The sequence below is a fragment of the Vigna umbellata genome, chromosome 3 (genome assembly GCF_029865625.1).
Source record: "Vigna umbellata cultivar VRB3 chromosome 3, Vumbellata_1.0, whole genome shotgun sequence".
NCBI classification, from domain to species: Eukaryota; Viridiplantae; Streptophyta; class Magnoliopsida; order Fabales; family Fabaceae; genus Vigna; species Vigna umbellata.
In genome coordinates this window covers 26564650-26636738 of record NC_142167.1, presented here as the reverse complement: position 1 = coordinate 26636738, position 72089 = coordinate 26564650, and the positions used below count along the sequence as shown (strand labels likewise).

The following is a 72089-nucleotide window of genomic DNA, read 5'->3' as shown; positions in this document are numbered from 1 at the left end:
TTATAAATGTCTGACAAGAATGTCAGCTCGCCGAGTTGGGTAACGCAAGCTTGTGACTCAAGTGAGGGCAGTATGGTGGTGGGATGATACTGTGACTTTCCTGGGTTGGGCCTTGATGGCAAGATGCTGGCCTGCCCGCTCCAAGTCGAGAGCTGACCCACGGGACCTGAGCGAAGGCTTGGGCCTCTTGAGTCCTAAAGTGGATGGCACTGCGTCAGGCTGGTTTCACAGAACAGCGAAAACCTCCCTCTCCAAACAGTGGAGGGATAACAGGTTGCTGCAATCACGGCCCTGTATACCCAGTGAGCCCAGTTTACTTAGACCACCACCGTTTTACTTTTTTAATGAGCATTTTCTTCGACTCATAAGGTTGGTTGCGGTGTTTGCATTGTCTAATGATCTTTTCGATTCATACTTTTGTTGCTTGTTCTGTGAATGTGGTTAAGCGAATGGAAGAAAAAGGTATATTACAATTTATATTGCATTTGCGTCGCTATATAACAATTTATGATAAATTCTTGTAGTTTTAAATATCATCTTTTTTTTACCTTCTCTCACATACTCTTTATATAGCACTATGCTTTATCTGTTACCGTCCCACCTTCAAATGCTTCATCTGTCTGCCATTTTCCTGTAAAAATCTCCAGTAACAGTATCCCATAGCTTGGCTTTATGTCACAATGAACAATTGGAGTTTCACATAAGTGGTGGAGATATTCCAGTGCGCAAGCAACATCAATAGCTATGTTCAGTCTTTGAGTGAATGTCAATGTCAATGTCTTTTTCTGAAATTGCAAATTTCTTATAGGATGCAACCAATCTTCTAGACTTCCATTAGGCATGTACTCAAATTCTAGAGCTTTCAGTTATGATCTTGAGAAGGTTGCGATCCCTTACACTTCTCATAACTTAGCATTCATTAACGAAACTCTTAGATCCTCTTAGACTTCCATTTAAAGTTTGAGGAATGTTTCCATCAAAAGAATTTCCTTCCAAATGCAGCTTTTCCAAGCTAATGCATCTGCCAAGAGAAGATGGAAAGAATCCAGAAAAGTTGTTCTCTGACATTATGAGATACATCTTATGAAAAGTTGTTCTCTGACATTATGAGTTTGGTACCATTGGCCATTGGTTAGTATTTTCAAGTTCTGATTATATCAACCAGTTTTAACAAACACCTAAAAATGGAATCAATGTTATAAGGGAGTACTTTATTATAGATTAAAAATAATCCTTTATTAGATTCTTTAGCTTATTTTCGAAGTTTTATTCAGTAAATCTAAGTTAATTAGTTAATTCAAACTTTAATTAATTGGATTTATAAAAATCACTTTAACATTATTTGAGTTAATGCAATAAATTCAAGATATTGTTAGGACTGAAAAGATCTGTATTTATTTGTCATACTCAATTAAAACCGTGTGTTACACAGTAAGACAATTTTCCAATCTTTAAGCATTTAAAATCACTTCTATTCAAACATCTATTTCATCATAAAATTATTTATAGGAAAATTAATCTGAGATGTTCAATAAAAATATTCTTATATAGAAAAACTAATCTAAAATGTTCTTAAAACTGGAATGTCCTCACCAGGTTTTGCTCTAAATACTAAAATTTTTTATACGGAGCAGGATGCAATAGATTACATTTTCTTAACCTAAGGCTTTGTTCACTCACTTACTTCAAAATCTATTTAAATAAATAACAACAAAATTTAGCACGTTAATGTTATAACATGAGTAAATATCCATAAACAAGATGGAAGAGTAAGTTTTTTTTTTAAGTTCTATCACCATCTTATAAATATTTAAATAAATTTTATAGTGTCTATTTATGATATACGAGTTTCATTAATCAACACACCACATAACATCATTTTATCAACATAATCACTTTTTAAAACTTTAACATGATGATCTAAACTTAATTTCTAGAATACGGTCGAACTGTCATATAGTTGTCATAAATATACTTCACATTAAATTCAACATCAACAATGTTCTCGTTGTTCCAAAATTATCATCTTATTTTATATTGATTCTACAAATTCTAGCATCTTTTTAAGAATATTTTTAAAAAATAAAATAAGTCTCTACACAAGTTAATTTAGTTTATTTACAAATTTAAAATAATTATATAAACATTTCTTAAAACTAATTTATCTATAAACTAATATTAATTTAATAAAATATTCACAAGAAGTAGCTTCTATTGACAGATATGTGAGCAAAAATGACAGTAATTAGGGATACAAGATGATGAGAAGTTGTGGAAATGAGAGTCGAAGAAGATTTTGTGAAGGTCGGAAAAAGTTTAATAAAGAAGCTAAAGCATGGAGCAATTCTATGCTTACCATGCTCAATTAATTTTGAATTAACAAGATTTCAGAAAAAGAAAAAGGTGTTCTTAATAGGACAGATTCTTGTGCCATTGTAAGACAAGGGACACTGACTTTCTCCAACAAATTACTTACAATCCTTTTCTTTTAATCACTTCAATTACCACGTACCTTGCCAGATCAAAGGATGAGATCTCAGAAACTGTTGGGTCTCTACGTTTACAAGTCCCACATTGGCAAAAACACAAACCAACCAAACTTTTATAAATGTTCTGACAAGGATGTCAGCTCGCCGAGTTGGGTAACGTTAACTTGTGACTCAAGTGAGGGCATTATGGTGGTGGGATAATACTGTGGTTTCACTTGGTTGGGTCTTGATTGCAAGATGCCGGCCTGCCCGTTCCAAGTTGAGAGCTGACCTATGTAACTTGAGCGAAGGCTTGGGTCTCTTAGGCCCTAAAGTGGAGGGCACAGCGTGAGGCTGGTTTCACAGAGCAGCGAAAACCTCCCTCTCTTGACGGTGGAGGGATAACAGGCTGCTGCAGCCACTGCCCTATATATGCCCAGTGATCCTAGTTCTTAGACCACCACTTTTGTTTTTTAGATCTTTTAACTCCGGGACCAGTTTAAGAAGCAATACAAGTACACAAGCTATAAGGATAGCCACCTTAGAAGCAATTAGTCTTCTTGCCAGACAAGCTTTCCTGACATTGCATGCAGGAAAATTTAGTTCCGGTGCACTACCACATAGCTTGCTGTTGCCATATAATGAAAGGGAAGTACCATTTTTTAATATTCCGTTCTTCGCTATTTCACCTTCAAAATTATTGTATGAAAGATTTAGATTGGAAAGATTATCGTATTTCTCTTTCTTGCCTCCTTTGGCCTTTTATCCAATAGATTGGCGATCTCTTTAGGAAGCCCAAAACTAAGGGAATCAAAATGGGCTGAAGCCTAAGTGCTTCCGCTTAGTAGTGAGAATTATGGGAATCATCTGTGGAACAAAGAAAGTAGGAATTTAAAGATAGATTGAAGAAGGAAGTGTCATAGCTAGACTGATATCTGATCGTTGTATCATTTGCAAGTGTCTGTAGTCTAGGCTAAAACTGTTTAGTGTTAAATGTGGGTTTCACCCCACCAAGTTGAGTTTCTATCCACAACCACTGTTGTATTACTCTTCTCATTGAATAGGAGAACTTGATGCAAATCGCATAGCTTCTCAAGTTTTTGAAGGATCGTTATTTCAGAAAATAGTTAACCCACTTGATGATTCCAAATTTTGAACTTTGATAACTCTATCTGAATAGTCTACCCCATATTCTAATTTTAAGCCGTCTAAATCTCAAAGGGAATCTAAATCTTCCACATCTCCACAAACCAAATCTTGGCAACCTCCTAAAAGACTTTTTCCTAGTCAATTTTCTGTTCCCACTGCTGACATTTCTGTTGTGGGAGCCAAGATCTCCATCCACATTACTACCCTTTGAGGCTAACTCACTTTCTCTATCAGTTCCAGCAAAACGAGTGGATCCAACCTCCTTGATCAAAGCCCAAGGGTCATGGAAATCACGCTCAGAATCACTATCCCACAAAGATATTGGCTTGGTTATTGGTGACCCTGTGTAGAAGTCAAAATGGTTTGCCAAACTTGTGTGCTCCATGTCAAACAATCTCCTCATGGATGTGCTTCCTCCTTTCATCAAGGCCAACAAACTGCGTGATTTATGGGGTGAGGAGAAGGATGATGAAGATGCAGCTGAAGATGACAGAGAAGATGATGCTGATGACCTATACAGAGATTTTTGGTGCTGTATAATATTCCTGATCTTCTCCTTCTGTTCTTCTGTGTTGATAAACCAGTGTGTATCTTCATCTATCTCCTCTGTAATTTCAGCGAACATGTTGTCTACAAAGAGACCAGTAGTATATGTGATGTATATATATTTCCAAGACACATTTCTTTTGATTTTATACAATGGACAAATCATTTGAAATGAATTATGAAGCCGGCTAAAATTGATATTCTGTGCACAAAAGGACAGAACATACAACAAAACAAAATTAAACATAAAATCTTATTGGACACTAATGAGTTACATGATGTATGTTTGAAGGGAGGGAGTGCAAATCCTTCCAAATGCTAACAAACACTGTGTAGGATAATTTAGCCTCAATCAATAAACGATCCAACTCCATCCACATGGTACTCGTAACCATAAATAGGTTTGTTTCAAGAGGACAAACGACATAAAAAAATAGCTAGTTGCTACCTATGTGTCAAACATGTACATGCTACATAATCTTCCTAAAACTTAAAAATACACAAAATGTACGAGGATGAGGTTAATTGGTTTTCCAATTTAAGGGTGACTCTGCTTTAGCAGAGATTCATTAGCTCGCAAGACAGAGTTAGCTCCAACTTCTAGAAATTTGTATATCAATTCCCTACTACTATTACCATTGCATCATCTGCAGGAACATTAACTACATGCAAAACTTTTTCCATATATACCTTTAATACAGCATTAAATTATTTTGTTTACAAATTAAAATGAACTTTTGTCAGAAGATAATGAATAATAATTGAAAAACCATTATTATACAAATTGAATTATAGAAAAACTAAATAGATAATAAGTATATTAGGTTTTTTATCCTAGCACAACCTAATACACTTAACGCCTAATTGGACACTTTTAACATTTTCACTATAGTTTTATTAAATTAGATTTTATTTCATGGTAAGTTTGTCTGTGTTTTTTCTTTTTAAAAAGTGTTTTTTTTTAAAAAAAATATCCATATTCGTACATTTTTATGGGTTTTTGTTGTATACTTGTTTTAAAATTAAACATTTTTTTAAGAAGTATACTTACCAATATTCTGCTTCAGTTTGTATCGTAATAACTCATTTACTCAATGCATATTCGACATGTATTCGACGCTTGGAAGGTTTTGTGTACCTAGGGATGGCAACAGGTCGGGTCGGGTCGGACACGGATAGTGCCTACCCGCAACCCGATCCGACAAAAAAAATTCACCCGCTACCCGCACGGATACCCGCTTAAAAAATATCCGCGGGTATTTTAAAACCCGCGGATACCCGTGGATATCCGCGAACACCCGTGGATATCCGCAGATACTCGCAAATATTTAAAAAAAATATATTTTAATAAATTATTAAAATAAAATTTAAATAGAATTACAAAAAATATATAAAATATAATATAAATTAAATTAAATATAAATTTAAATTCAATTTTAATTAAATTTAATCTTGTAAAATATAAATTAATGTTAATTTTAATTAAATTTAACTTAATAAAATATAAATTAATTTTTTTTTTTTTTTTGCGGGTAGCGGGTATCCGCGGGTACGGATAGTATAATACCCGCACCCGACCCGTTTATAAGCGGGTATTAAAATATCCGCTACCAGCGGGTTGCGGGTAGTAAATATCCGCGGGTATCAACTATCTGTTGCGGATTTTATCCACGGATATCCGCGGACGCAGATTTTTTTGTCATCCCTATGTGTACCTATCCATATTTTAAACATTAATATCTTACTTCATAAGCAAATATTATGTTACTAAATAGATATATCAGCCACTTATATTACATTCTATAATATAAAATCATTAAATAAAATATTATAAAATTGATAAAACAAAATAGATATACATGATATTAATATAGTTATCTATCATAAAAATTATGATAATAAAATATACAAACCTATTGAAAACTATGAGTTTTTCAAAAAGAGAAAAACTCTTAAATAAAACATCTACAAGGAAACTATACTTAGCAATATCTTTGTCTTTCACCATGCGTATCGTTTTATTTGTTCACACAGTGAAGTGATCATCACAAAAGAGTAAAGTGAACGCAAAAGAATAAAAGGGTAAGCTAATGTGCAAAAAAATTATCCTAATTTAGTCAAAATATACCAATTTATAAACTAAACATGTATGATGTGCAACAAGTCATATATATTCACATAGACAGTTGACACTAGACTCAATTATCTAGATATATGTCTTTGACATTGGATTTCGTTGTAGGCGTACACTTGTAATAGTATTTATACTCTACAGAGTCATAAATAAAGGAGTTATCACCTTACTACTTACAAGGCTAGTCCTATTTGCACCAAGGACAAAGCAATCTAGTGGCTAGGACCTCCTACGACTCTCACCACATAACTTATTCTACTCTATTTGAGTGTAAATAGTTATTAGAGTTCAGGATACCTCCTTACTAACCTCTCATATGTCATTACATACACTAACAAAATCACAACTAGTCTTCCTTGGATTAGTACCAACCATTCTTAGATAAACATCATAAATCAATCATCATTTTAACATTACAAAATCGCACATTAAACATACTAGAAGAGAACATATAAATAGAGTTAGACTCTATTAATTTCACTAAGTGAGTAGTGCCTGAAAGCACACTCGTCCAACAAGTAGATAGCTCATTCAATGAGACTAACACTAGAACTCACATGCTTAACAATGGAGGACCATCTAAAATGCACATAGGACCTCTAACAAGAGCCATGTCTAGAAGGATTCAAGAAGAAGAAGGATCACTTACTATTTTACTCCTATGGAGAATCACTTATTAATTCTTCTTCTCTTTGCTAAATACATTTGTATTGTTTTGTAGGACTTAAATAAAGGTTGGAAATCATAGCCAATCAACTAAAGAAGCTTGGTGAGCTAAAGGAAGCAAAGAAGGCAAAGAAGAGAAGAAAAGAAGTGATTTCCATATTGGAACAAATGGCTTCCGGATTGAGTTTTCAAAGGGAAAGTGGCTTCCAGATTCTACAAGGCGCCCAGCTACCCTCACTCTGCGCTCAGCCATCGCAAACCAGATTTCATCTTTTAAAACACATTTTTAATATGGTTTGAGTGAAACTTGCGTTCCAAGCTCCTTAGCTTCTCTAGTACACTTTATTTGTAGCTAGTAAACACTTCACAATTCAGAAATGGAGCCGTCTCTTCACCTATAAAAGAGAGACTCTCCTTTGTAAAAATCAATTTGGAAAAGATATTGAAGTGCTGTTGAGATTACTCCAGACCTATTTTCTCTAAGTTCATCTTGAGAAACTTCATACACTCACCAAACCTTCGCTGATCCTTTCATCAAACACCTGGCGTGCATTTTCGTTTTCAGTCATCAATCCATTCCACTGCATCATTTTGGTTCGTGGAGCTGCTTGAGCATGGAGCTTGGAGCTGCTTCCATCATTTAGTAGTCAGAGCCAGCACGTCCACGCTTGTCTTCCAGAGCTAAGCCACTCTACCTTGCATTTTTCAATTTCTGTCATGTGCTGTTTCAATGTGTTGCTTTTTTATTTATTTTTGCTTAATTTCGTGTTTGTTGTTGTTGTTCGTGTACTTCCATTGTTCCTTTGTGTTTGTAGATCATTTTAATCGGTGAAAATCTTTGTTTTAAGTTCATTCCAGCTTTCAATTTCACTTTCCAGTTTTGTCAAGTCTTGTGCATCATATGCAGTTTTTGCTTCTGTTGTCAAGTGTGTGAATCTTTTCCAGCTTTCAATTTTTCATTTCAATTGAGTTTAGATGAATTTGTAGCAATATATCAATCCTAAGAGGCAATGAGACAATGTCTAGCCTGGATGATATGAACTAAAGAATCCAAAATTCGCTTCTGTTTTCACAAATTCTGCACAAAGTTCAAATTCTGGTGCATTAGGTGCAATCTGTTTCAGTTAGAATTTCTTGTTTCTGAAGCATTGTGCAAGTTTATTTGATGTTATTAAGCATCACTAGAGGTGTGGCAACTCATATTAAGCACTGAAATGCAAAATGCATTGCCTAGTTGCTCAAAAATACTTAGCATGTGCTGTCATGAATTTTCATTTCAAGCTTTCACCGTGCTTGCCATCTTTGCAAAGTGTATTCTGTATTTGACATCTGCTAGCTGCTATTCTTCAGCGAGATCTAGTGTGTTAGGACCTCTTTGAGTCATTTATAGTGTTGTCCAGTTTTAATTCACTGATTTCTATATAATGGTGCTATTTTTGGTGAAATTTGCTGCATAATTGGCTACAGCAAGTGTGGTTTGATGAATCTTGCTGTGTTTGTGCATGTACAACGTTATTTTGCCATTTTAAATTTGTGTGCACTGTTCAATTGGTCAATTTTAATCCTATATGTAGAATTACCTCTTAAACCATCAAAATTGGCTTTAAATTGGAAGTGAACCAGTGAATTCACATTGCAATCTGTTTTTAAGCTGTTTCCGTGTTTAAACATCTTTAAAATGATGATACAAAGTTGTTTGATGCGTCAATTGAGCTACTGAATCATTTCCAATCAATTTTGGGTTTAAAACCACCAATTTAGAAGCATTTTTCTGGTGCAGTTTTCATTTTCAAGTGCTGTTTGCAGTTTTACATTCTTTAAATTTCAATTCTGGGTTGGCAAGAGCTGGTTTCATGTTTCCATGTGGAATTATATGATAAAAAAAGTATACTAAAATCATAAAAACCAATTAAAAACCAAGCAATCCAATTTTGAACCCCAAAATCCAAAAATCTGATACTCATTGGGGACTTTCATCAAACAGTTTGTTGCACTTCAAATTTGATCTGCGTTTTACTTTTTCTAGCTTGTTTAATCTGTTCTAGTGCCTTTCCTAGGTTCCTTTTGTTTCCCTCCTTTGATTTCATACTTTAATTAGCTTGAATTCAACTTGTTTGGCTTCCAATTGTGCAACCAAATCTGTTTCTGCGTGATTAAAATCTGGTGCAACAGCCTTTGTTTTGGTGTGACTGGTTTGGTGTTTGGCATTGGTGCTGTGAAGATTCTTGAAGTTTCCAAGCTGCAGAACATATCCAACAGCGTAGCATATTAGGAAGTGGAGAGCTTGCTGGATTGGCTTCAAGAGTTGATCTCAAAGCTGCAGTTTGCTTTCTATCCCAGCAGCATTTCATCGCCTATCAAGACACTTTTTCAAATCTGTTTGGAACTGCACATCTAGCCATTTCAATTTCACCTTTTGTATTGTATAAAGCATCATTTTAAGTGTTTTTCATACATTGTACCACGGAACCTTTGTGGTTTATTTGGCTTTTTCATTTGCAACTTAAGTGGTTTGGGAAAATGCTCTTAAAGCAATTCCAAGTGTATCATTGAACATTGTAATAACTTAGTTTACGCTTCTTAGTATGAAAGTGTGTCAAGGGATTCAAAGTGTCACTTGCACTTTCACTTAAGACCGTCTAGCATTTCCATTTCCATTTCCTTGCTTTCTTTCCAATTGCTTGATCGTTTTTATGTTTTAAGTCTCTGTGATATATAGGAGCACATTGCATTTAGTTAAACCTTCCTTTGGTTTCTAGGAGCATTTTCATTCTTGCATTTAAAACCTTTTGAAAGATTTCTACCTAGAAACTAAGGTAAAAACAACCAAAGAAACTCTAGCTAGGAAGGACTTGGTTCTTAAGCTTGTCCATTTGTGACTCACCTCTCCTTCGTGAGAACTATTTGGTTCATTTTACCTCTAGAATCTTTTTAGAAATCCTTCTCCAAAAAGCTAAAAAAGTTTGTGAAAGTTTTTAAGACTCTTTACTTGTGCAAGTTTTCAAAACTCGTGTGAAAACCTTTTTCTTTCTTACTTCACAAGTATGAGTCATTGAGTATTCGAAATGATTCTGATAATGTGCACATAAGTAAAGAGCTTCATAGAACTCAAGCCGAGCATAATATAACTCAAGCCGAGCATAATATAACTCAAGCCGAGCTTAATAGAACTCACTCCGAGTTTCACCAAGCACGACAAGAGATTAGTGAGCTTAGGCAAATGGTTGTTGAAATCAAGGTTAGCCAAAAAGGGAAAGCTCGTGTTGAAGGTAGAACAAATCTTTGAGTTTTACCACATTGATGATGCAAGAAGAGTTACATTGGCAACTTTGACTTTTCAAGGCGCTGCTTTATATTGGTGGACATCTTTGATTCGAGAACAAAGGATGCGACAAGAATACACCATGCAATATTGGAATGAGCTTAAAGCAGCCTTGCATAGAAGACATGTTCCAGCATATTACGCAAGGGAGATAATGGACAAGCTCCACAGACTCCAACAAAGAAACATGAGTGTTGAGGAGTATTGACAAAAGATGGAACTCCTCATGTTACGAGCTGGAATTCAAGAGGAAGATAGATTCACCATAGCAAGGTTCCAAAGTGGGCTCAACTATGAGATCCATGATAAGGTAGAACTTTTACCTTACCTAGATCTCAATGACTTCGTCCAACTATGTGTGAGAGTGGAAGAGGAAAATAGAAGACAAGCTTCCACCAAGAGGACTTACCCTACCACCTCCATGTATAAGAAAGATCCTAAGAGGGAGGGTAGTCAATTGAGGTATGAGGAACCTCGAGAAAAAGAAAAAGAAAATGAGAGAGTGAGAGGAAAAGATAGGGAAATAAGAAGAAAGAAAGAGAGAGAGGAAAAGAGAGAGACAAGACTCACAAAGAATCCTCAAGAGACAATAAGAGTAGGGAGACTCGTTGTTTTAAATGTGGGGAAAGGGGACATTATTCTTATGAGTCTCACACAAAGAGATCAACCTACATGCTTGAGCATGATAGGGATAGTGGGGACTCTTCCTCAAGTGAGTCTGAGTCATCCAAGTCTGATGAGGAACATGAGACTCCACCTTGTGATGGAGATTTGCTTATGGTCAGACGACTCCTTGAAACAAAGCATGTTGAGCTTGAACAATCTCAACGAGAAAACTTATTCCACACACGCTGAAGTTTTAAACAAAACTTGTTCCATGATTGTGGATAGTGGTTCTTGTATTAACTTTTGTAGCTCGAGAATGGTTGATAAGCTAGGCTTAACTACTACTCCTCATCCAAACCCTTATAATCTTTAGTGGATAAAAGAGGATGAAGGGATAGTAGTCAAGGACCAAGTTAGTGTACCTATTTCCATTGGCAAATATGAAGATCAAATCATTTGTAATATAGTTCTAATGGAAGTTGGGCACATCTTACTTGGGTGACCCTGTCAATTCGAAAAACAAGTTTTGCATGATGGAGTCACCAATAAGATAACCATCCAACATAAAGGCAAGAAAATTATCTTGAGTCCTCTTACATCATTACAAGTGAGAGAGGATCAAATAATTCTTAAGAAGAAGTTGGATGGGGATCAAATAAAAAAGTGTCAAAAGAGAAGAATGTGAGTTTGGTAGGTTGTGCCTCAACCAAAGATGTTTTCCAATCTAAAATTTCTAAAAATATTTTTCTTGGACAACCTCATTTTCTTCTCTACTGCAAAGAGGCACTTGTGTCTGTAAATTATCAACTTGATTCTCTTCCAAAGGGGTTGCAAAAACTTTTGAAAGAATTTGGTGATTTATTTCCTATAAAGGTACCAAGTGGGTTACCACCTATAAGGGGTATAGAACATCAAATTGATTTGATCCCTAGGGCTAGCCATCCCAATAGGCCAGTGTTAAGACTCTAGCAAGTGTACCGAATCGTATCAAGTAATAAACATGGTAAGACCAAGTATCGTTTCCAAAGGACTCACGACCTAAACAATTGTGTGATTTATTGATTAAATAAGACTTGAAAACAATCTTTTGGTTTAAAATGCAAATACATAAAAGTAAATATGCATGCAACTTGATCAATTGGACAAAAGTGCAGAGATGAACGGATGAATTTGATATTATGGAATGAATATGTTGTTGGGGTTAGATTTCACCTAGTTTGTTCTCATGTATATACGAATTATATTTCTTCATTAATGTCAATGTCACTATCTAAAGTACTTAAAACCCGATTCCTCGGCGAAGAAAGTCTATCCTTAATTACTAGGTCACAATTCCTTGCATCCCTAACAATTAATTTTGCATTACGTAGTAGCTTAAGACAACCAGAACTCATACCCCCATTCTTGAGCAATACTGCTTTTGGGAATAATTCTCCAGAACCTGAATTGTAAGATACCTTCCGGTACTCATGCAAATCATACATCATGCTAATGAATGAGTTAAACAAAGCAAGCATTGAGTGAAGAAGAATTACCCTAACAATTAATGAAAGAAGCATATATAATTAAGAATCAATTCCATACATGAGAGTTTACAAAGGTTTACATCATTCCCCAACAACAAATAGAATTTAGTTCACCATTGGCATGGTGAAACTAGATGAATAATGGAAAAGAATGAAAGATAAAACCCTAGAAGTTGAAGATAGGAGCTTCCGCATCCAAATCCGCCTCCAAGGGGCCAAAGAGTGTGTTTATGCACCTCTTATGTCAAAAGATATCTTCCCTAGGTCGTCCAAATCATTAAATAGTTCGAAATAATAACAGAAAACACAGCCCAAGCCCAATTGCCAGCGCTCAACACCCCACTTAGGGCGCCTGGGCGGCGTACCAAATCATATGACGCTCAAGGTCAGCTCAAAAGGCAAGCAGGCATGGTGCGACTCAAGGAAGTGGCGCTCAGCGCCCCAAAAAGGTACCCAAGCGCGAGCTAGAGACTTCTTGCGCTGAGTGCATCAGAAAAAGGGCAGTCAAGCATGAGACAGTGTACTTCAGCGCTAAGGGCCCCTAAAATGGTGCTCAGCGTTGTTGCGATCCTCCTTCCTAGGTCTTTTCCAGCTCTTCCTGAGTTCCAACTCCTTATGACTTCAACTCTTCTTCCAAATCATCTCAATTCCTGTTGAAAACAAGGAAATCTAGCATAAAATCATTAAATTCACCTTCAATTCTCTTATTCACACAAAACTATGATTTCAAGCTACTTTCTAAGTCAAAAAGAGTGTTTTTAGTATCAAAGTTAAGTATCAAATAACGGTAAATTCAACCGTTATCAGCCAGCCTATAGGACCAACCCTACTGAAACAAAAAAGATAGAGAACCAAGTCAATGATTTATTGAATAAATGGTGGATCCAGAAAAGCCTTAGTCCTTATACGGTGCCAGTGTTGGTGGTCCTAAAGAAAGATGGATCTTGGAGGATGTGCATTGATTGTAGGGCCATCAACAACATCAGTGTTAAGTATAGGCACCTTATTCCTCGATTGGATGACATGTTAGATAAGTTACATGGACAAAACATGTTCACCAAGATTGATCTTAAAAGCGGATATCACCAAATTCTAATAAAAGAAGGAGATGAATGGAAAATCGCTTTCAAGACCAAATTTGGTTTGTATGAATGGTTAGACATGCCCTTTGGCTTAACCAATGGTCCTCGTACATTCCTGCGCTTAATGAATCATGTCCTTCAGGAATACATAGGAAGGTTCATCGTGGTCTACTTTGACGAAATTTTAATCTATAGCAAAGGTCTTCAAGAGCACCTTTACCATGTTAAGAAGGTCTTGATTTTGCTTAGACAACATCATCTCTTTGCCAACTTTGACAAATGTACCTTTTGTCAAGAGAGTGTAGTTTTCCTTGGATTCAAAGTTGGGAAAGACGGTGTCCATGTTGATCCTGAGAAGATCAAGGCTATCCAAGAATGGCCTATTCTAAAGACAGTGGGAGAAGTAAGAAATTTCCTTGGTCTAGCTGGATTCTATAGACATTTTGTAGAAAACTTCTCTACTATAGTTGTTCCCCTCAATGAGCTTGTCAAGAAAAATATGTCATTCATATGGGGTGAAACACAAGTTTTAGCTTTTGAAACCTTGAAGCATAAGTTAACACATGTACCCATTCTACGCTTGCCTGATTTTGCTAAAGCTTTTGAGCTAGAATGTGATGCATCTGGGGCAGGAATAGGAGCTATGCTAATTCAAGAAGGTCATCCCATTGCTTACTTTAGCGAAAAACTTAGGGGGGCAACTTTAAACTATCCTACCTACACTAATACAACAATCGCGTACAACGTCAAATATTTTGGGCTTTTAACAACGAATTCGCGAACGACGTCATATCAAAATTCGACATTAAATTAATGTCGACTTTTGTCAATATACGACGTTAACTTAACATCGAATTTTGTTAATATACGAAGTTAATCAATTTTTTTTGTTTTTCTTAATTAATTGTTATCCTTTTTTACAGCTCTACAGGCCTGAAAAACAGAAAAATAACAAATTTCGTTTTTTGGTATTTTATAAAGCAAGAACTATGAACATAGTATCCACAACAAACAATAATAAACAACAACAAACAAATTCAATCAAACCACAACAACAAACAAGTTCAACCAAACAACAACAAACAAGTTCAATAAAAAATAACAAACAAGTTCAACAAATAAGTTCTTAAAAAAAAAACGAAAACTAACCTTCAAAAGGTGGGTTCGTCGGAATAAAGTGTCGTCACCGATGACAAAGAAAGCAAAATGCGCCTATGAAGAACAAAAACATGAAAATAATCGGTCAAAACAAACGAAAATCATAGATAAATTGCATTTGTATCAAATGAAAGAAAGATTACATGTGATGGTCGTCAAATTTCGTTCGAGAAAAGTTTGAGAAGAGAAGAGGGTGTCACGTGTTAAGATAAAGTGAATGAATTTTCAATCTCCCGCTCAATTTTTTATTGAATTCACTAACCTTTTGACGTCTAACGTTGGGGCATTCGTCGTTTTATATCTTTTTACGTCGAATTACAATTCTAAACGACGTTTAATAATTGCATTTATTAACAAAAATGCCACCGGTCATTTTTAATGTTGGCTATTCAGTGGTTGGACGTTAAATGCGTGACGTTATACACTATTGTTGTACTAGTTCTATGACAAGGAGTTGTATGCCTTCATTCGAGCATTGAAGACTTGGGAGCATTACTTAGTCTCTCGCGAGTTTATTATCAATATTGACCATGAATCTCTCAAGTATCTTAAAGGGCAAGGAAAATTAAATAAAAGACATGCAAAGTGGGTGGAGTTCCTTGAGCAATTTTCTTATGTCATAAAACATAAAAAAGGGGAGTATTAATGTTGTTGCGGATGCTTTATCTAGACGTCATGCATTATTAGTCATCCTAGGATTACAAATACTGGGATTTGATGACATTAAACAACTCTATGAAATTGATCCAACATTTGCATTCACTTATTCATCATGTCTTAAGAAGCCATTTGATGGATTCTATCTATCTGAGGGGTATCTTTATAACAAGGAAAAACTTTGTATACCACAAGGATCCATTAGAAAGCTTCTTATTAAAGAAAGTCATGAAGGAGGACTCATGGACCATCATGGAGTTGACAAAACTCTAAATATTTTGAAAAGCAAATTTTATTGGCCACACATGAGAGTAGATGTTCAAAGGCATTGCTCTAGTTGTATAGCTTGCTTACAAGCTAAATCAAAAAGTTATGCCTCATGGACTTTACCTTCCTCTTCCAATAGCTAGTTCCCCTTGGGAGGATATTAGTATGGACTTTGTCCTAGGTCTACCAAGAACTAAAAAGGGGTTTGATTCTATCTTTGTGGTGGTTGATCGATTTAGCAAAATGGCTCACTTTATACCATGTCACAAAGTTCATGATGCTAGCTATATAGCCAGACTTTTCTTTAAGGAAGTAGTTAGATTGCATGGCTTACCCAAAACTATAGTGTTTGATAGAGATGTTAAGTTCCTTAACTACTTTTGGAAAACTTTATGGGCAAAGCTAGGAACTAAACTACTATTTTCTACTACATGCACCCACAAATTGACGGGCAGACCGAAGTCGTAAATAGATCTATATCTACATTATTAAGGGTAATGTTAAGAGGTAATCATAAGAATTGGGATGATCATCTACCTCATACAAAATTTGCTTATAATAGAGTAGTCCACAAGACTACTAATCTTTCTATTTTGAGGTTGTCTATGGTTTTAACCTTATCACACCTCTTGATCTACTACCTCTTACAGACTCTTCTTCTTTTCTTCACAAAGAAGAAGTTTCTAAAGCAGAGTTTATCAAGAAATTGCGTGAAAAGGTTAAGACCCATATTGAAAAACAAACTCAAAAATATATTAAATACAACAACAAAGGGAGAAGAAAAGTAATTCTTAAAGAAGATGACTTAGTCTGGCTTCATTTGAGAAATGATAGATTTCCCTCTCATAGAAAGTCCAAACTAAGTCCAAGAGGTGATGGTCCTTTCAAGGTGGTCAAGAAAATAAATGAGAATGCCTACATGTTAGACCTTCCTGAAAGTTATGGTGTCAGTCCTACTTTTAACATCTGCGAATTAATTCCTTTCACAAGAGATGCCCAACAGGTATAAGAACATTTGAGGACAAATCCTTTTTAAGAGGGAGGGACTGATGGAGGACCGTCTAAAATGAACATAGGACATCTAACAAGAGCCATGTCTAGAAGGGGATTCAAGAAGAAGAAGGATCACTCACTATTTTACTCCTATGGAGAATCACTTATTAATCCTTCTTTTCTTTGTTAAATACATTTGTATTGTTTTGTAGGACTTAAATAAAGGTTGGAAACCATAGCCAATCAACCAAAGAAGCTTGGTGAGCTAAAGGAAGCAAAGAAGCCAAAGAAGAGAAGAAAAGAAGTGATTTCCGAATTAGAACAAATGGCTTCTAGATTGAGTTTTCAAAGGGAAAGTGGCTTCCAGATTCTACAAGGCGCCAAACTACCCTCACTCTGCGCTCAGCCATCGCGAACCAGATTTCATCTTTTAAAACACGTTTTTAATATGGTTTGAGTAAAACTTGCGCTCCAAGCTCCTTAGCTTCTCTAGTACACTTTATTTGTAGCTAGTAGAAACTTTGCAATTCATAAATGAAGCCCTTTCTTCACCTATAAAAGAGAGGCTTTCTCCTTTGTAAAAATCAACTTGGAAAAGATATTGAAGTGTTGTTGAGATTACTCCAAACCTATATTCTCTGAGTTCATCTTCTTGTGCTTATCCAGCACCTTCTCCTCTAGCTTCCTTCCATATTGGAAGGCCTTCTAGGCTTGAGAAACCTCATACACTCACCAAACCTTCGTTGATCCTTTCATCAAATAGGTTGCATGCATTTTCGTTCATACTCGTTAATTCATTTCGCTACACCATTCTGGTTCGTGGAGCTGCTTGAGCATGGAGCTTGGAGCTGCTTCCATCATTTAAATTATCACAAAAGTCGCCTAGCGAGGCTTGTCTCACCTAGATACTTCCAAGTTAGTGAGCTAGAGGTGTCTCACGTATATTGTGGAGATTCAAAGGTTCAAGCTTTCAAGAATGAAAGGGAAGATCAAGGAAGTGTCTAGATCCTGAATTCTTTGTAATATTTAGTGTCGTCAAAATGGGTTAAAACCTGTGAGCCAACCTGGCTCACCACGAGTTTGAGCCGGGTTGGGTTGGAAAAAAATGCAAAAATTTTGATGCGAGCCAATTTTGACCCGGCTCACACGGGTTGAACCCGTGGTGGGTCGGGTTGGCTCACCAACCCACCTATTTTTTTAATTAAATTAAATTAATTAAATTAATGATTCAAATTCTATTCTTTTTTATTAAAATCAAATTAATTAAATTAATTATTCAAAATGCACAACCTTTACCTAGTAATAGAGCCTTTCATGCTGTTATCTTTCCAAAAGTTCTCCTTTGCAAATAAAACCCTAAGATTATAGATTTGAAAATATTATAAATGGAGATAAAGAAAAAGATGTTTCAAGAGAGCATAATACTGTGGATTTATCCATTCAAGATTCTAATTTAATAGATGGGTAATTATATATTGGATAATTCAGGAATATATCATTTGTTTTATCTTGTTTTCAGACCTATCTACAAGCATGACAGTTTTATCTTGTGCTATATATTTTTGTTAACATCTATATGTAGTTTCTTGATCAAACGGTTGTGTATGTCTTATTAAAGTAAATTGCCAAAATTTTATGCTTGATAGCTTATAATATATAATAATATATTTCTTTTGTTTCATTTTTTTATATCAATTGGTGCAATTATTACTATTTCAACTTGATCGATCAAAGGAACATGTTATAAGAATCTGAGAAGAAGATGGTGAAAAAAAAATTAATTAAGTGAGTTAATGAGCCAACCCGTTTATCCCACCAACTCGTGGTGGGTTGGGTCGGGTTCGAATTTTTTCGGCTCGCTAATAAATGAGCTGGGTTGGGTTGGCTCACTAAGTGGCCAACCCGTGGTGGGTCAGGTTGGGTTGGGCCGGGTTACCCGTTTTGACAGCTCTAGTAATATTAACACTAGAGCTTATCAGGTTCTGGTATTCTATAAGTCTTTGAGAGTTGTGTTTACCTTTGCTGTGTAGTCAAGGTTCCTAGTATGAGTGTGTGTAGCCTCACCCTTAGGAGTGTGTTCTTGATTCCTAGTGTGAGTGTGTGTAGCCTCACCCTTAGGATTTTGTATTTTGTAATCTTGACACTTGTTATTAGTGGATTTTCTTCAAACTCAGGTTGTTGGAAGTCGACTTGATGTAAACTCTTGAAGAGTTGAACTACTATAAATCTTTTTGTGATTTATTTTATTATTCTTCCTTGTTAACTTGTTAAATCTTTGAAGACTTGACAAGTTCATCTTTAACATATTTTATACATTTAATTTATCCAAGAAGGATAAAACCAATTTTAAACTAATTCATCCCCCTCTTGGGATTGAGATATATGGACTTTAATTTTAACATAATCAAACAACATTTCCAATTTGATCACACAATTCAAGTAATCAAAATTACCATCCTAATTTCAATTCCACATATAAATTCTTAATCACACGACTCTGTCATACAACAAAATACCATACAAGTATACAATTAACAGTTGCAAGGTATCAATAACATAAAAATTATGCAATTATTTTTCCTTACTTGAAAGAAGGATCAAACAACCCAAGAACCCTTGGGGGTGGGGTAGGGGTTTGAATAGTATTTCAAAAACCTTTTTGCAAAAACAACGTTTAATATCTATTGCGAGTGTTAGTCAAACTGTAGTAGTTGTTAAACACCATATTTTCAAGCAAGCGTTTAGGAAAAAGTTTTAAAAAAGAAAGACAATTGCATAAGTTATACTAGTTCACTCAACTTGAGCTACGTCCATTCTTCCTTAAAAACTTTTAAGCGGTTCTACTAATCTTATCCAAGATTACAAGCAAGTATCAACCACTCTTGGTATACACCGAATATTATCAACCACTCTTGGTTCCCAAGTATTGTAAACCACTCCTGATTCCCCTGGTCAATCTTGACTAGCCTGAGTTTAACCACTCTTGGTATCAATCCTATACAACCATTTAGAACATTTAACTCTCTTGAGCTAAACAACACAAGTGTTTTAATTCTCTTTAGAATATCCAAACATAATAAGTGTTTGACTACAAGTACAATACAATGAAATCTAGTAACTTGAAAGGTTTTGTTTTGTTCTATGAACAGACTCAGACGATGTAAGCTTATAAAGAGAATAATAGCGTGACAATACAATGATAGCTAAAATTCTTGTATTCTTTTGTGTGAGTCTGATAACAGTTGAAAAACTGTTATTTTCATGCTTAAAATTGATACTAAAAGCAACCTTTAACACTCAGAAACTAGCTTGGAATCATGCTTTTGTTTATATTTTTGTAAATAAGAGAGTTGGACAGGTTTATGCTTGATTTCAGTGTTTTATGCAGGTTTTAAGGTGAATTTGATGAAAGAAGTGAAGAAGGATAGAGATGAAATTAGAAAAGAACTCAAAAAATGCAAAAGAAGAAAAGCTGCGAGTACCGCTCAGCGTCAGTTTACCGCTGAGCGGCACTAATGAACACCCGTTGGCTCCGCTGAGGGGTGAAAGTGCAGCTGAGGGGAAGAATTCAACACACGCACTTACCGCTGAGCGGTAGTTTACCGTTGAGCGGCATTATTTTGGGCTTAGGCCCACTTTTCTGTAATATTTCGAATAGTATATAAGCTTTAGGACTTCCTAGGGTTTGTATCTTTGGCAGAGTACGAAGCAAACACACACCTTTCCACCCCTTGGAGGAAGATTTTGGATCCTAAGGCTACCTACTCAACTTTCTAGGGTTCTATCTTTCACTCTTTCATTGTATTTCATTTAGTTTCACCATGAATATGGTGAACTAAACTCTTCTTGTTGTTGGGGAATCAATGTAATCTTTTGAAGCTCTCATATATGGAATTTATGTTTAAACATCTTATTTGAGATACATGCTTTCTTTCATTAATAGTTAGAATTTTTCCTCTTTGCTTAAAGCATGTATTGTTTAACTCATTCGATGTCATGATTATTGATTTTGTCGATATGGACACATACGGGGAAATCTAGATCCGGGGAAATTCTCCCAATAGCATATTGCCTAGACATAGGAATATGAGGGTTGGTTGCCTTTAAGCTTCTGTGCTTCAGAATTAATTATTAGGGATGCTAGGAATTGTATGAACTCGTAATTAAGGATAGGCTTTCTTCGCCGAGACATCGGGTTTAAGGTAATTTAGAGAGTGGCATTAACATTGATGAAAAGAATGATGAATTCCTAAAATATATGAGAGTGGATAAAATGAAATTGATTACCCCAACAACATACTCATCCATATAATTCATTCAGTGTTTGTGTTCTTCTTTCCCATTGATCATCACATGCATACATGTTTACTTTTTGTCTTTTGCATTTGAAACTTATAACAATTTGTTCACAAGTCTTAAATAATCAAGAAATCATATAACTAACTAGGCCGTGAGTCCTTTGGGAGAACGATACTTGGTCTTACCGAGTTTATTACTTGATACGATTCGGTCACACTTGCCGAGGGTTAAACAAGTTTTTGGCACCGTTTTTCGGTGTTCATAAATTTGTCATCAAAGTCCTCCTTATATAATTTTTTCGAGAGATGGCGATTACTCAAAGAGAGTTAACCTTCTTGAAAGTATGTGGTTTCTCGCACCAAGATATGTACTTTGCTGCGGTTAGGGAAAATCAACATTAATTTCACAGCGAGAGCTTCTATGGCTAAGGTAAGACATAAAGCTTTAGGAAATATTCCAAGAATGTGTTCCTATTTCACAACGTCTTTCTGATCCACATGTAGTGCTTTTGAGTATATTTATGGATAAAGAGAGAAAAAGTAGTGCAGACAAAGCGTAATTGATAGGCTGTTGTTGAAGCTATCAAATTAATACTACTTTTCAAGGCAACTTCAGTATTGCCAAGTAGTATTTAAGAAAGTAGATAGGGTTAACGTAACCCTGAGTCGTCTCCCAACGAACACGGAATTGCTTTCGAATATCTAACTCTTATGAATGTTATGCAATACTTATGAATAAAAGTAATGGTTTAAGAATGTTTAAAGAATGAATAAGAAACTTAAAAATAGTTATGATGAAATAGGCTAATTCCACTGCTTTTCCAAGATAGATTCATCATCGGTTATTCACAGATAATTGTTCAATTGATTATTATTCAAGTTTCAAATTAATTAAAGTACATTCTTAATTAATTTGAGGGCGATCATGCATTTAACCAAAGTAAATTCTCAATCAAATAAAAAACCTTTCTAGATTATTCACAATAAATTCAACCAAAGTACATTCTCAATCAAATTCTATTGTGTTTAATCATGTCTATTCTTAAATCTCCTAACCAAATTAAAAGCTAATCAATCAAAGTAAATTCTCAATTGATTATAGTTGAAATTATTACTAATGTTTATTTCCCAAAACCCAACAATTCCAATCATCACAAATTCACTTAAAATCAACCATTTAAGCACAATTATCCCATCAAAAATTTGAATTTTAAAGCATAAATGTGGGCATAAATATGCACTCATCAGTAATACGTACATACATTTAATGTTCTCTTCGTTGATAGGTAGTTGAAGCATGATTTGTAATATAAGCGTTTAAAGCGAGTTTGAACTTTTTCAAAGTAGTATCAAATGATAAGATATATAGCGTTTACTACTTCTTTTACTATACGTTATTTTGTCAAATATTGTTTATCCTTTTATAATTGGCACGTCATTGTTTATCTTAATAAAGATGTTCTGATATGCACTTTGCTTAAATGATATACTTCACAACAATATTTCGTTAAATGTTGTTTGTTAAACTTCAAAACTTGAGTTGGTAGACAATGTAGTCTCTGTAAACGATCTTGTCTTAACACCTCAAACGCATAAAAAGCTCTATTTGTCCTTATAAACAATACAAATATGATCATGATACATAATTTGGACAATTAATCAATAAAGACTAGTAAAAAAACTCAAACATTACATGCGAGCCAAAAATGGTTACATGTAGAAAAAGAACAAATAGACTCAGAAAAAAAAAATCAACTCACTCTATTAAAGAAACTAATCAAACATAATTGGAGAGTTTGCCGCAAGAATCACTCGAACGATTTTCGATCTTCAAACAGATAAAAGAAAGAAGAGAAAACCTAAGAAGGAGGAAAAAAGCTCTAAGAAGATTTTTAAAAACATGTGTTTTTAAATAATTAAACTAGTTTATAAAATTCTATTGATACTTTTAATTTTTAATATTAAAATAATTAAGTTACACCATTTTAAATATACTATCAATTCTAAAATATATTTTTTTAAGTTTTTATAACTTAAATTCAAGTTTATGTTTTAATATCAGAGTTTATTTTAGTAAAATTTATTGAATTTATCATATTATTGAAAATCTATAGTATATAGTAAGCAAAATTAAAGGTTTAATAGGTTCGGAAGTCCTTATATTTGCAGGTTAGTTTTAATTGGGTCCTCCAATTTTGGAGGTGATCAATTGAGTCCCTGTTTTGGTAAAATTGAATCAATAATGTCCTTGCCATTAATTTTAGTAAACGACATTAACTTTCTAGCGAGGTGGCATGCTGAAGTGGCTTTTAATTAGCACGTGGCACGTTGTGTGGAAACCTTCTCCCCTTCCCCTTTCCCGAAACCTTCTCCCCTTCCCCTTCCCCTTCCCCTTCCCCACCAACTCCAACCTCACCTTCTCCCATCTTTGGGAAACTTTCTTCTCGCCCTCCCACACCCACGCCATCTCCCTGTCGCCGCCGCGCCCCTCCTCCGCTACCTCTACCTCGGCGACATTACAACAAATAACACCAACATTGCATATATGCGATTCCAACGTAAAAAGAAATTGAAAAAAAAAAGGAGTTGCTGCAAATGTTTGGACTGATCAGGAATATTGTTGCAAAAAGAAAGGATAATAATAAAAAAAACTTTACAAAAAAAAGTACACACTTAATTATGCATATTGCGAAATAGTTTGGAAGAAAAAAAATTGTCCAGAGAGCGATATCGATGTCATAGCACTCTTTTCCCAGAAGCTGCAAAACAGAACAAATAAAAAGAGGACAAAAAGAATAACAAGGAAGGAATTAGGGCTAAAAATGAATGGAGTGTGTGACCTTGTCGCGAACCCAGCCACCCGCGACATGGAGCTGAGATCAAAGTGGCGAAGAGTGGCAAGAAGCCTATCAAAGATGCTTCTCTCGGTATCAGATATGTCGATTCTGTCACGAACCTGAACCATAGACATTAGTGCGCCACCGCAACTCCGAAACGACGGTGGAGGGCGAAGTAGAGGTTGAGGGGGTTGTGGAAGAGTGCGACAGTAATGAGACGACGAGCGACGATGAGAGATGGGGAGACAAGGGAGGTGTGCTTGACGGTTGGATTGGGGGATGGGCGTGGATGTAGATGTTGAAGAGGTGGGTGTGGGAGGGCGAGAAGAAAGTTTCCCAAAGATGGGAAAAGGTGAGGTTGGAGTTGGAGGGGAAGGGGAAGGGGAAGGGGAAGGGGAGAAGGTTTCGGGAAAGGGGAAGGGGAGAAGGTTTCCACACAACGTGCCACGTGCTAATTAAAAGCCACCTCAGCATGCCACCTCGCTAGAAAGTTAACGTCGTTTACTAAAATTAACGGCAAGGACATTATTGATTCAATTTTACCAAAACAGGGACTCAATTGATCACCTCCAAAATTGGAGGACCTAATTAAAACTAACCTGCAAATATAGGGACTTCCAAACCTATTAAACCCAAAATTAAATTCATAAAATACCTCTTTTGGTATATAGTAAGCAACTGCCACACAATCACATAAAATTGACACATCATTAAGTTTTGTCCAAGGGTCAACTGCACCATTTAATTTTTGACACCTTAAACAAAAAGAATTAACTTAATTCGTTTTTTCAAATTGGGATCACTTTTTACTTTTTTAAAAAAATAGGACCATTTTAAAAATAACCCCTCTTTTAAGAGACAAAAAGATACTAAGCTTATAAATCTTTGTAAATTAGTTAAAGCTCTTTCAACCCGCTGACAGAAAGCACTTTTAACTTATACTTTTTCTTTAATTTATATAATAATCTATTTTTATATTCCTTTCCTAAAAAGTTCGAAATTCTGTTTCATTAAATCAATTCAACTTAAAATTTCCAATCATACTAATATATATATATATATATATATATATATATATATATATATATATATATATATATATATAGGGGTTTGCTAACGCGCGTACGCGTGTTTTTCAGTTGGTACATTTTAGCAATGTGTACCGGATTTTAGTAGACAAAAATACCCTTATATATCATGGATTCTAAGTTTTAAGGTTAAGGGTATTTTAATAATTTTCATTCTCAAAACTTAAAAAAAAAAAAAAGAAACCCCCCAAACCCTTACTCACATCTCTCATTCCTCTCAATCCTTTCTCTTTCATCTCTCTCACTCCAACCTTTTCTCTGTCATCCCTGCTGTAGCCCCAATTGAAAAAATCAGAAACACTTGCTTGCCTTTAAACAATTTGTCTTTCTAAAGAGTTTAGTCATTGACATCTTTACCTTCTTGAGGCAAATGTTCATTCAAGATCTCTTCAATTTCACCATCTTTACTAATTTCTCTAATTTCATCATCTGCATATGTTGAATCATCATCTCTAAAAAAACCCTCCAGGCCAATTACCAATTCTTTCGGATGTCATTATGCTTGTGAAAATTAGATAAAATTAGATAAGACAAAAATTATAAAATAAAAACTCATTATAAAATCATTTTTTGTAAGAAATTGTTTAACAACAAGTATTTCTGATTTTTTCCATTGGGGCTAAGTAGGGATGACAGAGAAAAGATTGGAGTGAGAAAGATGAAAGAGAAAGGGTTGAGAGGAATGAGAGAGGTGAGTAAGGATTTGGGGGTTTCTTTTTTTTTAGTTTTGAGAATGAAAATTATTAAAATACCCTTAACCTTATAACTTAGAATCCATAGTATATAAGGATATTTTTGTCTACTAAAACCCGGTACACATTGCTAAAATGTACCAACTGAAAAACAGGCGTGCGCGCGTTAGCAAACCCCATATATATATATATATATATATATATATATATATATATATATATATATATTTAAAAATTCTTACTTCTTAAATACCTTTATATATGTGCTTTTTGTTACCATAATTTATAAGATTAACTAAATTAAATAATGTATATCAATAAACAAAAATGTTATATAATACGCAATTATATGTGATAAAAGTATTATTTTTTAAATAATTATATTTGGAATCATTTTAGTAAAAAAATTATTCTGTGTTAACCATAGTTTTAATCAGTTAAACAATCGTGTTATATTAAAAACAATTGAAATAAAATCATACAGAAGGTCCCCTAAGTTTCTGATGTGCAAATTGTTTTTACCAATTCCCAAAATCCCTGAAACATAGCAATGATCCCCAAACGCATCCTTAACCCTCCGCTTTCCCAAACTTCATCTTCCACCACCGTTAATGGCTTTCACGTTTCAGCTTCTGCTTCAATCTCCCACACTCCTCACTCTCTATCCGACGCCGTTTCCCTCTTCCATCGCACCATCAACGACCCCAATTCGCCACCCTCTGAACTAGCATGCAACTCTCTTATCGGCAACCTACGCAAGGCACGACAATACAACGTCGTCCTGTCGGTTTACCGCAAGATGGCTTCTGCGCGCGTTTCGCCCTGGTTGACTTCTCTCACCGCGTTAACCGAAAGCTTCGTCAACTCCCATCACCCAAGTTTCGCAGTTGGAGTCCTTGGCCTAATGATAAAACGCGGTTTTCGGGTTGGCGTCTATGACATGAACCTAGTGTTGAAGGGTTTTTCCCAGAGTGGTCAATGCGATAAGGCAATGGGTTTGTTTTCTCAAATGAAGAAAAATAGTGATCATGGGGTTCCTGATATTGTTACTTACAATACCCTTGTAACTGGATTGTGTAAAGCTAAAAGATTGGTGGAAGCTAGGGCTTTGTTTGAGGCAATGAAGGTTGGGGAGAACAGACCCAATTTGGTGACATATAGTGTTTTGATTGATTGTCTTTGTAAGAATGGTGAAGTTTGTGAGGGGTTGGTTTTGTTGGAGGAGATGGAGAGGGAGGGTTTGAAAGCTGATGTGTTTCTGTATAGTTCTCTAATCAGTGTCTTTTGTGGCAAGGGTGATGTTGAGAAGGGGATGGAACTGTTTGATGATATGTTGAGGAAGAATGTTAGTCCCAATGTGGTTACTTATAGTTGTTTGATGCATGGTCTTTGCAAGATTGGTCGGTGGCGGGAGGCGTCTGACATGTTGAAGGTCATGACGGCAAGAGGAATTCGGCCGGATGATGTTACTTACTCGGTTTTGGCAGATGGGCTTTGCAAGAATGGGAGGGTGGAGGATGCAATGAAGTTGTTGGATTTGATGGAGCAGAAGGGGGAGGAGCCAAGTACTGTTACATACAATGTTCTTGTGGATGGATTTTGTAAGGAGGATCGGGTGGAGGATGCATTTAGGATTGTGGAAATGATGGCGAAGAAGGGGAAGAAGCCTGATGTGGTAACTTATAATACGTTGATGAAAGGGCTGTGTAGAACTGACAAAGTTGATGAGGCGATAGATCTTTGGAAGCTGTTGGTGAGCGACAAGTTCCATATGAAGCCGAATGTCTTCACTTTCAATTATTTGATTCAGGGACTTTGCAAGAAAGGACGTCTTCGGGATGCTGTGAGGATCCATTCTACTATGGTTGAAACGGGGTTCATAGGTAACATAGTAACTTATAATGTTTTGATTGAGGGTTATCTAAGTGTTCGGAAACTTATTAAGGCGTTGGGACTCTGGAAATGTGCAGTAGACTCTGGATTTTCTCCCAATTCAATGACTTACAGAGTTTTTATTATTGGTCTGTGCAAAATGCAGATGCTGAGTATTGCAAAAGGACTTTTTATTAAAATGAAAGATTCTGGGATTAAACCTACAGTAGTTGAATACAATGCACTAATGGCATCTTTGTGCAGGGAAGATAGTCTAGAGCAGGCTAGGAGTTTATTTCAAGAAATGAGAAATGTGAATCATGATGTTGATGTTGTCTCCTTTAATATAGTAATCGATGGAACCCTTAAAGCGGGAGATACTAAACATGCCAAGGAATTGCTATCGGAGATGCCTAATATGAATTTGATCCCTGATGCCTTAACCTTTTCTATATTAATAAATAGGTTCTCAAAACTTGGGCTGTTGGATGAAGCCATGTCCCTCTATGAGAAAATGATCTCGTCTGGTCATGTACCTGATGTTGTTGTATTTGATTCTTTGCTAAAGGGCTGTGGTTTAAAGGGAGAGACAGAAAAAATCATTTCTTTGCTTCATCAAATGGCTGATAAGGATGTTGTTCTGGACTCGAAATTAACATCTACCATCTTAGCATGCCTTTATCACATGTCAAAAGATCTTGATGTAGAGAAGGTTCTTCCAAAATTTTCACAACATAGTGAACATACATCAAAAGGAACAACCATTAAATGCCACAAGTTCTTGATGAAGCTGAATGATGTTCATCCAGAACTAAAATTATTTGTTGCACGATAGTGTGTGGTTTCAGGTGCATGATACCATGGTACTCTAGTAAGTTCTTTAGTTGTCCTGTATTAAATTCGTTGCGTTGCATTTTTTATCTACTTTTATATCTCAGGTTAAATTGTAAAACTATCAAGATCATTTGGTTTCATTTCATAGTATGTGTTCGTATGTTGGGAGGCCCTTGTGTGATCTCGGATTTTGATCCCTTACCTGTTTTGTGCCTGCTCGGATCTTTGAGAAGGGTTCATATTTTTGTTAATCTTTGATAAGCTATGACCTCATTTCTGTATTCAAGTATTATTCAAAGGTGTGATTTGGAGAATTCTTTTGCCCTAATGAGACCCACGTGTGAATGGTGTCTGTTTGTGTTGTGTGTGTTTGTTTGTTCTCATACACCAACGTACATCATTGTATTTACCAAATGATGACTTACATAAATTAATGAAATATTTTTATTGGACAGATGGATTGGCAACCTGACAGTTAATGAGTTTCGAAGTCATGTGCATTTCAACCAGTTGTCATTTTATGATAAAGAGATGCAAGTGTAAAGTTCTGCATCATGGCATACAATTTCCCATTTGATACGGATATGTAACAGTCATGAATGAGATTTGTATAGTGTCTTCTTACAGGTTTACTTCTATCACTGTCTGCTTTTGAAGTAGTCAGAAATGTCAGAATGACTACCCTTAAGTCTCTTTTTCTGTCATTTTTATGCAAGGATAGATACTAGATTGTGTTAATTCGTTTGGAGTTTAGTGCTCAACCAAAAATTTAAAATAGGTCACTCTGCCCAACTATGGTAGCACTAAACCCATTTTAAACCAACTATAATTAATCACTAGCAGTACTCCTATTGCCCACAATTTGGTTTCTCCATGGAATTTTCTGGCATTTGTCTCACAGTTCATCTAGCTTAATAATGCTACTTTTCTGATATGTTCTCACAGTTCATTAACATTTGTTGATTGATAAGTCTCGGTTTTGTAGTATTTTTATAGGCTTAAGATTGTCTCCTTGGGTTTTAGTTTGCTTTTATTTCTTAGTTTTCTGTGCTGACCCAAATTTTATTTCCTTGCATAACGGTAATTAATAGTTGTTGAGTGCCTATTTACCTCACCCTTTTGGATCATCTTTTGTCATGTCAATTTTTCGGCTTTCAATAATTAAGTTCTGGCCGAAAGTACGAGGCTTTGGTCATTTGCACTTGGTTTTTGGCTTGAAGGGATAATCTAAGTGTGATTTTCTTGCATCTAGAGAGAAGAGAAGCTGAGGTGATGGTGATGAAGGAGAATGACGAGGAGCTTTCTTTGTTCCTCATATGAGGAGGAGAGAGAAAGAGAATGAGAAAAACAACCTTCTCGTTGAAAACTCTGAAGAACTTCATTTGTCCAATCTGGGTATGTTTTTCTTGACTTCAACTTTTGATTACTGGTGGGGTGCGTGATTTGGACTTGTGAGTTTATAGATCTTGAATATTCTAATAATTGAACCAAGGTTTTCTTGAGCATTTCGTTTTGTGTATAATCTGATGTAGAAAAAGTCAAGTCTAGATGGAAGCTGTCATAATAGCAAAAGTGAAATCCAGGAATTGCCAATTTTTTAGAATGATTAAAGTACATTGTTGAGTTTTTCAGCTGTCCCCATTCGAAGCTGAAAAGTCTTCTTACCCTCTTCAATTTTGTCAATGACAAGTTCTGGTTGCACATCTAACTCCAACTTCCACTTTTATGTTCCTGTTCTTATCAACCACCCGGGATAAATAATTCATAATTAATTTGTTTCTTAAATATTTTATCTGTCAATCACACTCCTTGCAATCAATGGAGCTTTGCAATTTCCAATTTTAGTGCATGCTTGAATATGTGCTGAAAGTTTCTCCTAAGAAACAAATCTAATACTTTTCACGTGTCTTCTTGTGATATTGATGCCTGTTCGCAGACAAGAAAACCTATAATCACCTTAATCTTAATCTTTTATGATTTCAAATGCAAACCTTTAGAGGAGGAATCAGAAATGAAGTCTATATTTTTTGCACAGTGCATTCATCCTTTCGTTTATTCGACTTTTCTGGTATGCTATTCTATAGCAATTACCCTACATACCGAAAAGAACCAAGTTGCATAACAATATATTAGCAACGTTTGTATTTTACCTCATTCCTAGTTTCTGCATCTATATTACATTACCATTACCATTTGGGTCCATCATAATTACATTGTATTGACTAGGAGTTTTCTGTTATCAGGCTTCTTGCGCCACCAGATTCACCTCTTTTTCCTACTTTAGAGAAAGAGTCGCAAATATCAGTGAAGAGTGAACAGGAGACTCATAATACTCGTCCAACAGCTTTGAAACCTAGGGTAAGCACCATTATATATGATTTTTAGATGTTGATGAACCATATCAATTAGTTGGATGCACATACTCATAGCATAGACTTTGTCTACACAATTCTGTCTGTTATTAGTTGAAATTTATGTAATGTTATGAAATCATATGTAAACTTCATTAAATCAGAAGTGAGGCTCATCAGTTTTTGTGAGTTCTTATAAACTTGAACTAATAATAAAGCATTTGTTTAAAGTTCTGTTTTAGAGACTATGTTACTAGCATCTTGCTTTCATTGCTTGTAATACATTCTCCTTTTTTGGTAGGTTTAATTAATGAAATGCTTTCCACTTTCTTCTTATGTGCATCTTGCTTTCATTTGGTTGTAATACATTCTCCTTTTTTGGTAGGTTTAATTGATGAAATGCTTTCCAGTTTCTTCTTATGTTGCATCCTGTATCTCAGGTGGCTAATATCCAAGCAGAACCTGCTTCAAGAGGCAATATAGTTTTGGACCAGAGAGAAGTGAGTTCATTTTAGTTTTAGATTTTCTTCATTTTTCTCTGAAGTTGGGAAAGCGGACAGTATCTCTTCATGCGTTCCAGCTTCTACCTTCTCTTTTGTTCAAGTTGAAAATCAACGAAAAAACAGATTTGTTTCTTCCTCTTATTCTCTTCTATTTTATGTTTTATTTGGAATAGTCTGAGTGATGAAAAGTAGACATTAGGTTTGATTTGCTGTTCATTCTTGTATCTACTTTGACTTCAATTTCTGATTGCAATTGATCTAAAGGATCTTCAGAATCCAAGAGTTCAGATTTGAACTACTTAGCAGTCAAGCTTGAAGATATCATGATCAAACTTGAATTTACGAATTATTTTATTAAGATTTTCCAGCTTTTGTTCTATAATCTGAATTTTACTTTGCAATTCTGATTCTGGTTACTATTTCATGTTTTATTCTCATGCGATAACAAACTTCCAAATCATAAACCGAATTCTATTTCAGTTTGTTAGGTTTCCAATCAAGAAACCTAAAGAAAATCTCACTAACTCACGACTGAACACTGAATAACCTCCACACGTATTATTAACAGCAAGAAAGTCAGATACAAGGTAGCTATGGGAGCCTAACCTCCCCCACAGGAATAACGAATCCTGTACAAAGAATACAAGTAGTCAAAAGTGTCTTTCAGCAGATAACTACTTCCTATATATTTAAGTCTAACCCGCGCCCTTTCTAACTGTTAAGACAGTTAGAGTAACTAACTCTACTAACTCTTCCTTCTCCTCTCATAGACTCTTAGTCTCCTATCATTACCCCCTCCCTCTTCAACAATCTTGGCCCCAAGATTGAGCTCCGGATATTGGTCTTGGATGACCAATCTGTCTTCCCATGTAGCGCCTTCTCTCCCACCTTCTTGCCATTCGACCAGGACTTGGTGTACTACATCTTCTCCTTGCTGTAGCTGCCTTTCTTCTATAATCCTGATTGGCCAAAAGGTTGGCCCCTCTGCCTGCAGTTCTGCAGGTTTAACTATGAAATCCATGCTCACCTCTTCCCATACCACCTGTGGAATAGGTAAGGGTTGTAGCAGCAATGCAATTTTTCATTCCAGATCTGATTTCTGAAGTTTTATTTAGTTTCTTCATTGCTTTAGCTTTAGAATCTTGCACGAAACATTACCTGTATGATTGATTCCAGTTTTACATGTAAATTCAATTCACTCTCGTTTATAGAAATTAGGCTTTCTAGTTTTTTTAATTATAGGAATTCTAATTCTGCATTGATTATTAGGTGTAATTCTCTGTTTATTGTTCAATTAGCATTGTTCTAAGTTCGGCTACACGTTCATTTCATCATTCAATTCATTACATCCCAGTTTCACACATTCTCTGCATTATATTCACCTAGTGTACGTTGCTGTCAAACCTGATTCACTGTTATAGGCCCTTTTGCTGTCCAATTGTGGTTTCATGTGTGTTTTTGCTGTTTTAGAGTATTTTACTGATTCTAAATACTTCCCTTGCATTTTCCAAGTATTAACATCGCATAACTCATTCTATATTCATTTTCCCATTTTATCGAACAGTTTCATTTTCCATTGTTTTTGTTAGATGTTAAGTTGTGTGTTTCTGTTAATTGGGCTTAGTCCATTATGTATTTAGGGTTTAACCCTTATCTTTCATTATAAATAAACTACCCTATGTGTATGCTAAACACATAAGGGAGATTTCTCCTAATCTTCTTCACTATATTCAATATGGTATCTAGAGCACAGGAATAGTTCCAGTCAACTCCACGGTCTCCGGCACTCATCACTGCCGCCGTCGTTGCAGTCGTCGCCGCCGGAGTTCCAGAATCGACCGGCGACCACACCATCGGAATCGTCTCGACCGGGCGACCACCGTGGTACGAAGATAGCGGCGAACGGACCACCCACGCGCCTCCACGCGCCGCCGCAAGAATCACCGCTGCCGCCGCTGCCGCCGCGCGTGCCGGCGCGTTGCTGGAGCTTTCTGCCGCCGATCAGCACCGCCGTGATCGCCTCCTCGCCCTCTTTCTGGATCTGTGGTCGTTGCGTCAATCGGAGCACTTTGAATTTTTAGGGTTTCTCCCTCTCCATGGCTGCCCAACTTGATGATCGGAGTCGGTCTCGCCAACCAGGTAAAAGACGTCCAAAATGTGACCACTGTGGCAAGCTAGGCCACAAAATTGATAGATGTTATGCACTTCATGGACGTCCTCCTCGACCTATAGTAATGGCTAATTCTGATCCACCTCCCCGATCACCGTCTGCAGACCATCCTACTTCATCAAATACCATAAATAACCCTTTACTCTTTCAGGAATTTCTCAGATGGTATGAGGACCGTCAGCACTCTAGTTCCACTACATCTGCTTCTGTTATACGCACAGGTACTCCTTTTGTTGGTCTGACTCACTCTCTCGGATCTTGGGTCCTTGACTCAGGTGCCACCGGATCATATCACTGGTAACAAGTCCTTGTTTTCTTCCTTGTCATGTCCGGTTAATTTACCCTCGGTAACGATGGCTGATGGGTCTAGAGTCTCATCTCATGGTATTGGTACTGTTCATATTTTTCCATCCATATCCATTGATAATGTACTTTATGTCCCTGGGGTCTCCTTTTAACTTATTGTCCGTAAGTCGTCTAACTCGTTCCCTTAATTGTGTTATTTCATTTACCAAAGATTCTGTTTGGTTGCAGGACCGGAGTTCGAAACACATGATTGGCACAGGATGTGAGTCTCATGGCCTATATCATCTCAGCCCTTCTCCACATGCTGGTGTAATCATGGAGTCACCATCCCTTCTTCATGCTCAGTTAGGTCATCCCAGTCTTGCCAAACTGCAGCAACTTGTTCCGAGTCTGTCCAAATTATCAAGTTTGTCGTGTGAGTCTTGTCAGTTAGGTAAACATACTCGTAGTTCCTTTCCTCGTAGTGCTTCACAACGAGCGTCATCCCCCTTTTCATTGGTTCATTCTGATATTTGGGGACCTAGTCGTGTTAAGTCAACTTTAGGATTTCAGTATTTTGTTACCTTTATTGATGACTATTCCAGATGTACTTGGTTGTTTCTCATGAAGAATCGTTCTGAGTTGTTTTCTATTTTTCAAACTTTTTTCAATGAAATAAAAACTCAGTTTGGGGTTTCTATTCGCACTTTACGTAGTGATAATGGCCGTGAATACCTTTCTCAATAGTTTAAACATTTTATGGCTTCTCATGGCATTCTTCACCAAACCTCATGTGCTTATACCCCTCAACAAAATGGGGTGGCTGAGCGCAAGAATAGACATCTTATTGAAACAACTCGTACCCTTCTCATTCATGGTCAAGTATCCTCACGTTTTTGGGGTGATGCAGTTCTCACGGCATGTTATCTTATCAACCGCATGCCATCTTCCGTCCTAGCGAACAAAATCCCTCATTCTATCTTATTTCCTCAAGACCCTCTACATCCATTACCTCTTAGAGTTTTTGGGTCTACATGTTTTGTTCATGATTTTAGTCCTGGTCTTGATAAGTTATCTCCTAGGTCTCACAAATGTGTCTTCTTAGGATTTCCACGGTCACAAAAGGGCTATAAGTGTTTTCCCCCTTCCCTCAATCGTCATTTTATCTCTACTGATGTCACTTTTGATGAATCTTCTTTTTACTTTACACATTTATCTTCTAGTTCTGTACCTCTCCCTGTTACTGTTGATATTCCTCTTATCTGTGATCCTCCTGGTGATGCTCCACCCATTTTGTCTCCTCCTTCTTTAGACTCTCATTCACCACAGGATCGTCCTTCACCACCACCCCTTCAGGTTTATAGTCACCGCAATTGTCTCCCTCACGACTCACTTCCAGTGCCGCCTCCTGTGTCTCCTCCGGTTCCAGCAAATGAGTCTGACTTGCCTATTGCCCTCCGTAAAGGTATACGCTCTACCCGTAACCCTTCCCCCCATTATAATGTTCTTAGTTACCACAGATTATCTCCATCTTTTTACACTTGTCTCTCATCCATTTCTTCTGTGTCAATTCCTAAATTTGTGGGTGATGCCTTAACTCATCCTGGCTGGCGTCAAGCTATGCTGGATGAATTAAGTGCTTTACAGAAAAGTGGAACTTGGGAGCTTGTCCAATTACCATCTTGAAAGTCTGTTGTTGGTTGCAGGTGGGTGTATGCTATCAAGGTTGGCCCTGATGGCACAATTGATCGTCTGAAAGCTTGACTGGTTGCCAAAGGCTACACACAGATTTTTGGTTTGGATTATGGTGATACTTTTTCTCCAGTGGCAAAAGTGACCTCTGTTCGGCTATTCATTGCCATGGCCGCTCTTCGACAATGGCCTCTTTACCAACTTGATGTCAAAAATGCTTTCCTAAATGGTGATTTGCATGAAGAAATTTATATGGAGCAACCGCCTGGCTTTGTTGCTCAGGGGGAGTCATCTGGATTGGTATGTCGTCTTCGCAAATCCTTATATGGCCTAAAACAATCTCCTCGGGCCTAGTTTGGTAAATTCAGCTGTGTTGTTCAACAATTTGGTATGTCTCGCAGTGAAGCAGATCATTCAATGTTCTATCGCCACTCAAGTGCTGGATGTATTTACTTAATAGTGTATGTTGATGATATTGTTCTCACAGGAAGTGACTATCTCGGCATCTCTCAGATGAAACAACACCTTTGTCATCATTTTCAAACCAAAGATCTTGGCAAACTCCGGTACTTTTTGGGTATTGAAGTAGCACAATCCAATGATGGTATTGTCATATCTCAGAGGAAGTATGCGTTAGACATCTTGGAGGAAACAGGGTTAATGAACTGTAAATCTGTTGAGACACCTATGGACCCTAACATCAAACTCTTACCAAATCAGGGGGAGCCTTTCTCAGATCCTGAACGATACAGAAGATTAGTTGGTAAATTAAACTATCTTACTGTTACGCGTCCTGACATTTCCTTCGCAGTTAGTGTGGTGAGTCAGTTTCTAAACTCCCCATGTGAAGACCATTGGGATGCAGTTGTTCGCATACTGAAGTATATTAAAGGATCACCTGGAAAAGGTTTGCTATATGGCCCTAACAATGATACAAAAATCGTTTGCTATTCAGATGCTGATTGGGCTGGTTCCCCTTCTGATAGGAGGTCTACTTCTGGATATTGTGTCTCTATTGGTGGCAACCTGATATCTTGGAAAAGTAAGAAGCAAAGTGTTGTGGCAAGGTCCAGCGCAGAAGCAGAATATAGAGCTATGGCATCTGCTACTTGCGAGCTTGTGTGGCTTAAACAATTACTTAATGAATTGAAATTTGGAGATGCCACTCACATGACACTTATATGTGATAATCAAGCTGCTCTTCATATTAGCTCTAACCCTGTCTTCCATGAGAGAACCAAGCACATTGAAGTTGATTGTCATTTTATTAGAGAAAAAATCATATCCGGAGATATCAAGACTGAGTTCGTTAACTCAAGCAACCCGTTGGCAGACATATTCACCAAGTCCTTATGAGGACCTAGAATTGACTATCTTTGTAACAAGCTTGGAACATATGATTTATATGCTCCAGCTTGAGGGGGAGTGTTAGATGTTAAGTTGTGTGTTTCTGTTAATTGGGCTTAGTCCATTCTGTATTTAGGGTTTAACCCTTATCTTTCATTATAAATAAACTACCCTATGTGTATGCTAAACACATAAGGGAGATTTCTCCTAATCTTCTTCACTATATTCAATAGTTTTAACATATTTAACTGCATCTTTTATTCAGATTTTAGGCTTCAATTTAAGTTCCATTCATTGTCTGTAGTTCTTTTATTTTAGTTTCCCCCAAATCATTCATTTTAAACTTGGTTAGGATAATACAAATACTTGTTGAAATAGGATTTCTTTGGATTGAAACCCATGGTCAACCTTAAGCTACATTATGGAGCCTTTGGATTATTGCATGAACTTTACTGCGACTATACAGTTCATCATGTTTTAGAACTAACTAATTGTCTTAGTCTCAGCTTGTGTTTTGGTTGTGTGTGCCTGAAACACAGGGTGTGCTGCACCCAGGCCCTTACTAATTTCCTGTGTTTGAATTCTGGTACTCAAATCTTTTAAATTAAATTATATCTTGTAACAATTTTGATGCTTCCAGCTTTGTGTAAGTTCCTTAATGATGTCATGAACTTGACTTGTGGATGATCCTGAAAACTTGATTGGGGTGGATTCAACTCTCAAATGGAGGTTCTCACAATTAATGGTTTAAATTCAACTTCAAACATGCTGAGCTATGTTAAATTCTAGTCTCAACTGGAAATTAGACAAACACTCTTAAAAGCTGTAGTTGTTTTAGGTGGAGGCTCAAGAACGATTTTATGCCTTAGCCACCCGTTCATGCAAGTTCTCTTAAAGCTTAAGCATATGATCATTCATAGGCCCACTTTACCATATGTTGGTAGTTTTATTTAGCTATGAATAATGCAAAGGGAAATGGACCAAAATCTTGTCCACTCTCCCACAAGCTTTGGCTGACATGTAGAGAGGATGAAGACTATTCTTTTTGTTTTTTGTTTTATATATTTCTTGCAGAAAAAAAGAAAATGACTATGAGAAAAATAAATGGTATTTTTAATTCTTAGGATCCGTTCAAAACTTGATCGGATTGAGGTTCTGGGGTTATAATATCAATTATAATTATATCAGAATTGAAATGAGTTCATATTAACAAAACTTGCATTATGAATGGAAAACAAAATTGTCATTCTGGATTCAATTCAATGTTGTTTGGGATTGTGGTTATATATTATATTGTGGGTGTAATTTTAAAGTTGAAGGGATGCAACTAAGTATTTTGTTATTATGATTGTTCCAGAATTGGGGATGGTGTTAACAGCAACACTGTTTTGTGTCAGTCAGCAGATAAGTGTGATGATACTAGATTAAATTCAAGCATCTTTACCTCTTTAGAGACAAAGTGAAAACATATTTTAAAGTAGAAATGATGAACCGTAAAAGCACAAATAGTCACAACTAGCGTTGTCAATAGCAGATTGTGGAAAATTGCTGTAGTTAGCTTATGTAGCTGAAAGTGTCCCGAGCAAATAGCGGAAGTTATATGATGAATGAAATATATCTGTAAAAAATTAAGTTACATAAAAATTTACTATATTATTCATTTTCCTTCAACTCCATGTGTAAAACAATGACTCTAACACTTATTTCGATTCTTCCAAGAGAGAAAGAAAATTGTTAGACACTGCCTCAAGAATGTTGTGTTAGACAACCAAATAAATTTTGTTCACATTAAAATAAGATAAAAAAAAAAAACACTTTTGATATTATTTGAATAAGATTAAAAAAATGGGAAAACTTTCTTGGAAAGTCACCAAGCTTCTGCCTGTATAATACTGATTCAAGTTTATTCCGTTTCATTCAAATTCAAGCACACAATATGAAAATAGTGTCAAAAGGATCGCCTTAATTTAAATATAGAAAAAAAAATGAGGTGTAAAAGACGTCACTTACATTTTTATACTGTGCGAGATAAGTAACCCTCTGTTTTATTTCCAACTGTGGAAACAACTCTGAAAGGCGTTGAAAGACGAAAATCAAACAATAAAAAGGACATTTATTTTTTTAACTTTTTCTATAAGTTTATGAAGAAATCTTTAAAGTTTAGCCTACTTTAAGATTATAAACTAATCAATAATTGAAATAAATAATATGATAATAATAAATAAGTAATTTGAATTTTAATATTTATAAAATAACTTATTTTAATGTGTAGAAAAAAAATTAAAATTAACTAATTAGTTTTATTATATGTTTTATGGACATATAATAATTAAACACTTATAAATATATTTTATTAACATAATAAAATGAATTATTAAAATAAAGTATCAAAACAATTAATAAAATAAAATAAATTTATTTAAATTTTGATAATTTATTTTAATATATTTTTATTTATTAAAATTTTATAAATATTTTTTCTATACTTTAGTTTAACTTTATTTTGTATAACATCCCTATTTATAGTTTTAATGCTATAAAAGAAATTATTACACATTTCATAATAAAAATTAATTAACCTAAAAAGGACATATAAAAGTTATTAAAGTCATCTAAAACGTAACTATAATTCAAATTTTATATACTAAGGTTTCTAATTCTAATATCATTAACTAAAATTTTAACAAAATATAAAAAATTCAAGGTTATACTAGACTAACTATCTATGCATCAACATCATCTCGTTTTAGTACTTACTCAACTGAAACCTTCTCATTTGCTCACACCAATAAGGTTATTATTGTCAAGGAGAAAGATCAAACAAAACAAACAAAACACAAGCAACAAGGTAAGCTAATTTTAAAGAATCAAACATATTCTAATACAATTCATAAACATAAATTTCAAACATCAACCAATTCAAACCAAACACATCTCTATGTACATATATCCAGACTCTAGACATGACCATCTGAATACATGTATTGGTGTCAAACTATTGGAAAAACCTGCACAAGTGTGGTGAAAACAACATACCACCCAAACTGTCACACAAGGTTAGTCCGTCAAACACCTATGGTCAAACCAACTCGAGGCTAAGAGGTCCTTCTGTTACTCCTCACCATATAATCGCCCCCTTTACTTAAGATTAGATAACTATTGAAGTTAGAAAACATTTCCCCATTTCAAAGTTCCTAAAACAATACATTACACAAACATCACATAAGGATCTTCTCCCATGGAATCCCCTTTCACATACTTAAATGAATCATACTTTCCACAATTACATTCACCACCATTTACATTTTGTCACAATTCTATATAGCTTATAAGCATAAATACATTATAAGACAACTAAACCATTTTCATAAATCTCTCATGCCAAAAACAATATTGAATAACCTTAGAATGAAAAGAAGTTAAGAAACAAGTGAAACCAAGAAAACAGAGTGGCATTGAGTGGCACACTCGTGCCGCTAAGCGCCAATCTTCTCACAAAATGGGCGCTAGAGTATAACGCCCCAAATTCTGGGATGTCATGGGTTATTACAAAAATCGGTAATTTTCAAAACTTTCTTATAGCGCGAAAACATATTTTCAAAAATCTCAACCTTTAAACTTGGATTGCATAATAGTTCAAAAATACTTGTCCAATTGCATTATTTAAATAAAACCAAAATAACGAAGGAAATAAAATTACTCAATTACAATGTCTTAAAAACTCAATTGCAATATCTTTAAATAAAATCCCAAGGTTGTCCCATGTCATCTCACAAATCTATCATGATTTACCTTCAGCTGTAGTATCATCTCTCCCGTATAACATCACACATATGATCATCGCATTCACATGCACAAATACAAACATGTATGGGGTAAGCTATACCGATAAAATAATCATAACAACAATAAAGCTTCAAGTAAGATTCGATAACCTCCAAATGCTGAAGATCATGCTTGTTTGAAGTGCTATTTGAGGTTCATGTTCCTCAATCTATCTTAGTAATTATGTGTATAGTGCTACATTTAGTGACGGGTATATACGTAACATGTCCTACCTGCTTACCATGCTCAACTAATTGTGAAAATCCAAGACTTCAGAAACTAGGTGTTCTCAATGAGAGATTCTTATGCCACAACACCAAGTACGAATTACTTACAATCCTTTTCTTTTAATCATTTCAATTACTTTAGTAGCTTGCCAGATAAAAGGATGTAACCTCAGAAGGTGTGTTCGGACTCGATCTTCACAAGTCCCACATTGGCCAAATCACAAACCAACCAAGTCTTTATAAATGTTCTGACAAGGATGACAGCTCGCCGAGTTGGGTAGCGTCAACTTGTGACTCAAGTGAGGGCAATACGGTGGTGGGATAATACTGTGGCTTCCCTGGGTTGGGCTATGCATGGCAAAATGCTGGCCTGCCCGTTTCAAGTTGAGAGCTGACTCATGGGTCCTGAGCGAAGGCTTGAGTCTCTAGAGTCCTAAAGTGGAGGGCACAGCGTGAGGCTGGTTTCACAGAGCAGCGAAAACCTCCCTCTCCTGACAGTGGAGGGATAACAGGCCGCTGCAATCATAGTCCACCATTTTTACAACCCTGTTATAAGGTTTGTTTCGTTCTTTCACAGTGTATTTACTTACTATTAGGTTTGTTTCGTTCTTTATTGTGTTGTATCTTCTCATTCATTTCTGTTGCTGCTATATGATTTATACATTTCATTCATTCGTTTTTTTTAGAAACTCCCATCTCGAGGGGGCTTTTGCATTGGTCCTTTGTCTGTGTCCTACGACATATACTAATCTAGCTTTTGTGTTTGGTGGACTGTCCGATCTGTTGTATTAAATGTTGGACTTTTGGGGAGATGAAATAGATACTTAATTGCCAATTCAACAAATTGTGTTAGATTCTTTTGTTTTGCTAAGCTTGTATCCTTTTTGCAGAGCAAAGTTTCTAGCCTATTCTACATATACCATGGGAACCACAGGAGTAATTGGAGACAAGTGGTCCATCACAACAATTCTTTGAGCTTGTGCTTTCAGTAAGTATTTTGAACCCTTGGGTTTCTGCTATTTCTTTTTTCATTGAAACTTTGTTCAATTACAATCTTCTTTTCATAACTACAAATTGTCTAGTCCTGTATAGAAAGGAAATCACAGAAAAGAGGATGCTGGCTGAAGAACTAAGGGCAACTGAGTCAGGGGGGAGCAATGGGGAAGACGGCTAAACTATATTTTGTGATAACTAGTATGTAGTATCATAGAGCATATGCAAAGTTTCAGATTTTCTGAAAGGTGTTTCTCCTTATGATTTTAAAGGTTTAATCCTTTCTCCATTTGCTAATAGTATCGACAACTTTACCTGTGGGCAAATATTCAACTGGATTTTCATTTCAAATTTGTTAAGGAAAGAATTGAAATAAGCTTTGTAACCACATTTTTAACATTTTACTAAATTAACCTGTCAAGTTACTCTTAAATTGTATATGCTTTAATGATTGATTTTGCCTACTGAAAAATATTCCTTCTTGCAACCATCATGTTGAAACTCCTGAGATGGCAGTTATGATCTTGTGAAGGTTGCACCCACACAGTTTTAAGTTTCTATAGATAACCAATCTTTTGCATTACTCTTCTCATTGAATAGGAGCACTCGATGTAAATCCCATAGCTTCGAAAGTTTTAAAGGATCGCTATTTGAAGACAACAGTTAATCCACTTGGTCATTCCAAATTTTCAGTGATGCCTAAAGTTCAATGCAAATTTGATAGCTCTATCTGAATAGTGTACCCCATATTCTAACTTTAAGCCGTCTAAATCTCTAAGGGAATCTATATCTTCCACATCTCCACAAACCAAATCTTGGCAACCTCCTAAAAGACTTTTTCCTGGTCAATTTTCTGTTGCCAGTGTTGAGATTTCTATTGTGGGAGCCAATCCGCATTACTACCCTTTGAAGCTAACTCACTTTCTCTGTCAGTTCCAGAACAACAAGTGGATTCAACCTCTTGATCAGGGTCCAAGGATCTTGGAAATCACGCTCAGAATCACTATCCCACAAAGATATTGGCTTGGTTATTGGCGACCCACTGTAGAAGTCAAAATGGGTTGCCAAACTGGTGTATGCTCCATGTCAAATAATCCCTTCATGGATGTGCTTCCTTCTTTCATCAACCCCAACAAACTGCGTGATTTATAGAGTGAGAAGAAGGATGATGAGGATGCTATTAAAGATGACAAAGAAGATGATGCTGATGACTTATACAGAGATTTTTGGTACAGTATAATACTCCCTATCTTTTCCATCTGTTTTTCTCTGTTGATAAACCAATGTGTATCTTCATCTATCTACAAGGATGCATATATAATGGACAAACGTGATGCATATGTACCAAAGATATATGTGATGCATATATACGTCCAAGATAGTTATTTTGATTTTATACAATGGACAAATCATTTGAAATTAATTATGAAGCCGGCCAAACTTGACATTTTGTGCACCTAGTTGAAGGATTTTGCTGAAGAGTTGGAAATTCTATCTCATTAAATAAACTCAACCTAAAATACTTCAATTTCCAATAACAACCAAGGCACATTAATGCATACTTGTTTTTTAAAAAACTTCTTATTCCTTCAATACGTGATATATGTGCTTTTTGTTACCAGAATTTATAAAATTAACTAAACTAAATAATATATGTATTAATAAATTAAAATATTATGATGCAATAATAAGTTATTATATATAATACAAGTATTATTTTTGAAAATAATAATCTCAAGAATCATTTTAGTAAAAGATTTATTCTGTAAGAATGGTGAAGTTTGTGAGGGGTTGATTTTATTGGAGGAGATGGAGAAGGAGGGTTTGAAATCTGATGTGTTTCTGTATAGTTCTCTAATAAGTTTCTTTTGTGGCAATGGTGATGTCTAGAGGGGGAGGGAACTGTTTGATCATATGTTGAGGAAGAAGGAGGATCGGGTGGGTGATGCTTTTAGTGTCGTGGAAATGATATGATAATCATTAGCTGTGTGGAGCTGCGAAAGTTTGAGGCAATGGATCTTTGGAGATGTAGATGACCGACAAATTCCATCTGAAGCCGAATGTCTTCACGTTTAATTGTCGTCATGATTTTAATATTTTTTAATTATTTATTAAGCTAACAATTAAACATCTTATTTATTAATTATTATTGTGATTAAGTTTATAAATATTCTCACTGGATTCCTCTCACTAAATTTATGATAATCATTAGAATTAGAATTACAATTATGAATTGTGATTTAATCATATGCTAAACAACAATATAGAAAACGTAAAACCTTTGTATAAAAAAATATTAGATAATGATGTATATATAATAAGACTTATAAGAGTAAGAAATAATATATAATTTTAATAAAAGAAATATCATGTTTATAAACTACTGAAGGAGATGATACAGTAAGGAAACATAATTTATTACACATTTCTTAAAAGAATATATATATATATATATATATATATATATATATATATATATATATATATATATATATATATATATATATATATATATATATATATATATATATATATATATATATATATATATATATATATATATATATTGTAATTGGATTCTATTGCCTCATAAACAAGCAAAGAACTTTCAAAATCCATTTGTTCTCTTGGCTGAAGTTTGGGAGAAATGATGAAGGATTCCACAAGTGGTGGCCATCACAACGAAAGAAAAAGAAGCAGTGACAGCAATGCTTTCGCCAAGTTTCTTCCTTTTTCTCCACCATTGGAAGACGACCCTGAATCATACGAAGCTAAATTTGGTGATCACCATGACCATGGCCACAAGAGATTCAAACCAAATTCTCAAGCTCCTTTCTTGAAAACCACTACCACCGATTTAACCCCTTCTACTCATCTTCCCAAACAAAACATTGACACAAAGGAAACATTGGACTTTTCCTCTCCATCAACTTCCATTAGGCATTCAACTACTGGTGGACCATCACCACAATCCATTGGTAGCAAGTCATCACTCACTGAGTACATGGAGAATGATGGCAAAATTTGCAGAACAGTCTCAGATAGTGAGTTCTAAACCTTTTTTCTTTTTTTTCTATACGTGAAACATTAATATATATCATTCAAAACCATTTACACCCAATTTTTCTGTTTACATGAAATATTTCATATACATCTGATGTTCTTTTTAAATCAAAATTATAGTTTCATCTGGGTAGTAAGTATTAACATAATTTGTTGGTGTTAAAGAGATAAAACACTACTTTTAATTGAAAAACAGTGCCAAAAAGTACGTGAGTTTGAGTAATTTGTATGAAGTTCTAGGTTTTCCTTAAGTATATAGGCAAAAACAATTAGTTATTTTTGTAAATAGGCAAAAAAAAATTTATTACGTATTTAGGCAAGTCGTGGAGGGCTTAGACGACTTTATATGGAAAAGTCGTGTTTTCCTATATAATTTTATCCTGACACACGAGTCAAAGGTGAAGTCGTGCACCCCCAAAACGTTTTTAGGCTCTTGTAATCGATTATCAGACCTTGTAATCGATTACAGTGCCAAAGTTGTGTAGGGGAGCACGAGTTCACTTGTAATCAATTACACCCTTGCTGTAATCAATTGTAGGAAGTGTAAATGGGGAAAAACTATCTGGTAATCGATTATAGCATGGTTGTAATCGATTACCAAAAGTGTAAATCAAGATAAACTCTCTGGTAATTGCTTACAAGCCTCTGGTAATAACAAAAAGCATGTGGTAATCGATTATAGGCCTGTGGTAATCGATTACCAGAGGTTTTTAATGTTAAAAGAAAGATCATTTTTGCTTCTTGATCATCTATGTAACTTATGGTTCTTGATGACATTGACATACTTATTATCCATGTCTACGTTGTTATTTTTTAATTATTTTAATGTGATTGTTGACATGTATGTTGTTTGTGGTTGTTAATGACATTCACATGTATATTTTCTAAATTTATTCTATAGACATTGTTGATGACATTGACATGTATTTTGTTGACTATGAATCATTGTTTTAGGGTTCATACAAATTAAAAGAATAAAAAAGGCATAAAGAAAATACAAACTCGATAAATTAAAAGCATAAAACAAAGTCATAAATTAAAATCATAAATTCAGTACAAGAACTTAAAAATAAAAATAAAAGATAATACAATAAAATAAAAATCTAAGATTATCCTTCTAGTGGGCCAAAATGACGACGAAGATACTCCATGTCTTGCTCAAGATGTCTAACTCGAGCATCAATGGTATCAAATTTGTCACCCATGTTTAGCTCAAGCTAGCCAACTCGCCCATCAATAAATGCTCGTAGATCACATATGTCGTTCATTATGTCATCAAGTGAGGATGTGTCTTGTTGAAGGGTAGGTGGTTGGCGTTGAGGAGGTTGAGGACGTTGGCGATGAGTAGGAACATCTTTGTCTGGCCATCTCTATTTTTCTAAAATCCAAAGGAAAAGATTATGTTAGCCTCAATTGTGAACTTCTTCTTCTTTAGGGCAGGTTGCCCATCATCCTATGGAATTTCAAAATGTTCCATGAAAATCGTGACCAAAAATGGATATGGTAGAGAAATCCCACCCCTTAAAGCATTCTTCATCCTATGTCGGATGAGATGATCACAATTGATCTACTTTGCTGTCAAGATGATCCACATTAGAAGGAGATCTTTCTCGGTAGCCTGTGCAACATTTTGATACACGAGGAAGCAAAATACAACAGATGACATAATGTAGTATTCGAGTCTCGACTTGCATAGACCCGATTAGTATTCTACCGGAAGGAGGTACAGTAGGGTTAGATATAATCTATCTAGCTTATAGGATATTATACTCATTTGTCCATTCTTCAAGTATATGACCATCAAAATCCAAGCCTACAAATGAGAGGTTTGTAATGGAAGAAAATAGGTTTGGTCTAATGACCATTTTTACATTTTTGACCTCACTATGAATTGTGCCATTGTCAGAAATATAGAGGTTACTATAAAATATTCCGACTAAGTCAGGGTAGTATGAATAATGACAAACAAAATCACCTAAATTCATATTGGTCAAGATATGGTAAAACTTAAAATTTTCCCCATCAAAATATTCTTCGTCTAGGTGTTTGGGCTCAATGACTTCATGGTCACAGAAGTGTGAAAAATACCTCTCTAATTGTGCATGGGTGGAAAAGAAAAGATTGGGGTGTGATTGATTTGGTGAGGGTGGTAGTGAGGGTGAACTTTCAATTGGTGAGGGTTCACGTCATCGACGTCCCACAATAGAAGAAGAGGACTCCCTAACCCTTTGCCTCTTTGAAGATTTAGCCATTTTGAAGAAATTTCAATCGGTGGAAGTGGTGGAGATATGGAAGAGGAATGGAAATGTGGTGATTAGAAGTGAAAATAAGACTAAAGGGGAGGTTTTGGAGCTTGGATGTGGGCAAAAATGGAGGAGCAGCCGTAGGAGAGGGAGGGGATGGGAGAGTGTGCGAGAGAAGAGAGAAAAAGTTGAATTTATAGGATCTTGAGTTTCTTGTAATCAATTACATGGTTTGTGTAATCGATTACCAAAGACTCTTGTAATCGATTACCAAAGACTCTAGTAATCGAATACAGAAACTCTGTAATCGACTACTAGAGAGTTTTTCTCATTACACAAATCATGTAATCGATTACCCCCTTGGGGGAAACCATTGTAACACTCGAAGACGTTGCATTGCAACTCGACCTTTCGATTGAAGGGGAGGTTGTCATTGTCATCAGCAACGGTCCACTGATACTATAGTGTCAACAACTATTGGTAGATGTTCCTCTTGAGACATTCATTAGAGGCAACAAAATCAAATTATCGTGGTTGAGTGATACATTTCGACAATATGCACAAACATATATTTTGATGATAATTGGGAGCATCTTAATGCCAAATATATCTGTAAGTATGGTACATTTGATGTATTTTCCACTTTTAGCCGACTTGCAGAATGTGTCCAATTACAATTGGGGATTGGCAGTCTTGTCATGCTTGCAGCGTGCCCTTGATCATGGTACAATGGTTAATCAAGACAATATCGGACGGTGCATGGTTCTGTTACAATGTTGGGCATGGAAACGAATTAAATGCATTTCTTTAGAAATAAATGAAGTAACTGATGACGATATTGTTGTCGGTGTTGCTTTCCCCCTTGCGAAAAGGTGATTCCAACCTCACAGTCAATATTCCATGACACCACTACTATTGTACAAGTAATCTAAATTTCGTATGTCATAGTGTCATTTACATGTCATTCAATGTAATAAAAATATAACTATTGTAACCAATATGACCAATATTTCAGTTTGTTTGGACTCTATATTGTCTTGAGGTTTGACTTCCTGCCACTTGTCGAGCACTAGTTCCTCTTATATGCTTTTCTAGAGTTGAATATCAATAAGTAGAATATGTGATACGCTAGTTTCGGTTTCGACAAACCATTGTGACACCCCTAACTGAGTGCCACTAGAAAATAACAAAATCCAAAATTTACACCAAATTCTTTTTTTTATATTTAAAAATAACATCGAGAAAACGAAACCTCAAAAGTTTAAGCGTCTCACCACATAAAGTTCAAACCTTACAAATATCAAATCCATTATTAAAAAAAACACGATAAATTTTCCATAGCTATTCCCATATCTCTCGTCGTGCTACTCCATCCTTGCCTTATCTGCAACGCCATCTACTCCCGTACAAGTACGATCATCGCAGGTGGAACCACAACCACAAAAGGAAAGGGTGAGTAACTAAGAACATAACATAGCATATAATTTCAATGTCAAAACATCATAACATGGACTATCTTAGTCATAACCTTACAATACATCACATTATTCAACTCATAACCCAGATCATCACCACCCAGACTATCATAGTCATAACATCACAATACATCATGGTATTCAAAACAATGACTCAGATCATTCTCACAAGCTTATGTTGTTTCCTTGAATTTTGTAGTACGAAACCTGTTTCGCAAAACAGGGCGATTCGAGCCGTCTTCCATCGCAACTTCAGACCTATCTCCTCGACTCCTCAAGGAATTACGAGTAAAAACTTCGGTTAGGCGCACCCATCGAGCACTATACTCACATGAGCCGAAGTCATTGGGCGAGACATCCAACCCTCTCTAGTCCTCGCGCATGAGGAAAGGGTGACACTCGAATCTCAGTTTCCGCAGAGAACTCAACACACTATCGTATCGCAATACAAACACCATCGATTCGACAAAATTCTAAGGAAATGACAGAACGCTTGCTCTCACAATTTTACCATCACAACCATACTCAGGTCACCATCATGCAAAAAGTCAACCAAATTCATTCACCAACAATTAATTAAAACCACAAATAATTAAATAAATAAGTTTAATTATTTTTCCTACTGATGCACCCCCGCGAAATTACTAATTTCACACTTTCATCAACTAGAACAACATTTCTAGTGCACCCCCACTTTTTAATAAATACCCAACATCAAAGAAAACACCTAATTCTAATACACCCCCTTTTTGCTCTAAACACACTCGCTTCTACATCTACCTTTTCAAGTGGACCCCAAGACCATTAAATTACATTTTCTCTCACTTCCAAGGTAGGTCCCACATGCAACCACTCATTTCTTACCAAACTCTCTCTTTCTCTCTCCCTTTTTACTATTTACATAACCTTTCACTTCTTTCCTCTCCTTTTCTTTTGTTTTTCACATTCAATTTTGGTTTTCACATTCAATTAAACAAAATCACTTCACCCAGATTTTCTCACCAAATTTCCGTGGACCCCACTCCCTTTTCTAGCTCACTTTTCTTCTCTTTCCTAAGTTAAAGTTTATGACTTCTTTCCCATGCACAATGAAGTTTATGTAACAATCTCTCCATCCCATTTTACATTTTCAATCTTCTCTCTCTTGCCATTAACTCACGGTCCCACGCCATTTCATCATCCACACTTTTATTTTGTTCTTTTTTTACACATTCTCACTACACTTATGCCACTCCACCACACACCTACACTTTCCCTTTTGATTTTTCAAATCAACTCATCTCTCTCTTTTATTCAAGGTTTAATACATCATTTGGTCCCTATTTCTAGGGGTTTGGTTCAAAATGGTCCTATCTTTTGAAAAAGTTCAATAAGGCCCATATTTTGTTTAAAAATGTTCAATTCGGTCTTTTTCGTGGAGGCCGTTAAAAAAAATAATGGTGCTATGGCACTGTGGCTAAATCTGAGTGAGGTGTTATGTTGGATGATTACGTGGCACTGTGAAGTGAAGTGTGGGTTCTTTTATTAAAATCAAAGAAAATTTCAATCTAAAACCCTAAAGTGGAAATTAGAATCAGAAACCCTAAATTGGGGAAAAATCCCCAATCTTTTTATGCATTTTTGCCTTCCTTCCTTCTTCACCAATAGTGCGTCGTACATTGAACATGGCTAATCCTTTCACACTTTTAACCCAATGATCCATGGGTTTTTCCTCTCTCTATCGTGGGTTTCATAAAACCCCAATCTTGATCCCTTTTCTAGTGCGCCGCCATGTTTTCTATCGTGGAGCTCTCGCAAGCAGTGGTTGCGTTTGAAGTGATGGTGGTTTTGATTCTGGTTTTCTTACAGGCCTGGCGAGACACTCTATTTCTTCTTTTCCCTAATAGAAGCTCCCTTATACATTCACAACGGAGCTCTGTTTCAGGCAGTGACGTTCCCTTGTTAGTGGTCTACGTAATCATGGATAAAAAGATTGGGGATTTTTCCCCAATTTAAGGTTTCTGATTCTAATTTCAACTTTAGGGTTCTTAAAACGTTAGGGTTTTAGATTGAAATTGTCTTTGATTTTAATAAAAGAACCCACACTTCACTTCACAGTACCACGTAATCATCTAACATAACATCTCACTCAGATTTGGCCACAATGGCATTAACACCGTTATGTTTTTAACGACATCCACGAAAAGGACCGAATTGAACATTTTTAAATAAAATATGGGGTCTTACTAAACTTTTTCAAAAGGTAGGACCATTTTGAAACAAACCCCCAAAAGTAGGGACCAAATGATGTATTAAACATTTATTTAATTTCTACGGTCCCACACTTATTCTACGCCACTTTCACTTTGTTTTCCTCTCTTCCTTTCCTCCACAGCTGACATTGCAGCACTACCCTTTCTTCCCCTATCTTTTCTTCAATTAACCAACCTTCCACCAACGTACACTTCTAATTTGTTTAATCTCTCCTTGACTTTTCAACCCCAACTTCACACCCATTCCTCACCACATTTACGTCCCACCATGTAACCCCTTCTCCATCTCTTCCTTTTTTTTTTCTTTTTTCTTCAGCAATTACGTAAATTCCTCCCTTCTCCCTTCCTCTTCTCTTTTTGTTTTCTTTCTCAACTCCAACTCCAAGACTCTCCACTTTCTTTGCCTCTGCTAGGTAATTTGTAGTGTGCCCATCTCCTCCTTCCACTTTCATAATTCTTCCTTCATGTTCTTCTTCCACCCAAGACATCAAAACTCCATCCTTCTTCACTGTTTTTCATCAAACCCATATACTCCAACTCACCAAACATCACTTTCACTCCTCTCATTTTCATAATTAATTCTTTTCTCTTCCCGCGTAAGAGAATTCACAATACCCTTGATCAAAGAGTGTAGATAAGTGCTCCCAAAAATGTATAAAAAGTATGCACGATAAAAATAACAAGATTCACACCATATAATCATGATTTTAAGCGTGCCCATGACACTTTTTCATACCCATGCAACATCCCAAGTGCCCGAACATATATACCCATTACAACAACAACATATTTCATAAAGTATGAACCTGTATAACTCAAGGTATACCCATTACAACATCAAAAACGAAAATACCAATATATATAACCCAAAGTATACCCCTTCATAACCCAATTCTGAAAATGCATGTAAATAACCATTCTCCATAGAACAACACATGAAACCAAACACAAAAAGAGAAGGCATGCATCAACATGTTCATTTTAACCTCAACACAAAGAGAGAATGCATGCAACCACATTATAATGGTAACCTTCTACCCATCATACACCATATTATATCCCAAGTTAAACCCCTTACCTCTAGTTCCAAGCAAGCTTCCAAAGTCTTTAGGTTTCCTCCCTTCACTAGACTCCAAGCCCTTCTCTTCTCTAGGTTTCTCTTCAAGTTACGTCCCAAGTTCCAAATTAGGGTGACTCTTTTCTTCTCTCTCACCAACTTGGTTGCTCTCCAAAGGTGTCTCTCCAACTCACGATTCTCTCTCTTTTCCACTCTCCAAGTGTTTGTTTTTTTTCCAACCCTACTAACTTAAACTTACACACTTAAGTAGAACTAACCTAATAGTCCCTAACACTTCCACCCACTCAAGGTTACTCATAAAGTCACCCTACATCACTAACTTCAGATTCTCATTCCTATCTCTTCATTATCCCAATAAGACTTCTCTTTAATGGTTGTAAATGACAGTTTTAAAGTGTGTTAGTGCTCCCATCATCCTCATTTATGTAATCTACACTTTAATGGAATGGGTAACCTCCCAAGGAATTCAAAGGTCTCTTCCAAGCATTTTAACGTAAAGAAATGGATGAGAAGCAATACCCCTCCCTCAAACGTTCACGCTTCTATAACAAAAAGCAACCCAACTTTTTCTCTCTCCAACCATGGAATTAAGACAAACTAAACTAAGGAGAGAGTAAATCCTCTGCAACACACGTACATCGTAAAAAGGAGGGCTCAATTCTCTACTTTCTCTCACCAAAAGTTAAAAAGAGCTGGGAGCCTTTTTGGTCTTAGAAGGGCTTGAACTTGAGACCAAGCACATGCTCCCCTCCCATGTACACTCACAACAACCACTAGATCAAGCTTCATCCGCTAGTATAATAGCACAAACAATTATACTTAAATACTCTTTTAAACTTTTTCAAAAATTAATATAAAAGACAATATTAATTTAATTTTCTTCACTTCCTTAAATATTTCTCAACATTGTTTCACATCAGAATTTATTATTTAATACCACAAAATAAAATACTTAAAGTAAAAATTCATTTTATTTATACGGGTTTTACAACCATCCCGTCCACCACAATGAATCTAGATGATGTTCACAAAAAGGATATGAGAGGTCGAGCGGATTGGAATTAGCAAAAAAACCTCCAACACTAGATTGCATTATGGAATGACTGACACAATTGTGTATATAGCGGGGTACCATTCCACAAAAAATGGTCATTTGCGCGAGGATACACCGTATATGCAATGGTATATAAACCATACCATCCGCTATGTTGCCCCTATTGAAGAGTCAGTTGATGATGGGGTACCACAATATTTTCAATTTTCATTTAGTGTCACTTTTATTCTAACAAAGTAACTTAATCACTCTTTTCAATAATATGACATTGATCATGAAGAACACCATCCACAAACAACTACATATCGTTCCCTAGAATCGTACCATGAGTTGTAGATGTCTTCTTATGATCACCTGCAATATTCATCGCCATATTCAAGCTTCTAACAAAATGTTCCACCACTATTATCATATCCTCAAGTTGGAAGTTCTTACGCCTATTTTTCATTGACAACACTATTTACTATAGGTCCTTCACCATTTAGTGCGAGTCCTTCAACAATAAATGCATGTCCTTCCTTCTTTAGTGGGGTCCGTCAACATTGACTACGATTCCTTCACATATGTTTGGAACATTGACGATGACTCTAGCCTCTGCATCCCAAGAACGTTCTTCATCACAAAACTTTTATTGACCGAAGATGGATTTTCAACCACCATAACATCAAACTTAGTCCATCGAAACTGAAGGCGCTGATAAAAATACACAGACTCCCCTACCACGACAACAAAGATGAGGGCAACGACAAAGAAGATGACCAACTTGAGGTATTGGCAGACATAACAAACTATAAATATAAAACAATTTTATGAAATTATGACTTTTGTATAATGAATATAATATATCAATATTAAAGTACTTGTCATTAAAGTTGATTTCAATCAATGCACCTCGCACATTTGCACTATAAATAACACTTTACATTTCATCTATGCTCACTTCAATACCCCACTTCTCTCATCTCCTTATTTCCTCTCAACCCCTTCCCTCTATCAAATACTAATTTCCCTTTCATTTGAAGTCATTCCACAGACATTTTCTCCAACACAACATGAATAACTTCGATAGTCAACTAATTGGCATCACAACCACAAAGAACCTATATAATTCCTACATTGTTACCTTATTTCAAAATGGAAAAATGAGAAATGGTGAACAAGGGGTGAAATTTGTATGTCACACTCCAAAATTGTTTCTCCTTCTATACGATTGCAGTTTCAGCCTCCTGAAGCAAAAAGTTTGCACACGACTAACACAATTATAGAATTGTATGTTACATGGTAAAGATCGATAAAAGAAATCACAGGTCTTATTAATCCAACAAATGCATCAATTTCGAGTACCACACGCAGAGCTCCCATCCTAAGATCACTGCTAATAATCTATTTTGGATGTCCTCTAAAAGGCGTAATAAAAAGTCAATCTGGCTACGGGCTTGAGTTTTGATCAGATAACCCAATCAACATCTCTATCAAACACAATTGTACATTCAATGAACTCCTCCAAAAAATCATTGAAATTGTCGACTGTGGTGATCGAAAAATAGTCAGTCATATTGATTATCGTCGTCCTGTAAAGGTACATAACAACCACCTCATTTATGATACAGTTGAAATCAAATATGATAATGATATTGCATAAATGATCAATCGGTGGAAAAAAATACAAACTATTGACCGATTTTGTGTTACGTCCACACATTTGGGAACATATTGAACTTTTCATCCAAACAAGAGATATTCGTCCCCCAACTCCTACTGAATAATACGAGGATATCAAATTATGGAGTTACATAAACGAACAAGGAAAAATAAGAAATAAATGGATATTTTAATTTTCTAGTTATTTATAACGTTCCAAATTAAGAGTCTTTAAGACATGTGTAATTCTTTTAATGTTAATTTTTTATCTTATGTTCAATTTTTATGTTTTAAATAAAATTAAATAATATATAAAATATAACATTTCTATTAATAATTAGTAATTATACACAAATTAATATTTCTATTATTTATTTTTAATAATTTATATGTAAATTATAAAAATTACAAATTATACAAAATAATAACATTTATATAAATAATTTATATAAATAATTCATATAAATATAAATGCAAAATATAAAAATAAGAATTTATATAAAAAATTACAATTATATTATTGATTTATATAACTATAAGCAAATTATACACAAAATAACATTCATATAAATAAATAATATTTTAGAAAAATTGAAATTATATAAACAAAAACAAAAAGTATGAAATTTGTAGTCTCAAACCTCTAGTAATCAATTACAAAGTTATCGATTACCATACATGTTAATACAGAAAAATTATGGTTTAATACCTCTTTTGGTCCCTAGAAAGGGGGCCAATGTTCAATGTGGTCCCACCTTTTTTTAGAAGTTCAATGTGATCCCATCTTTTGTAAAAAGTGTGCAATCAAGTCCTTTTTGGAAACGGCGTTAAGTTTTTAACGGAGCAGCTGACAGGGTGGACTGAAGTTAGCTACGTGGCTTTGTGTGGGTAATACGTGGCAGTGAGAGGATGATACGTGGCTGTGAGAGGGTAAATCAGAAGTTAGGGTTTGAGTTGCAGAGAAATTAGTAATTTGGGATTTCTTCTTGGTAAGAGTCCCCTCTCGCTTGCTTCACTTCCACCATTTATTTGAGAGTTATTGCTTTTGTTTTTTTTATTAACGTTATTCTTCATTCCATCGTCCATTTCCAAAGCACAATCAAAATTTCCTTCTGGGCACCTCAAAAACAGGTTCTTTGTTTTGTTTCTTTGGGTCCCATTGAGTTGTATCATCAAAAAACAAATTTCGGAGTAAAGCAGAAAACGAGTAGGATAAGGTAAGGCAAATTGGGAACCTGGAACAAGAAAAAGGGTAAAAGAGTGATTGACTTTGAGATATTTGAATTGCTGAGTTTGCTTTGAGTTCAGTTTTCGAAGAGAAGGGGTAATATGAAGGGCAGTCGGGACATTGTTCTGGTGAGCCAATCTTGATTTTACCTAATTGTGGATGGCGTTGTAACCCCAATGCGCGTGTTGGAGTCTGATTCCATTGCTTCGGTGAAAATGAGGATTCAGCAGTGCAAAGGCTTCGTGGTGAAAAAGCAGAAGTTGGTTTCCGATGGCAAAGAGATAGCCCGGATCAAGGAGTATGGTATCGTTGACGACAATGTTCTTCGCCTCTCTGATCTTCTAAGAAATCCCAAATTACTAATTTCTCTGCAACTCAAACCCTAACTTCTGATTTACCCTCTCACAGCCACGTATCACCCTCTCACTGCCACGTATTACTCACACAAAGCCACGTAGCTAACTTCAGTCCACCCTGTCAGCTGCTCCGTTAAAAACTTAACGCCGTTTCCAAAAAGGACTTGATTGCACACTTTTTACAAAAGATGGGATCACATTGAACTTCTAAAAAAAGGTGGGACCACATTGAACATTGGCCCCCTTTCTAGGGACCAAAAGAGGTATTAAACCAAAAATTATCGATTCCAAAGTTTCTAGTAATCAATTACTTAAACCTTGTAATCAATTATCAGAAACCCTAGACCTTATAAATCAACTTTTTCTCTCTCCTCTCGTACACTCTTTCATTCCCCTTTCTCTCCTGCGACTGCTCCTCCATTTTTGTCTACATCCAAGCTCCAAAACCTCCCTTTTGGTCCTATTTTCACTCATAATCACCAAATTTCCATTCCTCTTTCATATCTCAACCACTTCCATCGCTTGAAATTTCTTCAAAATGACTGAATCTTCAAAAAGACAAAGGTTTAGGGGTCGTCTTCATCTGCTGCGAGACATCGCAGACGTGAACCCTCACTGATTGAAAGCTCACCCTCACCACTACCGTCACTGAATCAATCACACCCCAATCTTCCCTTTTCCACCCCTGCACAATTAGAGAGGTATTTTTCACACTTCTGTGGTCTTGAAGTCATTGAGCCCAAACACCTAAACCAAGAATATTTTGACGAGGAAAATTTTGAGTTTCACCATATGTTGACAAATCTAGGTTTAGGTGATTTTGTTTGTCATTATTCACATTACTGCCTTGACTTAGTTTGAGTGTTTTCCGTATCTGACAATTACACCATTCATAATGAGGTCAAAAATGTCAAAATGGTCAGTAGACCAAACCTATTTTCTTCCGTTACCAACCGCTCATTTGTAGGCTTGGATTTTGATGGTCATATGCTTAAAGAATGGGCAGATGAGTATAATATCCTAGAAGCTAAACAAATGATATCTAACCCCACTGCACCCCCTTTGGGTACAATACTAGCCGAGTCTATGAAAGTCGAGACTCAAATACTACATTATGTCATCTACTGTATTTTGCTTCCTCGTGTATCTAATGTTGCATTGGATACCAAGGAATATCTCCTTCTAATGAGGATCATCCTGACAGCAAAGCAGATTAACTAGGGTCATCTTATCCGACATAGGATGAAGAAGGATTTGAGGGACAGGGCTCCTCTACCGTATCCATTTTTGGTCACCCTTTTCATGGAACATTTGGAAATTCCATTAGATGATGAGCAACCTGTCCCAGAGAAGAAGAAGTTCACAATTGCGGCTGACGTCATCTTTTCCTTTGGATTTCAGAAAAACAGAGATGGACAATGGGTTTACAGAAATGCTCCTACTCATCGCCAAAGTCTTCAACATCCTCAACGCCAACCACCTGTTCGTCAACAAGATAAACCCTCACCTGATGACATAATGAACGAGATACGTGATCTGCGAACATTTGTTGATGGGCGAGTTGGTCAGCTCGAGCTAAACATGGGTGGTAGATTCAATACCACTGATGCTCGAGCTAGACATATTTAGCAAAGACATGAAGTATCTTCGTCGTCATTTTGGCCCACTTGTAATCTATTACCACATGTTTTTTGCTATTAGTAGAGACCTGTAAGCGATTACCAAAGAGTTTATCTTGATTTACAATTCTGGTAATCTATTACAACCCTGCTGTAATTGATTATAAAGAGTTTTTCTTATTTACACTTCCTGCAATCGATTACAGCAAGGGTTTAATTGATTACAGGTGAACTGGTGTCCCCTGCACGACTTTGGCACTGTGTAATCGATTACAAGGCCTGATAATCGATTACCAAGGCCTAAAAACATTTTGGGGTGCACGACTTTTCCTTTGACTCGTGTGTCAGGGTGAAGTTGTACATGGGTACGACTTCTTCATGTGAAGTCGTCTGATCCCACAACTTGCCTAAATGCATCCCATCACTTGTCTAAATGCGTAATAATTTTTTTTTTGCCTACTTACGTAAATAACAAATCGTTTTCGCTTATATACGTAAAAAAAACTGAAGTTCTAAGTTGAAAGAAACCTTTTACAGAGGAATACCAAAAACACCTTAGGAAATATACTAAGTTTTGTGTTAATAGATATTGCATACCACCATTCCCCCATTAATTTGTGTTTGCATATGCTGTGTAGGTTGCAACGGGAAAGAAGACAAGAATCAGAGTGAGCTAGAAACAGTGATGTCTATGGCAGCTGAGGAACTGTCAAGGAGGCCTAGAACCGGGGGCATATACAAAGCAATTGCGAGTCAACGCGAGTGCACTGTGAAACGTTTGAAAGATTTGTCAAACAAAGAGCCTACAATAGATGTTGGTCTTGAGATGGGTGATGGAGCACATCTTTTGAAGCTCATGAGCTTCTCTAGCAGTGAGATCGAGATGGCAGGGCAAAAGGGTCGCAAAGGAGCTATGTTGTTGATTCAAGCAGAGATCCTTCGCAAGAAGGGACAGGAACTCATTGCTGAATGCCAGAACTTGCTCCAAGATGCATTGTAACTTTAGGCATTTGGAGGCTATTAAGGTTCTATGTGTGGCTGTTGGGAAGATTAAAAGTTCAGATCTTTCAAACATTTTCTGCTATATGTCTACTGGATATTGAAGACTTTCTCAATGGCATGTTTATGGACATACTTAAAAATTATAAAAAACACAATGTTACAGTAATATGTGATCAATTTGAGAAAACTTTAAAGAGTTTAAAATATACTGAGGAAAAGGGTGTATAGGTACTTGAATTTGCTCCAATAATTGAAACTCAACTCAGTACCACGTCACAAGAAATAGCAACAGTGAGTGTGAAAGCTGATATGAAAAATTGCTCAGTCTGCTGCATTACTGTACTAGTTAATGTGGCCAACAAAGTATTGTCGTTGAAACTTTTGATGACACTATCTTTAGCTTATCTTTATGCATGTGCTATCCAACTGCTACTGACTAACACTGTTTGCAAGAAATCTAGATCAGTAATTGCACATTTATTGTCTACTAAAACAATTTCTTAGCTGATATTGTGCACACTATCATTTGTTTTTTTCCTTCCAATTTTCTTCTCTAGTCTTAACCAGGGTTGGCATAGCAGGAGTTCCTCACGTGGTTGAAGATTAATGTGGTTCACGGTCACTTTGGAGTACCCATAGGGATTGGAGATTGTGCACTACGAAGAAGTCTAAGAATGTGAATATATTAAACCGACTTCAACAGAATCACTTTATAAAAATAGTTTGATTAATCAAACCTGTCCCTTTTTATAAGATGATTTGGCTTGGTTCGGTTTGTAAAACAAAATCATATATAAGTTTGAAATAAATAGTGTCATAACCACTCAAATCCACGCACGTGCCGTTTTAGTAGATTCCATGTGTCAAGCGAAGGGCTTGACACTCAGCTGGTGGAGGACAGGTATTGGCGGATGAGCGGACGTCCGTTTTTGACGTGGGAAGCAAAACTTGGATTTTCAGAAAATCCACTCCACTCACTGCATGCACCCTTCTTCCCCAGATTCTGAAAACCCGATTTTTCTCCTCCTTCTCACTACATTTCCTTCATCTTCTCTCTAAGAAAACACTAACTTTCTCTTCTCCGATCACCATTCAGGCACCGCAGAAGCACTTCCGACGTCAAGAGCTTCCAGTTAAACCGTTCGGTTTGTGAAGCTGAGCTGGTAAGTTCTTCCTTCTTTCAGTCGTGCGTTTTTATGGAACATGCAAACCAAGTCCTGGTTGCATGCGTTCATAATCTCGTTCTGAGCCATTTCTGGTCTTTTGTTTGGTTTAGTTCATAAAGAGTGAACCGTAAGATTCTAGGATTTCTGGTGGAGAGCTATTCTATACGAGCTGAGCGTTCGGTCACATTAGAGGTAAGGGAAGCTTATCTAATTTAATTGTATGTTCATTTGTACGTTCGTTGCTAATGAATGCATGTTGTTGAGTGGCTGAATGTATATGAAGTATGATTGTTGATATGCTTTGTCTATATGAAGTGTGATTATTTACTATGATATGGATGTCTGATTTTATGAAAATAGATGTTGAGAAATGAATTGATATAAAGAATTTTAATATGAAATTTTCCTATGAAAGTGTACGTTCGTCACTGAATGGTCCTTGACCGTTCGGTTTTTCTAGTGAACTTGGTTGGAATTGGATTCTTTCATTTGGGAAGAATCCTAGTTGAGGACGAGTGTCTTCGTTTTGTAATACTATGCGTGAGCGTTCGGCCAAGCGTAGTTGTTCCTTGGTATTCGGTTATAAACTTAAGTATATCTATATGTATTTGTATATTTTCGTTTGTTCTTAAAACACTACTCAAAATGGTATCTTATTATATTTATCAAGTTTTTCTCCTATAAGTTTAGTAGTGCTCGGTCTTATACCAAGTGCTAGTACTGAGTAAGCGCACGGTCTTACACCAGGTACTCATTCTCCTTTTTGAAAAATATATATATAAATATAAACGTTCGTTCAAACTCAATATGGTTCGCCCTTTTCGGTGCTCGGTCTTCGACTGACATTCTGATTGTTCTTGATGTTTAACTCATTCAAAAGCTAAGTATATTTATTGACGTTCGGTTTATTCACCTGATTCAATTATTTACCCTTATTTGAGATCTTCACAATGTCGGTCTTAAATTGGTTTCAGCCTAGAGTCTTGGTATTCGGCCTAAGCCTATTAGTTTTCGGTCTAACTCGTGAGTCAATTCATCCAATTGGCTCACTTAGTATATAAACATTTGGTTCTAGTCGTTCTCGAGAAATATATGTTAATCGCTTCCTTTCTTAAACCAATGATTCTCTCTTGGTTTTGATCCGCTTGGAAACTGGAGACCTTTGGTTTCACTCCAAGCGTTCGGTCTTGTTCAAAGTAGAAGTTAACGTTCGGTATTTGGTGTCTTCAGAGACATTTATTCAAATTGATCTCATTGAGGTCTTGTTAATGAAAGATGATGAAATATGATGTGTACGAAATGAAGTGGATTATGAACGAGCGTTCCGAGGAGGAATAGCTCATGAATGTATATTAAAATTTGGTAAAGTATGAATGTGGGCATGCTAAGCTGGCAGTTCATCCTGATGTTCCGTGATTACTCGTCCTCACGTAGAGAAGGGTAAGTCATGTGTGGGAATGGCAGGAGGTCCTAGTCCTTATGGTTAATTTGGACAGATAGGACTAACCTCGGGTGGCAGCTGTTGAGGGTATCCCAGTTACTACATCACCCGGGTGCACGAACGTCGTAGCTACACATAATTCATACAGTCCGGACAGTCAGTCTAGTATTAGGCTTGGTATGAACGACTAATGAATTATCTTGTTTTGTTTTGATTGTGTGAAATATATATATGTTTATACATGAATTAAATTACATAAGCTTACCCTATGTCTTTCTGTCTTGTCTGTTTTGTACGTTCGGTTGTCTTTTTGTTGCAATGATCATCCATGTGGATGTGAGCAGAAGGAGACAAGCTGCTGGAAGAAGCACTGGAGGAAGATAACTTAGTCGAGGTAGAAGTTAAGACCGAACAGTAGAACCGTTCGGTTAGTTTATTAGCTTAGTTTTGAGATGATCGTTCGATCATCTTTTCCCTCTTCTTTTGGTAGGACAGTTCGGTATAATCTTTTGTAAACCGTTCGGTCAGAAACTGATTATGTTGTTCGGTATTAAATTTTCTATTTCTTTCTGTAAGGCCGTTCGGCCACAAGCTTACTTCTCTAATGTAAAACTGAGCTGTAATATTACTTAATGTGATTATTCTATTATATAGTTTTAGACTGTATTTTTGGGATGTTACATAAAACATAACCAATTATCTACTAAAGAGTCATTTAATCCTGGTTTTACATGAAATAAATTTAACAATCCTTACGTATATAATTGTAAATATATGTTAAAGGTTTTTTTGTCTAATTCGAGGTATAGGATAGAATTCACTCACTTTTTTAATATAACAGCCATAACATAAACGGTATAAATAAACATCATATATGCCAATTTATTGTGCTCATATTTAAAAGATATACATGCAAAATAATCAATAGGCCTGAATTAACACAATTAATTTTGTAAGAGTATATTTCTTTTGTTGAAAGTTTGACATGTTTGCATAATAATGAAAATGTATGTCAACCATGTGAATCATGGACTCATGGTTATGCACATACTTACCAAAATTTACTCAGCCACGAGATGAATAGTAGGTCTGCATAATGGTAAGAGCAAGCAGCACTGCAGCTACCAAAATTCCTATCAGTTTCCACACATTTGGTATATGATCCCTGATCAAGATTTTGTAGCTGTGTTTGCAAGAGTATCTGATGCATTCCACACAAAGGTTGCAACAATGCCATATCAGTATAGGGGACTTTCTCAAATGATTCACTGCTGAGTAAGCATTCAAGTCCTCACAAAGTTTACTGTAACTAGAGTCCATCTGGTCCACCCCCTTCGTGATTGTGCCGAACAAAGTGAGCAAGTCTCTGTTGCTGATCTTAGTATCTTTGACCAAAACACCACTGTCCACAAGCAGCTCAATATCTTGCAAGGAACACATCAACCCTTTAAGAAACAATGCATAAGAAGTGAATTGCCTGTTGATGCCAATTCTGCTTTGTTCCCATGCAATGAAATTCCTCAAATATACCTCTGTTGTTTCAACTACGTGAAGTGGAGGGATTTCAAGCACCCCTTTTGCAAATCTTATGTCAAAGCCAAACCAGTGAACCAGTTTGCTGTGCCTCTCTACTTTCCTAATTGATACACCAGCAGCTCTAAGTCTTGTGGCGCAACGCTTTAGCTCTTGCTGTGCTTTTTTCACCTTTTGCCCCTCATCAACAATGGAGGACAAGTGCATGAGATGCAGAAAGTGTGCCACACTAGGACAGCGGATCAAAGGGTAGCTGAAGAGAGACAGTGTGAGATCAGCAACAAGATGATCAGCTTCACTTGTGAAGACCTCTGGAAAAAGTACCCTTGCCAATGTCTTGAGAACAAAAAAGGGCATTTGGTTCTCTAGAAGAGTGAAATCAGTCAGAATAGATATGAACACTTCTTTGTGTCCTAGTATTGGATCTGAAGAAGAACCATTATGGTTTTCTTCTTTTGGAATTTGAGGTACCATGTTTGGTGGTGCACATCTAAGGAGAAGTTCTAACAAGAAGGAGCCATCAAGTAACATTATTTTGGCTAGCTCATGGGGATCATATTTGATGTTACCTCCGTAGCTTGCACGAACTGCATCGTCCAAGCCAAGAATGACTGTGCCGCACTCATCCAAGGTTGAAACTGGATTTTGAGTTCTGTGAAGAAGAGCTAGCATGTAACGCCATTTGTGCTCTTCCATGGCCAGAAGGTGGCTACTTGTTCCCCTATGTAAGGGTCCAATGCTGACAAACTTTGGTGAGTACGCCTCCTCGTTGGATTTTCTAAGCTTGCTTGAAACACTAGGAATGCTGCTGATGAAGGACTTAACCTCTCTGTGATCTAGAGACCCCAATGTTACTTTGATAGAATGCATCCAGCCAGACTCATTTTGAGTTTGGTCCATGATTGGTAAGAAATTTTAAGGAGTGAATATGGAAAGAAAAATGGCACTCGAAAAAAAAAAAAACTGACTAGTGAAGAATAGATAAGGTATGCTGATACCAGTCTCACACTCCCACTTAAAACTAAACTTCATATGGTATAACTCTAATTGACTGGTTTGAATAAGAAAATGGTGAAAAAATAAAAGACACTGTTAGGTTCTGTTTGAGCTTGCTTTGGCACTGCCGAATGACTAAAGTTGGACCACCGTTTAATGTAAAAAGACTGAAACATAACGTCATTATTCAAACTCCAAAGGATCTAGGAATAGACAGAGAATATATTTTTTATTGATCTTGTAGCGTAAAGTCATAAAGAGGCTCTAGATTTGAGAAAAAAATGTACTGAGATGATTTATCAGGTTATATTATAGGCATGTACATTTAGTTAAAATGAATGGATTTCTTTTAAATGTAAATGTATTTAACTACGACTCTCATAACATTTTATATAACTAAAATAATAATTCAAGTTTTGAACTTGTCATCTAAGAATCCTTTGTAATGTAAACAAGGGACTGGTTGTTGCAACTGCAATTGTATTTTGACCAATTTTTCTTCTAGTGAACATGGGAATAGTTGGTGCACACCCCTGTATGCCTTTTCTTTTGATATGTTTTTTTTAAAAAAAGAGAAGGTAAATTTCATTTTCTATTCATGGCTGATTGTCTTTAGCATCTGTCAATAATTTAGGGAATAAAGTTCTATCTGTATTAGATGTCTGAATGAAGACGTGTTGAGGGGAATTTCCACAAGTATAATTGATAGTGAATGAATTTCTATATGATTTCATCTGTGTGTGACAATGATCATGACCAGTACAATTAGGCCCAATTGATTATAACATAATACCAAACGAGTAGAAATTCCAGAATTATTATAAGTGATTAATCCATGTTCTTGAATCACCGTGTCTAGAAGATTATATACAAAAATGTTCACAATAAAAAAATGTGTGTTACTGTATTGTACTGTGAAAGGAAAAGCAGCGTATAACAAAAAATATAAGCGTGGCTCGAGAAAAAGTGAATAAAGGGTTCTAACATTGACAACTTTTGCAGTTTGGACTGATAAAGTCCCTTGATTGATGGTTGATGAAACCCAACTATTAGAATTTACTTCTACACAAATCTGTAAAGTTACAACATTTCGAATGGTGCTTTATGCTTGTGTGAAATGTATAATATTATATAAGAAAAGGGGCATATGAAGTTGTTGGAACCAGAATTTGTTTATCTCTTATTCCAACCATTTTTGGCAAAAAAAGGCTTCTAAATCCATACACAGCAGAAAATTTGTGCCTTCGTCTTGAAGCATGGAAGATCATGGGCAGAACCCAAGGAAAAGACACAATGTTTTTGGTGTGTTCGTGGATAAATCACTTGGCCACCCATCTTCTGTTGCAGAGGACCATGATCCCAAGAAGCTTAAACACAATTCTGAAGCCCCATTATCATCAATAGATCACCAAGCACCTGCCTTAGCTCTTCCCAATATGTTGGTTTCTGCTTTTGAGGAGAACACCACAGATGGTATCAAATTTCAACTCTTTGTGAGCAAATCTTACAGTGCATCCACTTCCACTTCCCCTCCACCAGGTCAGTTTTTGTCTAGATGATTTATTCTTTTGGAGAACTGCGTAGTAAAAAACTCAATTTCTGATCTCGGAGAGTATCAATGAATTGATGAATTTGATCACATGACTAGTTATGAATGTCATGTCATGAAACTAATAAGAAAAACCATTTATAAGGTAACTAGGTAGTTGTTTGGTTAGAAACACTTAACTCGATTCACTATTTTCATTGAATTCAAACATGAAATTTCAATTTGCCAATAGGCTATATCCATAGTAAGTTTGTGAATGGAAGTGCAATTTTCTTTTTGTTGCAGTATACACATTGAAAGTCACAAGTGCTTCAAACAGCAATACGGAAGTTGAACCTGCAGGGAACATAGCTGATAAAGGAGTAGCACCAGTGTTGACAGAAACGAGAATAGTAGCTGAGGGTCAATTTATGCTACGCTCTAGGCTCTAATATTATCTTTGAAGCTTGTCAAGTACTTCAACTTAGAAGGTGTTCATTTAAGTTTGTTAAAATACAACTATTATATTTTTCAGTCTTTGTTTTCTATTAGCTTTACCCTGTAAGAAAATATGGATTTATGGAGTAAGCAATGCTCTATTCTCGTATCATTTCTGGAACTTATAATAATCAATTCAAATGCGTTGCCAAATTTACATTTACTATTCCACGTTATCTCATACAATAAAAATATCAAACACCTTTTCCTTGCAACTAAAAAACTAGTATCCAGTTATAATTATTGATTACTTCCATATTTTGTCTGTTGTAACCGTTGATGTTTATTATTGTGTTACAACTTGGTTATTAAGACCTTAATTATATTATGTAATCAAATAAAACATAATTCTTAATATATATGAAACATCTTTTTTCTGGTGTAAAAGACCATAACACTTTTTCAACATTCTCCGTCTTAATTTTGATTCATATACTTTTAAGGATAATCCTATCAAACCAATTGAATTCATCCTTTAAAGCCTTAAAATTTCTCAAACCCATATAGAAATTATCATATACATGAACGATGTTAGTATTGCAATGCATAATATCTTGTAATAATTAAAAATGGTTTAAAATATATTAATTCAAAATCATAATCTTTATATCACAAACTTAATGTTAGCTATGTTTATGCTGTGATTTCCCCATCCAGACAATGAGTCCATTTATTAGTTATTGTTTTTCAAACGGGGCAAATAATAATTCCTTTATTACATTAAGATGATATGACTATTTCTCAAGCTTACTAGGCTGATGACCCAATATGTCGTAGCAACTTTTTATGGATGAAAATACATCATATAAATTCAAGATCAAATTATCATATTGATACATTAATTTGATTCACACCATATGTGAAAACCATTAAACAAAGAGTGAATAACTTCCCCAAAACTTCTACAATGCTTGGCCCTCGTGATAAAAGGTAAAAGTTCTGATTGTGGAAATTTGCATCAACGTTTGTATGAATAAAATGTTTGAAAATCTTAAATTCATATTCAAAATTTTAATGATTTTGAAATTGAGTTTCGAAATATGTTTACTATATTAAGGAAATTCATTTCCAAAATATTAAATTGTTACTAATATAATTTCTAGAGCTGGGAAGGGAATGCCTTAAGAAAAATATGCCAAAAAATAAATGAAAGGAAAGGTGAGTGTTTAACTTTTTTTTTGTTTAATCCTTGCGGACATCCCTATTTGTGTAGGTTTGTCTCAAATAGATCCTCGTATTCTAAATGGTCTCAATTAGGTCCTTTATTGTTTAAAATTAAATCAATTTGAGTCTCGCCGTTAACTATGGCGTTAAAAATTATGATTCGTGGCTTGGTGACTCAACAAATTCTATTCATGTGGCATTGGACACCTAAGCTGAATTTTATTTATTTATAATTTTAAAAAAGTTTATTTTAATAAAAACACAACATTTTACTTAGGCAAAACTGATTAAAAGTTAGGGATAAGTGGTTTAATTGTTGAGCGCATATTGGCTTGGTTGTTCTGGTTGGAAATTGGGGGTTTCTTCTTGCAGGTTCGAGTTGTTGATGGTTGAGAAGTGCAAAGACGAAGGTTGATGGAGGCAGGTTGCGCGACAGCGGCAAGGAAGGTCACGCTAGGGTTCGAACCCTTAACTCTCTTCGCGATAAGGTTTCGCCTCTTCTCCTCCGCGGTGCTGCTGATGCTCTGTGGTGGCGAGATGAAGGTTCGAGTGGTTGGTTGGGTTTGCATTAGGGCTGGTGGCGGCGAGGAGCGACAATGTAGAGGTTGTCACGGTGGTGACTTAGGTTTTTAGGGTTCTTTCAGTTTGGGATTTTTCTGTGGGTTTCAAGGGTGAAATCATGGTGGTTCTGTTGGAGAAGATGAAGATTCATAGTGGTGATGTAGGTGGGTAAAGGTGATTATAGAATGACGGAGACGCGATTTGCTTCATTTGAGTTTCGAACAGGTTTCCGGTGCAGTGGTTGTAGGTTCTCGCGTTGAGTGGCACAATCTTACGACGACAACAGCCTGAAAAGGGCTTTGCAGCATGACAGCTGTGGTGGCGGCCTTGCGGCGGCGTGTGTGGTGGCGGTGCAAGGCAGTGGCGGCGATGGAGGATGACGGTGTTGTGGTATATTCAATATTTTATATTCAAATTTAGTTCTTTCTTATATTTGTTCTTTTTATTCAATTTAGTTCTAATTTCTTTTAAAATAGAATTATTTTTTCTAAATTGAGATCAAATTTAATTTTTATATAAATGTTATATTGATATTTTATTTAAATTTATATTTTTATTAAATATTTTAAATTTTAGGTTAGAATTGGTTTAAAATTAGAATGAAAATTTTAAATGTGGTGAGTAACACCATTAGTTTAAGATATTAAGAGGTTAAAAATCAAATTGAATAATGATGTTGTTTCATAAAAAAAATTAAGAATAAATTAAACAAAAATAAAGAATACAATATTACATTGAAAATAAAACATTAATTCTGACCTGTAGCACGATGTTTACTTAATACTTTTTTAAACTTAAAAAAAATAAAAAACACAAATTGAGGAAAATTATTTATTTGTTTTATTAATTTTTTAAAGAAAAAGATTATTGAGAAAATATTTATTGTTTTAAGAAAATATTTTAGCTTTCTTAATTTAGTTTATTCTTCCAATTTTATTTGTGTTTTTCTTTTATTTTTATTGTTATGATTGTGTAGTATATTTTTGGGTTAAATATGTTTTTGGTCCCTTAACTTTCAGCGAAAATTGGAATTAGTCCCTCTTCAAAACTTTGGACTAATTTAGTCCCCAAACTTTAAAAATGTGTGAATTTAGTCCTTTTAACCAAATTTTGTTAACTTTATTTGATGTTTCAAACGCATTTATCAGTGAACGTTGAAGCAAACATGTGTCAAACAGTGTAAACAACTCAAATGCTATCATGAAACACACTTGAAACATCAAATAAAGTTAACAAAATTTGGTTAAAAGGACTAAATTCACACATTTTTAGAGTTTGGGGACTAAATTAGTCCAAAGTTTTGAATAGGGACTAATTCCAATTTTCGCTGAAAGTTAAGGGACCAAAAACATATTTAACCCTATATTTTTATATTATATGGGAGTAGAAGATAATTTAGGTTAAAATGTATAATAATAAAAAAATGAAAGTTGGGAAAAAAAATTCTTGGAGTTTAATTTTAGTATTAATTTTATCAATTAATCAATAAATTTTGAATGTAAGAATGTTTTCTTTTTTAAATGGTGATATTTTTTAAAGGTATCTATAAGGTTATTTATGTAGTTATTAAACATAGAAATGTGAAAAGATGGGTGTAACATTCTCAGCCAACAAATATAAATCTTAATTTCAAGACATTGAACTGAAAATTGAGAAATGAACAATGAAATTTGAAAATTGACGTGGTGTTATTTTTTTTTATTTATGTTTGTACCTTTTAAATGATGTTGATGTATTTGATTATATACTTCCATTTTGTAAGATGTTTGAAAAATTATTATCATGATGTAATTTAAATGTATTTGTTGACATGTCTTATAAGCATAGTATGTATATTCTAATTTTTTATTAAATAATTTAAAATATTGACCTCTAATATGAACATTAAAACAAAAACAGTAATTTTCAACATTAAAAACATAAAACCACCTTTTTTTTTCAATCTTTTAATTTTCTTACGTATCCTAATTTTTATATTTTTTTCTTTTTAACAATGACGTAAAATTTTAATACTGTATACCAAACTTTACTAATAACTATTATGTCTCATCCAAAATTTTAATTATTTAATTTTTTTTAATTAATTTAATTCTATTACGTTATTTCATTTCATTTTCGTATGAAGTGAAATATATAAGAAATTACATAATATACACAATTGTTATATATAGAGAGATATATAACGAGAGAGATTTATTGATTCCTAGGGATAGAACATGAGATTTAGTGATTCTTTAATTTTTTCAACTTTTACTCAAAATATATATATATATATATATATATATATATATATATATATATATATATATATATATATATATATATATATATATATATATATATATATATATATATATATATATATATATTATGTAAATAACAACTATTGAGAGATTAGAATAGTATACACAACATTTTTACCACGTGAACTTCACCTCTCTTTCCAATCACCATCCTATTTATATTCATGCTCAATGTATGAATGGTTTGAGATTTGTTTAATTTCTACGTATTTCAACTTATGAAAGAATTTCACCAGTACAATAAGGAGAAACGACAGCGGTTATTTTTGGCTATAGACAGCGGTTTCTGAACCGAGGCATATACAGGCGAGGTAAAAAGTCAGACACTTTTGGTCTCGGTTGTTAACCGAGGCATATAGTTGCACTCTACGGCCTCGGTTCAGCACCAACCGAAGCATATGCGTTGAACGTTTTTTTAATTTATTTTTTTCGTAGCACATTAGGCCTCGGTTCTTCGTAACCGAGGCATAAAGTTCCACTTTACTGCCTCGGTTCTGGCCCCAACCGAGGCAGTAGATCCATTTTTTGTTTTTTTTTTCTCCTCCGCTACACATTCTGCCTCGGGTTTGACCATAACCGAGGCAGTAAGTACGTTTTTTTTTTTTAAAGTGGGGTCTGTTTCTGCAACATTCCCAATCACAGAAACAGACCTGCATATCAATTTATAACCAGAACAGTCCAAAATATTACAGAAACGTATATTTTAAATGAAATTCATATTAAAACATAAAATATATTGAATGGAATCATAAATCAAATTCTTAGAAGCATAAATCAATCCAAAATGTAATCATAAATCAAGTTTCAAGCATAAATCAATGCAATGTACATGTTCAATTTATAGTAACGTAGAAAAGCATAAAACAACTTAGAAACATAAACTTAAAACTTAGTATATTCTAATATCTACTACTACATACTATTATATAAACGAATTACATATCTTGCAAGTGTTTTCCTCACAAGTTGGATTGACTTCTCTGGAATTGGAGCAGTCCTATTAAATCTCTGCATAAAGTACAATGATTTCAATTAGTGTATATGAAATCCAAATATAGAGAACATAAAATTCAAACCTAAATATTACCGTTTCCCATCCAGTGGTGTAATGTGCACGAATGATGGTCATCATCCAAAACATAACGTAGTAACCACATTCGTATGACCCCATTTGTCTATTACACTACAATATATCATCATAATTATAAAATGTTAAGTAACATCATTTGAATGGAAGCAAATGTAACAAAGTATGGACTAAAATACCAAACCTTAAGAGAAACCCATGCAAGCTTTTTAGCTGTAGCAGTAGATCTCCCAGATAACATCATATGTGCTGCAAGGGAACTATCAAAAGAAATTCTTTTAGCATACATTTATATAAAAAAAAGGACCAGACATTGAGATTCTTACCAATCTACTGCATGTCTAAGAGGGCTGGGAGGAGACTTATGCAACGAACAAAACCAAACAGCCGTGTTCTCCGGTACGGAGATCACAAGTAGCTGCCAATGACACCTGAAATTGGTAATAACTTATGAATGATATACCAAAATTAATAAATGAATGTGTTGAAGTTAACAAACTTCACTTACCCATGTATATAAGGGAGAAAATATATCTCCTTCCCCGTTCCAAAGCAGGTGGTGATGTATGTCTGGATATCATCAAATTTATTTCTCTCATGAGTCATAGAAGGGTCAATGAACCCATATACATCGTTGAACCCCTTCTTGTTACTAACATCAAACAGATACCTAAAATGAAGAAATAATATGATGTAAGTAAGTTCATAAAATACCAATATATATAAAAGTTTTCATAAACTTACATGATCCACAGCTGAATGAGTGTAATATTAATTTCATCTCTCCCCGACGCAAGCTCCCTAACATCTTGCTGATGCAAGTACAATGGGATATGAGATTCTCTTCCAAATGTAGTAGGATCCCAATGTACATTCATCGGCACCTCTGAAATGAGTTTAGCAAGGTCGTCTAACGCACCAAGAGGGTCATCCTCAGATAAATGAGTCTTCTTCGGTCTAGGACTTCCCTCTTGACCTATCTGCTGTTAAATGCAAAAATGGTTGTTATAACGTCAATTAGAAGTAAATATTAAAATTGAGAAGTATATAGTACGAGTGTTTACCGGGGGATTAGATACATGACCAACCAAATGTCTAGGCCAGGCGACAAAGGACCTAAATGCTTCTTCCACAGTGAAGAACTCATCTGTAGGCACAGGAAGAACGGCATCCGCTATGACAACTTCATCGACCGTGACCTTGACCTCATCTT

The 72089-nt window shown here is 35.5% G+C and overlaps 6 protein-coding genes, 1 long non-coding RNA gene and 3 other non-coding genes across 17 annotated transcripts in view; 8 read left to right on the top strand and 2 right to left on the bottom strand.

Moving 5' to 3' along the window:
* LOC124820415 (uncharacterized protein At4g19900-like) overlaps positions 1-531 on the top strand; it is a 4003-nt gene extending 3472 nt beyond the window's left edge. For both annotated transcript variants that reach the window (XM_088108259.1, XM_047292097.2), the window contains one exon: positions 1-531. This exon is cut by the window's left edge. The gene's annotated coding sequence lies outside the window, so the exon portion shown is untranslated.
* LOC148202131 (signal recognition particle RNA) lies at positions 30-333 on the top strand. The gene has a single exon (XR_015785389.1).
* Positions 532-2632: 2101 nt separating the features above from the next.
* On the top strand, positions 2633-2936 carry LOC148202130 (signal recognition particle RNA). Its single transcript, XR_015785382.1, has one exon.
* A 23051-nt stretch (positions 2937-25987) lies between these two features.
* Positions 25988-31407, top strand: LOC124822249 (Tetratricopeptide repeat (TPR)-like superfamily protein). 6 transcript variants are annotated; one of them, XM_088109350.1, is made up of 5 exons: positions 25988-28224; positions 28651-28822; positions 29448-29590; positions 30439-30553; positions 30932-31407. In XM_088109350.1, the coding sequence occupies exon 1, from the start codon at positions 26040-26042 to the stop codon at positions 28194-28196; it is 2157 nt and encodes a 718-aa protein (XP_087965476.1). In that variant the 5' UTR covers positions 25988-26039; the 3' UTR covers positions 28197-28224; positions 28651-28822; positions 29448-29590; positions 30439-30553; positions 30932-31407. The 6 variants fall into 6 exon arrangements, with proteins under 6 accessions (XP_087965476.1, XP_087965478.1, XP_047150195.2 ...); XM_088109352.1 differs by having other exon boundaries at positions 25988-28232; positions 28651-28734; XM_047294239.2 differs by having other exon boundaries at positions 25988-28232; positions 30987-31407.
* A 9455-nt stretch (positions 31408-40862) lies between these two features.
* Positions 40863-41174, top strand: LOC148202129 (signal recognition particle RNA). Its single transcript, XR_015785391.1, has one exon.
* A 166-nt stretch (positions 41175-41340) lies between these two features.
* Positions 41341-43019, top strand: LOC124845005 (uncharacterized). Its single transcript, XR_015785233.1, has 3 exons — positions 41341-41583; positions 41678-41860; positions 42522-43019. It is a non-coding gene; the product is annotated as an uncharacterized LOC124845005 (long non-coding RNA).
* A 1177-nt stretch (positions 43020-44196) lies between these two features.
* LOC124835396 (uncharacterized) lies at positions 44197-59891 on the top strand. 2 transcript variants are annotated; one of them, XM_047310321.2, is made up of 2 exons: positions 44197-44632; positions 58236-59891. In XM_047310321.2, exons 1-2 carry the CDS (start codon positions 44236-44238, stop codon positions 58595-58597), a joined length of 759 nt encoding a protein of 252 aa, XP_047166277.1. In that variant the 5' UTR covers positions 44197-44235; the 3' UTR covers positions 58598-59891. The 2 variants fall into 2 exon arrangements, with proteins under 2 accessions (XP_047166277.1, XP_087964801.1); XM_088108675.1 differs by lacking the exon at positions 58236-59891 and adding an exon at positions 47544-47935.
* On the bottom strand, positions 48144-63852 carry LOC124835387 (UPF0481 protein At3g47200-like). Its single transcript, XM_047310311.2, has 2 exons — positions 62262-63852; positions 48144-48290 (listed from the first exon to the last, which is right to left on the bottom strand). The coding sequence occupies exon 1, from the start codon at positions 63637-63639 to the stop codon at positions 62272-62274; it is 1368 nt and encodes a 455-aa protein (XP_047166267.1). The 5' UTR covers positions 63640-63852; the 3' UTR covers positions 48144-48290; positions 62262-62271.
* A 921-nt stretch (positions 63853-64773) lies between these two features.
* On the top strand, positions 64774-65924 carry LOC124835382 (uncharacterized). The gene is made up of 2 exons (XM_047310298.2): positions 64774-65274; positions 65570-65924. Exons 1-2 carry the CDS (start codon positions 64992-64994, stop codon positions 65713-65715), a joined length of 429 nt encoding a protein of 142 aa, XP_047166254.1. The 5' UTR covers positions 64774-64991; the 3' UTR covers positions 65716-65924.
* Positions 65925-71889: 5965 nt separating this feature from the next.
* LOC148202128 (uncharacterized) overlaps positions 71890-72089 on the bottom strand; it is a 576-nt gene continuing 376 nt past the window's right edge. Inside the window, exon 2 of the mRNA XM_088109527.1 lies at positions 71890-72089. This exon is cut by the window's right edge and continues 165 nt beyond it. Coding sequence (XP_087965653.1) covers positions 71890-72089 — 200 coding nt within the window.

Coding starts and splice junctions, on each gene's coding strand:
- LOC124835382 (XM_047310298.2), top strand. CDS start 64,992: ATGGAAGATCATGGGCAGAACCCAAGGAAAAGACACAATGTTTTTGGT. Junction 65,275..65,569: donor TTCCACTTCCCCTCCACCAG/GTCAGTTTTTGT, acceptor TTTTTGTTGCAG/TATACACATTGAAAGTCACA.
- LOC124822249 (XM_088109353.1), top strand. CDS start 26,040: ATGATCCCCAAACGCATCCTTAACCCTCCGCTTTCCCAAACTTCATCT.
- LOC124835387 (XM_047310311.2), bottom strand. CDS start 63,639: ATGGACCAAACTCAAAATGAGTCTGGCTGGATGCATTCTATCAAAGTA.
- LOC124835396 (XM_047310321.2), top strand. CDS start 44,236: ATGATGAAGGATTCCACAAGTGGTGGCCATCACAACGAAAGAAAAAGA. Junction 44,633..58,235: donor TTGCAGAACAGTCTCAGATA/GTGAGTTCTAAA, acceptor TATGCTGTGTAG/GTTGCAACGGGAAAGAAGAC.